The 72089-nt window shown below is 45.9% G+C and overlaps 1 pseudogene; it reads right to left on the minus strand.

Moving 5' to 3' along the window:
• Positions 1-5781: 5781 nt before the first annotated feature.
• Positions 5782-49017, minus strand: LOC140411363 (NACHT, LRR and PYD domains-containing protein 12-like; annotated as a pseudogene).
• Positions 49018-72089: the final 23072 nt, after the last annotated feature.

The following is a 72089-nucleotide window of genomic DNA, read 5'->3' on the forward strand; positions in this document are numbered from 1 at the left end:
TAAATATCTGAAACCCTCCCTTCTCCCACCCACACTCTGGAAATTACCCTGTCCTGTATCCCCCTTGGTGGTAGGAGAGGGAATGTTGAGACCTGCCTTCGTAGGAAGTCTTGCGCTTGCACATACCTAAATTCATTCCCTCCCGTCAGTTCAAAGTTCAACTCCAGCTCTCTCAAGCTCACCGCTATAAACATATCGCCCATCCTCTCGACCCCTGCTCTCTGTCATCTCCGGAACCCTCCATCTAACCTCCCTGGGGCAAACCGGTAATTATTGCAAATTGGGGACCAGACCGATGCTCTCTCTGCTCGCACGTGTCTCCTCCATTGCCCCCAGACTCTCAGGGCCACGACCGCCACGAGGCTGGTGGAGTCACGTGCCGGCGGGTGGCGCCGTATCCAATGCCCCCAGACTAGTGCCCTTACAAGATGCCGCCTCTACTCGCTCCCAAACGGACCCCCACCCCCCCACTCCCCTCCCCCCACCATCCACTTCCTAACCATGGCTATATTCGCCGCTCAGTAATAATTACTAACGTTCGGGAGTGCCAGCCCGCCCTTTCCCCAGCTGCGCTCCAACATCCCCTTTTTAACTCGCGGGGTCTTTACAGCCCATACAAAGCCCGAGATCACCTAGTTGACCCGTTTAAAAAAGGACCGAGAAATAAAGATGGGGAGATACTGAAACACAAACAGGAATCTCGGGCTTTCAACGCAATTGCCAGCGGTTCTATGGCCAGTGCGAACAGCAGCGGGGAGAGAGGGCATCCCTGCCTCATCCACCGGTGCAGCCTAAAATAGCCCAATGTCAACCTGTTCGTCCGAACACTTGCCACGGGCACCTTATACAGCAGCCTGGCTCAGTCAATGATGCCCTGCCCAAATGCAAACTGCCTCAATACCTTCAACAGACAATCCCATTCCACCCTGTCAAATGCCTTCTCTGCGTCCATTGCGACCACTACCTCTACATCATACCCTGTTGGGCATCCTGATAACATTCAACAGCCTTCTTACATTGGCCGCCAACTGCGTCACCTTAACAAATCCCGTCTGGTCCTCCCCAACCATGTCCAGGACGCAGTCCTCAATCCTTGAGGCCAAGGTCTTAGCCAACAATTTGGCGTCTACATTTAGTCTGGAGATCGGTCTTTCTGGCCCTGGCATTACCACAACTGCATGGCTTTCAGCTCATCTCCTATCTCTTCCAACCCAATCGGGACCCCAGCCCTTCTACCAAGTCTTCATCAACCTTCGGGAACTTCAGCCCCCCTAAGAATTGCCTCATCACATCCGGCCCAGCAGGGGTTTCAGACTCGTACAGTCTGCATTAGAATTCCTCGAATGCCTTATTGACCCCAGCTGAATCTCCGACCAGGTCCCCATCTCTGTCCCTTACTTTCCCAATCTCCCTGACCGCTTCCGCTTTCTCAGCTGCTGCGCAAGCATTCTACTGGCCTTCTTCCCATATTCATAGATCGTCCCCTCGCCTTCCTCAGCTGCTCTTCCGCCTTCCCTGTAGTCAAAAAGCTAAACACTGCCTGTAGGCTCCGTCGTTCCCTTAGAAGCCCTGCCTCTGGGGTCTCCGCATACCTCCTGTCGGCCTGTAGTATTTCCTTTATCAGTCGATCCATCTTTGCTCTGTCTGCCTTCACCCTGTGGGCCCGTAACAATATCTGTTCCCCTCTAACCACCGCCTTCAGCGCCTCCCAGACCACCGCAGCCGAAACTTCCCCCATGGCGTTGACTTCCAGGTAGTTCTGGATACATTTCGTCAGCCGCCCACACACCTCCTTATCCGCCAAAATTCTGAGGACCAGCCTCCAGTGCGGGCGCTGGCTACTCTCCTTACTCACCTGTAGGTCAACCCAGTACGGGGCTTGATCCGAGATCGCTGAGTACTCACTGTCCACTACTCCGTCAGTAGAGCCCTGCTCAGGATGCAAAAGTCAATCCCAGAGTACACTTTATGCACGTGCGAGTAGAAGGAAAACTCCTTCACTCTCAGCCGCCCGAATCTCCACGCCAACCCCCCCCTCAGCTGCTCCACAAACCCCTTCAGCTCCTTTGCCATTGCTGGCACCCTGCCTGTCCTTGAGCTAGGTCGGTCTAACCCTGGGTTAATGACTGTGTTGAAGCCCCCCCCCCCACAATAACCAGCTTATGCGAATCCAGGTCCGGCATCCTCCGCAACATCCTCCTTATGAACTTCACATTATTCCAATTCAGTGCGTGCACATTCATGAGTACCACCGGCAACCCTCCAGCTTTCCACTGACCATTATGTAGCGACCACCCACATCCGCGACTATTCTTCCTGCTTTAAATGGCACTCGCTTATTAATCAAGATTGCGACCCCTCTAGTCTTAGAGTCCAGCTCTGAGTGGAAAACCTGTCCGACCCATCCCTTCCTTAGCCTGACCTGGTCAGTTACTCTAAGGTGCGTCTCCTGCAACATTGCCACGTCCGCCTTCAGTCCCCTTAAATGCGCAAACATGCGTGCCCTCTTAACGGGCTCATTTAGCCCTCTTACATTCCATGTGATCAGCCTGGTTGGGAGGCTTCCCGCCCCCTCCTCCGCCGATCAGCCATCACCTTTCTTGGGCCAGTCTCCAGCATGCGCCCCACGCATTCGCAGGCCCGCCCCCAGGCTGCCTCCGTCCCCGATCTCCCTATTGTCCCACAGCAAAAGTCCCTCCCCTGTCAGCAGAACATTTCCGCCCTCTCCCCCTAGTAAAAGCACCATACACACAGCCCCCTCCAACAAGCATACCATTTGCTCAACCCCACTACGCTTCTGAGCTAGCCCGCTAGGCTGGGAGCTAGCCTGCCCTGCTAGCGTGGTGGCCCCCGCCCATGGTGCCAGACGGTTTTCCACATATTGATCCCCCCCCCCCCCCCCCGGCTCGGACACACATATGCAGACGTAGACAATCTCAACACAATTGCACAAAAGAGACACGCAAAGAAATTCAAAAAGAAGATCAGACATCAAACATCCAAAATCTAACATTCACACCTCCATCCTCCATCCGTGAAAATGCCAATTTTAACTCAAGCAGCTCGTCCGCAGACCCCAACGCAATACACAAGTAACATCCAAAGACTAAAACTTTTCTTTAAAAAAAAATAACTGAAAAGAAGAGAGATAAACAAAAAAAAGCACATGAGCAGTGCAGTAAAGTTCAGTCCAAACACTTCAGTCCGATACCATGGCTTTCCTCTATCGAAGTCCATCGCTTCTTCGGGCGACTCGAAATAGAAATGTTGCTCTTCATACGTAACCTAAACATCAAGTCCATACTTTACATTCTTCTTAAAAAAGGGTTGATTTTGTCTGGTTGAACCCTGCTCTTCTGGCCACATCCGCGCTCAGATCCGGATATATATGCAGGTCACTGTTCCCCCATTTGCAGCTCCGCGTTTGCCTGGCCCACCATAGAATGCTCTCCTTGTCCAGGTACCTATGGAATTTCACCACAATTGCTCTCGGCTGGTCACCAACATGTGGCTTCCTCGCTTGCGCTCTGTGCGCCCTATCCGCCTCCAAGGGTCGGGAGAACGTCCCCTCCCCCAGTAGCTTCTCAGTCACAGCCGCTATGTACGCCCCTGCACCGTTCCTTCGGATCCCTCCAGGAGAGCCACGATTCTGCCAGCGGAACCTGTTCTCTAGATCGTCCACCTTCTCCTGGAGCCTTTTCTGTTGGTCTCTCAACATTCCCACCTCCAACTCCACTGCAGCTTGGTGCTCCTCCTGCTCAGTCAGCGCCTTCTCCACTTTCTGGATTGCCCGATCTCGAGCACCCAGTCTGAGTTCCAGTTGCGCTATCGACTCCTTAATCGGGTCCAAGCATTCCTGCTTCTGCTTGGCGAAGCCCTCCTGGATCAACTGCATCAACAGCTCCGTCGACCGCTGGGTCGTCAACCCAGAACTCCGGTCCTCCACCATGCCTTCTCCCGTTGAAGCCTCGTTCCAAGCCCTCTCCGTTGGCCTATTTCTTCCTTTGCGAGCCCTTCTGACCGCTTCACATGCACTGATGTAGGATTCCTCTTCACAATTGCGTCCAACATCAATTTTGCACTTAAAGATCCGACAAAAAAATCGGGGGAAAAGGTCCAAAGTTCTGACCGGTGGCGTGAGCCACCAAATGTGCGACCTACTCCTTCATAGACGTCACCGGAAGTGCAGGGTGTATCTTCTACATGGGGGACAGACTCGCAATCCTGGACGAGCTGATGGAGAGACGGGAGCTACCGAATGGGCAGGATCTCCGACATTTACAAGTTCAAAAGGTCTGTTGCTGGAGCTTAGTGTCATCTCCCATTGTGACGTCAGAGGCCCAGCAGCAGGGTCACGTGGCTGAACTCCGGAAGCTCCGCTTCCACAGGATATCCAGGGATGAATGTTCCCCATGGGGCACTGGGGAAATGGACAGACAGGAAGGACATAAGATGGGCCTCAATCTGGATTGCAATGGGACACTTACAATTACACTCAGTATTCCTAGGTTCGTCCTCAGTATCTGTGCCCAGTGATCCTTCCAGAAAGATAACATGCGTGGCTTCAGGATGAGAACGTTTCTCTCAGCTGATGGATCCAAACGTCGAATCGGACCTTCGACCCAGTACCTGGAATCACCGAGAGTGATTCCTGGTGGCAAACCCTTGAGATTGGTATGACACCCCGAAAAGAGAAATAGCGATTGTGTTGGTGGACATCATACCATTAGGTATGGGCGATCAAGTCCTTTTATAGTGTTTATACCCTCTCGACGATCTTTGTTTCTAATCCCAAGATTGTGCAGGTATGGTGTCACCTAGAACATTAAACATCGAACACCTACTGTGGACTGAATTTTTCAAATGAGACCGGTGGAACATGCGAACTTGCTGCTAACTGTATTCACGTGACTTTGCTCATTGATGTACGATTGAAGATGTTTCTTACTTCGTTGCACGGGAGCTCTATCATTGTCCCCTGGATTATGTAAGGGAACTAATCAGAGTTGTGATCCTGTGATGTTGAATTAAATAGTACACTATTTTAACACATCTCAGATTTTCTTACCCATCGTAAATTGGTAAATTGTTCATCCAGATGACCTCTCAGAGGTCTCCCTGGATAAGGCTGAGTGTGGATCAAAAACAGCTCCTCAAAACACGAGTGAGGCAGAGTGAGAAAGTATCGCTATTTCATAAAAGTGAGGGGTGAAACAGATCAGGCTCTGATCAGGAATCGCTCAGTGAGCCAAACATATTTTATTCAGAAATTACTAGATCAGAAATTTCTGATTTATTTAGTAAACAGAATGATTGTTTTAGCTGGTCAGAGCGAACCAGCATCCAATTGAAACAGTAGACCCTACCTGCCTAACCTGTTTGATTGTTTTTGAAGAAGTGACTAAATTGGTGGACAATCAAATATCTCTGGATGTTAGTTAAATGGACTTCCAGATGCCATTTGTTACAAGTTTCAAACATACCTCATCGGCGATCAAAGGTTGGGATCTCCAAGTCCCGACACGGGACAGCTGTCTTGTCTGGCATCTTTGCATATAAATTGCTGAAGATTGACATCAGAAACATGGACAGATATGTAGCTAATGCTGAGGTAAATTAATGTATAGGAACGGCTGGAGCACAGGTTTTATACCTGACCATGTTTTCTTTCCTTTAACAGTGAAATCTGCTAGATGAAAAAAATGTGCCTCATTTTCAATCCCCCGCCGGGAGTGTTAGATTAACATAGCTTTTATCTCTTTGAAATCATTATTCCACCACTTCGAATAGTTTCAGTTTTATTTTAGATTTCAATAAATTCCTTTCCTGGATTCGCTTTACTGAAACATTTTAGTAATTATGAACATACATTTCAGGCTGTGTTAACAATCTTTTCTTCCCACTGTTCACACAAAGACTCGTAGTCCAGCCCGGGATTCTCTCAACGATCTGAGCTGCTTCTGCCCATCTGAACTGAATTGGTTCCTCCATAACCTGAGGCGGAGATGATTAAATAGACAGTTAATTCATGAAAGCAAATTTACACAACCACGTGTACCGTTTCGAGCAAAAGGCGCTTATATATCTTCCTTACGAAATTCTAATGAGCTACAGGGGAACAGCAGAAGGGGATCACACTGATTTGACCAGATTCGACTGAATGATCTGAGCGGAGCTGTAAGAACTACATTCACGGACAGCTAGCTGCACATTCGACATACAGAGGCATGATGGTATTCTCAGCGGAGGAGCAATCCATGTCAGAGAATTAAATCCTTCCTGATTCTGGAATAGAAATTCAATTAAATAATTCATCTGGAATATAAAGATATGCTCAGTAATGTTGTTTTAAAAATAAATTTGGAGGACCGCAATCCTTTTTTTTTACCAAATAAGGGTCAATTTAGCGTGGCCAATTCACCTACCCTGCCCATATTTGTGTTGTGGGGTGAAACCCATACAAACACGAAGACAATGTCTCAATTACACAGAGACAGTAATCCGAGCCCTGAGCGGTTTGAGGCAGCAGTGCTAGCCACTGCGCCACTGTGTCGCCCCTTCGCCTCGGTAATTATAACTGAAACCATCATCGATCGACACAGAATATATTAGTTTCACAATGTCCTTTATGGAAGAAAAGCTGCCAACATTATCCAGTCTGACTTATAAGTGACTCCAGAGCCAATTACATGGTTAGCTCTGAGCTGTCGTCGGAAATAAACCAGCAATCTGCTCAGTTACAGAAACTACAAATATCAACAATAGGAGATGAACGATCTGCCATCGGCAAAAAACCCTCTGGAATTGATAGCTCCACGCCACGCTCAATCGGCTCTGTGAACTCCTGCTTACTCGGATCTGGGGAATTGTGCTAAATGTTGGACAGCTGTCGTGAATGATAGTGAGAAAGGCTGGCAGGGTTAAACTCATCAAATCATGTATTGCAACCAATCTCAGTCGCTACCATGAACATCCTGGGAATTTCCTGCTTCATCTGTAGGCCAGAGCCAATAGGTATAGCTGCACATTTCAACTCGGTGTCGGTGTCCTGATCATAGAATCGGTTCCCCATGAAGTCGAGTTATCCCAGGAATAACGAGGGTAATGTGTCCTCCATATAATTCTCACTTGCCATCCTTTCTCAGCGACTGAATCAATCAGAACTCCTCCACTTTGAGCATCACCAAATAAGGAGTGAGGATGGCAAGGATACAGAATGCATCTATCCTGGATGGAGGAGCTAAATTACCATTAACAATGACTCCATTCCAATATCCAATCTGATTCATTACCTCTGCAAGAGTATAGTCTCTATCAGTAGCGAGATGATGGGAATTATTGTTGACAGTGCCACCAAGCAGCGTCTTTACAACAACCATCTCTTCTTCGGTGAACATTCGCTAAGAAATATGGTTGTCCACCGAATAAACTCCACATTAGTCGTCATGGGTTCGTGGGTCCTTGGGTGGCTGATGAGCCACACCACTGACAGCACTGGCATCAAAGGTATTTCTTTCGACGGCTCCTTTTCCAGAGCTCCTATTATCGACGGGTGGTTGAAGAAGTATGTCCGTTCATTCAGGAGACTCGCCCATTTATTTACCAGACATTGCCATGTCTTGCGGGTGTCTTCGAATCGCTTCCTTTCTCATCCTCGTTTTTTGGGTGCCATATTTCAGCTGAACGAACCCAATTTGGATCTGGCATCATACCTACGTGGCCAGCTCAGTTGGTATGGGATGATCATGACCTCGGTGCTGGGGCTTTTGGCTCCTTCAACGATGTTGATGGTAGTATGCCTGTCCTCCCAGCTGATGCGATGAATCGGTCTCCAACTGTACACAGTTGATTCTGAACAGTCTTCTGAAATGGCCAGCTGCACAGCTAGAGAAACTTGAAAGATCAGTAAAAAGCGGTTAACCATCTTCCATCGGCCAAACGCTGGAATTGACAACTTCACACTACATCCAATCGGTTCTGTAAACTCATGCATAATCAGATCTGTGGAATTGTGAAAAATGTGATAGACGTCTGTCGTGTAGATAGCCAACAGACTGCAGCGTCATACTGACCAAACATACATTATAAGCAATGGTCTCAGACGCCACAATGACAATTCCTGGATATGTTTTGCCCCATTAGTGGGACAGACCGATCCCGGATGGATGCATAGTTCAACTGTGATTCCGAAACATTGTCCCAGCAGCCCATATAGTCGAATTAGTCAGTACTCCTCCACTTTGAACATCACTTCTAAAATGGGGCGAGGATGGCAAGAATACAGAATGTATCCTGGATGGGGGACTTCAATTACCATTAAAAATGGATCCACAGCACCGCCCAAAGCAATTCGAATAATTACCACCCAAGGAGGCCAGTGTCCATCAGTCATACGATGATGGAAGGTATTGTTGACAGTACCAGAAAGCTGCATATTTGCACCAACAACCTGCAAATGGATCGGTAGTTTGGTTTCTTCCAGTTCCTATTGCATTATAACCTCCATAGAGTCTTGGTCTACTCATAGTCAAAGAGTCTGTATTCAGGTAGTGAGGTGAGAATCAGTGCCCTTCACATCAAGAACATTTTTGACCGATTGTGCGGATCAAGGATCCCTCCGCGAAATTGAATCCAATAGGAATTGGGCAAGATTTTACACTGATTGTAGTGATACCTAGCACTGCAGGGGCGGTTGTGGATGTTTGAGCCTCATTGTTTAAGGCCTCCGATGGAGCTGCATGAATCTATTGGGATATGTGTCCTTCACAACCTTCTTCAGATGCTTTAGAGATGCTCCCCCCCCCCCCCTCTATCATACGAACTTAGGCTGAACTTTTCACTGATGATTACATTATGTTCAGTATCATTCGCAATTCCTCAGAGACGGAAGCGCTCTGTGACATACTCAGCAGCACCAGGACAATATGCAGGCTTGCGCTGATATGTGACAAAGACGATTCATGGTAGACAGGGGTCAGATGTAAAAAAAAAAGTGTATCTAAACATCTCCCATTAACACTCAATGGCCTGAAAATCGTGGAATTCCCCAAAATACGAATCAAAAGAGTCACCATTGAATAAAAACCTAACAGGACCAGCTCGATAAGTTCTGTGACAACAGCAGCTGGTCAGATACGGGGAAATATGAGACGAGTAGCTCTCCACCTGACTCCTCAAAGCCTGGCGTCGATCTGCAAAGCACAATTATGTACTGTGATGGAACAGTACCCACTTGTCTGTGGGGGCAGCTGCAGCATACCCAAGAACTGAGCAGCCCTATGAATTGGTATGCGATCCCATCTTTCCCATCTTATGTTACCTCTATTAACTGAAAGGACAAGAGCAGCAAAGGCAATGTAATACCACCACATAAAAACTCTTCTCTCGGCCACACAAGATCCTTACGTAGAACCATAATGCTGTCACTTCATTGTCACTGGATCTCACTCCTGGAACTCCCTTCCTCACAAGAGTAGTGTAGCTATACCAGAAGGACTTCAGTTTATCTTTTAATATGGCGGCATACCCGCACGTTCTAAAAATAATTAGCGAGGGGCAACACATACCGGCCTTGCCAGTGACTCCCGAAGGAGCTAACAAATAAGCCCAGAACTCCTATTGCATCCTGCAATGCTGATTTGACATCCAACGAATGTTCAGTTCTCCTTCATATCAGCGGAGACCAACATTAGACGGAGAGTAAATACGGCGTTTCATTGATCCATTGGATGTCCAGCCAGGGTATTATGTGAGCATATGTCTATGTAAATCAATAGGACGGGAATACCGCAAGCGGAATAAACAGACAGCAGATGCAACTTGTCACCGGATTCGTGAAGGACATCAGTATAATATGTAGTTCGTATGATTTATGAAGACAAACTATTGCCCACAGACTATCGATTTACAATAATTCAAAATTGAATATTAACACATGTATGGCAGCACGGCAGAACGGTGGTTAGCACTGTGGATTCACAGCGCCAGGGTCCCAGGTTCGGTTCCCGGCTGGGTTACTGTCAGTGCGGAGTCTGCCCGTTCACCCTGTGTCTGCGTGGGTTTCCTCCGGATGCTCCGGTTTCCACCCACATGTTCCGAAAGACGTGCTGTTAGGTAATTTGGACATTCTGAATTCTCCCTCTGTGTACCCGAACAGGAGCCGAAATATGGCGACGAGGGGGTTTTCACGGTAACATTATTGCATTGTCAGCCTACGTGTGGCAGTAAAGATTATAAAAATGTAAGTACTCACTGAATCAACTCTACGTTTTTGCAGCTCATTATGAGGTGTCGCAAACCGGGAACACAATGGTCAGTGAATTTATTTCCGTCCAGGTACAGCATCGTTAAAGATTGGTTCACACTGAATGCCGACCTTAGATCCTCAATGCAAGCAGCTGTCAGATTGTTGTCCTGCAAACTGACAAGAATTATTTATAATCAGAATTTAATACCGCTGGAAAAAGCAAAAAAATAACACAATACTGATCAGAAGAACGTGAAAACACGCGGACTAAAGCGCGGCAGCTGTTTATCTCATTTAGCTAGATACGTAATTATCTATCTTGACTCCAATAATCATCCGATCGTCAACCCCATGATACTCTCTCCTATCCACAATATAACAACCGCTATTTTTGCATAGTCAAGTTGCTCCCATCTCATCAGCGTTTGTCGTTGGAGATTCCACATTTGCCGTGTGCTGGTGTGAATACATGAATAAACGGCTAATCTCTATCTTTGCAATTATGTTCTTTTGTTCGAGACTTCACTCACCGGGTGAAATCATTTTTTTTCAAACCGATCTAACCTCGAATACCTTTCCGTCACATTAAACACCCCAGTTCGAGCAACCTTTCATAATCTTCTCCAACCAATGAAATAGAACCCAGTCGGTGCAAACTGTCAAGTTTAACTCTTTTTGTTAACGTTCTGATTTTTGTTTTTGCTGTAGCCCCTTCCAGTGCTAAGAATATTTTCTGTGCTTTGATCAACAGAAGGGTCCACCAGTTTCGGTCTACCGAAATACTGTACAGCCGTAGCGATAATGCCACACACAGTATTGCACTAAAAAAACACCCCAGAATGCGAATGAATGCAACCAAACAGCAGGATATTTGTTAGTCAGGTTAGTGTTTGAACGTTTCACTGACTTCATCCCGACAGTGTGTTAGGTTAAAATTGGGAATGGTACTCACTCCAATTTCTGCGTTTTACAGTCTTCATGTAACAGTGATACAGACAAAAGGTTGACTCCTGTATCTCCAATATGATTATGATTCAGCCTAACAACCAAGAAAAGAGTCACAAATAAAACCTGCTCGGTCACAAAATTATCTTTCACGTTTGCAGAAACATTTCTAATTGTTTAACTCTTGGCGCACAGACGGGTGGGTGGGGGAGATAAAACTAAGAAATATCTTGCTAAGTTCAATATGGAGCAATTGTTCAAATAATAATTGGGCACTGTGTGCAAGGAACATAGGTTTTGGACAACGTACATAAGAATTATTATATTCGAGGATTAACCGGCTGAGGGAATGTTAGAAACAAAATCAATCGCAACTATCAAGAGGAGAACTGGGTAAACCTCGCAATGGCTTTAAGTTAGATGAAGGATCTGGATCGGCGCAGGCTGGGAGGGCCGAAGGGCCTATTCCTGTGCTGTAATTTTCTTTGTTTTTTGTTCTTTCTTTGTATGGCGGAGAGGCGAGGGAGTGGTCCGAATTCAATGGACCTATGAAAGAGCGATTCAATTGATCGAATAAATTATTTATGTGCTGTGTAATTAAACGTTTAACGTAAAATTGAGAACCAGGTACCTGTTGCTGGGAGTCTCCTTTCCGGACGGCAGCGTAGCTCCGCCCACAGGTTTTCCGTAGCGTGCTGTGACTTCAATGGGAAATCCCACGGACAAACGTCGGGAGAAGGGAAACAAGCTGCCAGCAATCGGCCTCCCGCCGAGAAACAGCTGACTCGTGAACAGAAGAATCCCGCCCATGAATGAAATTATGCACAAGAGTGGAGTAGTGAGAAAAAGGGTCCGAGAATCTCATTCAAAAATATTAGCATATTGGTACCGTGATCTCGCCCCCCCCCCCTCCCCATCAGGAAATCTTGACCAGGCCGCTGGCGTCATTTGCTGCGAATCTGGACAGGTTTGAGGCAATCGTGCGTATCCTTCCGGCGGCGCAGAAGAAAGCATAGCTCCGGGAAGGATGGGTAGAGAGACATGCTCGGGTAGTGCACTGGCAAATCCACTGGCACAGCTTGAAACTTTTAAGTTGGCACTGTTAGGTGCCACTGCAGTGCCGACCTACAGCGGCAACCGGACAGTGTCTAACTGGAAGGCTCCATCTGGAAGTTTCCACCTGGCAGTGCCAACCTGAGGCAGGGAGCAGTGCCAGGGGCCGACCCTCGTGGGAGCCCCGTGGGTATGTGCATGCATGTGGCTGTCAGGCTGGAGAGTGGATATCGAGGGGGGAAAGTGGGAGACAACGGCGATGCATGTAGGGCCGGGTGTGGGAGCAGGAATTGTGTCTATGGCGCTGAATGTCTGATAGAGTGTCGAGCCCCTCATACGTCCGTGATGCGGTTGAATTCATGGGCTGCGGTTGAATTATCTAACTCCAAAATGGGTCAAGAATTGAGAATATTTACTTCCTGAAATGCTGCAATGTGTGTTGGAGGTGACTTCTCCACACACCAGTTGAGTAAATCAAAATCCAATGAGGCAAGGGGCCTCTTTTTGCTACCGCTTCCAGACATAGGAGCAGAATTAGGCGACTCGGTCATTTTGAGTGCTCCGCCATTCAATCATGGCTAATATTTTTCTCATCCCCATTCTTCTGCCTTCTCCCCATAACCCCTGATCTCCTTATGAATTAGGGACCTATCTATCTCTGTCTTAAAGACACTCAGTGATTTGGCCTCCACAGCCTCCTGCGGCAAAGAGTTCCACAGATTCACCACCCTCTGGCTGAACTAAATCCTCCTGATCTCTGTTTCAAAGGATCGTCCCTTTAGTCTGAGATTGTGTCCTCTGGTTCCAGTTTTTCCAACTAGTGACAATAATAATAATAGCTTATTGACACAGGTAGGCTTCAATGAAGCTACTGTGAAAAGCCCCTAGTCGCCACATTCTGGCGCCTGTCCGGGGAGGCCGGTACGTGAATTGAACGCACGCTGCTGCCTTGTTCTGCATTACAAGCCAGCTATTTAGCCCACTGTGCTAAACCAACCCTTGGACTGACTAGTGGACACATCTTCCCAATGCGCAGTCTTTCCAGGTCTCGCAGTATCCTGTAAGTTTCAATAAGATCCCCTGCATCCTTCTGAACTTCAACGAGTGCAGAGCCAGAGTCATCAACGGTCCTCATTCGACAAGCTCTTCATACCAGGGATAATTCTTGTGAACATTCTTTATACCCATTCCAAGGCCAGCACATCCTTCCTTAGATACGGGGCCCAAAGCTGCTCACAAAGCTTCAAATGGAGTCTGACCAGAACCTTATACAGACTCAGACGACAACCCCTGCTTTTGTATACAATCTCTCTCGACATGAATGCCAACACTACATTTGCGATCCTAACCACCTGCAGAACCTAAACGTTAACCTGAAGAGAATCATGAGCAAGGACAAAGGTCTTTGTGCTTCTGATTTCCTAAGAATGTCCCCATTTAGAAAATAGTCTAGGCCCCATTCCTCCTTCCAAAGTGCATAACCTCACACTTTTCCACATTGTCTTGCACGTGCCACTTCATTGCCCACTCTCCTAGCCCTCCAAGTCCTACTGCAGCCCCCCTGCCATTTAGTAGTACCCGTCCCTCTACAGATCATTGTATCATGTGCAAACCTGGGAACAATGCCTTCACTTCCTCCTTCCAGATCGGTTGTGTTCCAAGCACCGACGCCTGAGGCACACCACTGGTCAGAGTTTGCCATCCTGAAACAGACCATTTATGCCCACTTACACCGACATTGGTAAATACCTCAGAACTTTGCATTTGTGGACTGCGGGCGCCAAACGCTTGACCCCCCCTTCCTCCTGAATGTAGCATTTCTCCAAATTCAGCTCCTCCATAGTTTCACAGAGTTGGAGCACGTGTGACAGCACAGCACAGTCCAGTGGGTTCAATCTCAGTGCGCTCTGCGGATTGGAGTCCCCAAAGGTCAGCCGCTCCACCGACCCGACGGTCTTCCGGACCAAAGCTGTGTTCTGAGACTCAGATAGGTAATGAAAAATGTTGAGCAGCTGCCGCTTTCCGGCGTTCCTGTCCATGTTTTTAATCTCTGCCTGAACGTTGACCTGTAACCAGTCTATTACCTGACAGGTTGTGTGGTGCGATAGCGGGCCCAGGATCTCTTCAAGCTGCCGGGATGAAGTGGACGCTGAAAGCCCCACCACAAAACGAATGAAGATCTCAAAGCGACCATCGTCCTTTTTAAAAGCCCAGGGAAGCAGCTCCAACATATTTTTGTGCTTCGGGCTCAAGTAATGAGCGAGAGCGGCCAAGAACTCTTGGATGGTCAGGTGGAGAAATGTGTACACAACGTTTTTTGCTGCATCATCTCTTTCTAGGATTTCCATCATAAATCCAGAAATGAACTTGGAAGGTTCCAGCTGATGCTGACCGAAGTGGTCCTCGTTGAAAACAATGACTCTCTTTGAAACGCACTCATATGCCAACTCCCCGAGACGGAGTAAGACCATCCGCTGGTCCGCAACATCTCGCCGATGGTTTTTCAACAGGTTGTAAACGTAGTTGAGTGATGGTTTTGGGGAGAGGTTGCTTGCCCCCTGGTTGAGTGAAGAGTGGGCCTAAGGTGGAGCACATGATCCAGCAGTAGGAGGGATTGTAGCACATGGTGTACAGGATGTCATTCTCCTCCACGTATTTAAATACTTTGTTGGCGACTTCCTCATTCCCAAAAAACCCTCTGAAATAATCTTTCCTTTCATCAGCCAGAAAGCCAAGGATCTCAGCCCAGAGGTTGATATTGACCTTTTCCAATGATCCCAATGCGGTTGGCCGACTTGTGACCAGCACAGAACAACCTTTTAGCAGCTGTTGTTGGACCAGACAGCGGACAATCTCGGACACTTCGCATCTACAGTCGGGACGGGTACAGACATTCCCAGAGGCTGCGCGACCTGTGAATTCAATCGTGCGTTGGAACTCATCCAACCCATCAAACACCAAGAGCAAATGTTCCGGCCTCATCCATATATCTCCAATTGCATTTTCCAAATAAGGATAGGTATCCAGTACTAATTCGTCCAAGGAACGTCTCCCGTTTATTGCATTCAGGTTTCGAAACGTGAAATGAAAGACGAATTGAAACTGAGGATAGATGTACCCTGCGGCCCATTCGTGCACTATCCTCTGCACCATGGTTGTCTTGCCGATGCCGACCACCCCGCTAACTAACGAGGTCCCGCACAGGCTGTTGTGGCCGAAACTACTCCTAAATAATTGTTTGATACGGATTTTCTCAAGATCGCTGGCGATGTACTTCTGCTGCCATTGCTCGTGGTCTTTGCCTCTGGACAGAAGTCCATTTCCACCAATCTCCGTTCACGAAGAGAGGAAATGATGATAAGTTCAGTGTATCGATCAGCCGTTGGTTTGTCCTTTCCTCTGACGGTGTATTTTCTCACATTCTCGGTTTTGGCGAGGAGATGGTCCTTGTGTTCCTTTTGGATGCCTTTAATTGGAATATTCAGAATGATATTAGAGTTGTTCCTATATTGTTATTGCATGACATAGAAATTGCAGGGGAGATTTCCGGGTGTGGCGATGACCAGCTAAGTCGCACGTTTCGGCACCTCCCGTTTTAACGGACTTTTGGGCTCTTATCGGGAGCCCCAACGGTAATTTTCGAAGGCTAAACCCACTGTGAGGCGACATAGAAGGGAGTCCCCCCCGGATGTGAATGGACAGAAGAGATAATAGTGGCCAGATTGCGGAGGATCCTCTGGAGCAGCGGCAAAGAAGGGAAGTGAGAAGCAAGGTGGCGGTGGAGGGAGGCCAGTTGGTATGGGGCCTGGAACAGCAGGAGATCCTCCGGCGATGTGTGGAGGAGCTCAAGAAGGAGGTGCTGGCACCGATGCTGCAGGCGATTGAGGGGTTAAAGGAGGCGCAGAAGACCCAAGAGATGGAGCTCCGTGGAGTGAAGGCAAAAGCTGCCCAAAATGAGGACGAGATACAGGGCTTGGTGGTGAAGACGGAGACGCACGAGGCACTGCATAAGAGGTGTATGGAGAGACTGGAAGCCCTGGAAAATAGCTCGAGGAGGAAGAACTTAAGAATCTTGGGTCTTCCCAAAAGGGCAGAGGGAGCCGACGTTGGGGCATATGTGAGCACGCTGCTTCATACCTTAATGGGAGCTGAGGCCCCGACGGGCCCCCTGGAAGTGGAGGGAGTGTATCGAGTCCTCGTGAGAAGACCAAAGGCAGGAGAAATACCTTGAGCAATAGTGGTGAGGTTCCACCGCTACAAGGACAGGGAGATGGTCCTGAGATGGGCAAAAAAGACACGGAGCAGCAGGTGGGAGAACGCGGTGATCCGCGTGTATCAGGATTGGAGTGCGGAGGTGGCGAGAAGGAGGGCGAGTTTCAATCGGGCCAAGGCGGTGCTCCACAAGAGGAAAGTGAAGTTCGGAATGTTGCAGCCGGCAAGACTGTGGGTTACATACCAGGGTAAACACCACTACTTCGAGATGGCAGAAGAGGCGTTGACATTTATTGAAGTGGAAAAGTTGGACTACATTGGAGAAAGAGTGTTTTAGCCTCCGGGAGGAGGCCGGCAGCGGCCAAGGTGCTTAAGGGCTTTATGGAGCAGATGGGAGGAGTGGATCCCTGGAGATTTACTAGGCCAAGGAGTAAAGAGTTTTCCTTCTTCTCCCATGTCCACAAAGTGTACTCCCGGATAGACTTCTTTGTCCTGGGAAGGGCGCTGATCCCGAAGGTGGCAAGAACGGAGTATTCGGCTATAGCCATTTCAGATCATGCCCCACACTGGGTAGATCTGGAAGTAGGAGAGGAAAAGGAACAGCGCCCACTCTGAAGATTAGATATGGGACTGCTGGCGGACGAGGGGATATGTGTAAGGGTGAGGGGATGTATTGAAAGGTACCTAGAGATTAATGATGATGGAGAGGTCCAGGTGGGAGTGGTCTGGGAGGCGCTGAAGGCGGTGGTTAGAGGGGAGCTGATCTCCATAAGGGGAAACAAGAGGGTTAAGAAAGGGAGAGATTGTTGAGGGAGATTTTGAGGGTGGATAGGCAATATGCGGAGGCTCCAGATGAAGGGCTATACAGGGAAAGAGGGAGATTGCACACGGACTTTGACTTGTTGACCACGGGTAAGGCGGAGGCACAATGGAGGAAGGCACAGGGAGTGCAGTATGAATATGGAGAGAAGGCGAGCCGGCTGCTGGCCCAACAACCTGGGAAGAGGGGGGCGGCGAGAGAGATCGGAGGGGTTAGAGACGAGGAGGGAAAGATGGAACGGGGAGCGGAGAGGGTGAACGGGGTGTTTAAGGTATTTTACGAGAGGCGAAATAAGGCTCAAACCCCGGAAGGGAAAGAGGGAATGATGCGTTTCCTAGACCAGCTGGAGTTCCCGAAGGTTGAGGACCAGGAGATGACAGGACTGGGAGCGCAGATTGAGGTGCAGGAGGTGGTAAAAGGAATTGGGAACATGCAGGCAGGGAAGCCCCCGGGACCGGATGGGTTCCCGGTGGAGTTCTATAGGAAATACGTGGACCTGCTGGCCCCACTTCTGACGAGAACCTTTAATGAGGCTAGGGAAAGGGGGACACTACCCCCGACGATGTTGGAGGTGACGATATCGCTGATCCTGAAAAGAGACAAAGACCCACTGCAGTGCGGGTCATACAGGCCTATTTTCCTCTTGAACGTAGATGCCAAGCTTTTGGCCAAGGTGATGGCGATGAGGATAGAGGACTGTGTCCTTGGGGTGGTGCATGATGATCAAACGGGGTTTGTTAAAGGGAGGCAATTGAATGCTAATATACGGAGGCTGCTGGGGGTGATGATGATGTCCCCACCGGAGGGGAGATAGTGGTGGCGATGGATGCAGAGAAAGCATTTGATAGAGTGGAGTGGGACTACCTGTGGGAAGTACTGAGGAGATTTGGATTTGGAGAGGGGTTCATTAGATGGGTTCAGCTCCTGTACAGGGTCCCGGTGGCAAGTGTGATTACAAATAGGCAACGATCTGACCACTTCCGATTATATAGGGGTACAAGACAGGGATGTCCCCTGTCCCCGTTACTGTTTGCGTTGGCAATTGAGCCACTGGCCATAGCGCTGAGGGGCTCTAGGAAGTGGAGGGGGGTACTTAGAGGAGGAGAAGAGCATCGGGTGTCATTATACGCGGATGATTTGTTGTTGTATGTCGTGGACCCAGTGGAGGGGATGCCTGAGATAATGCAGACACTCAGGGAGCTTGGAGAATTTTCAGGATATAAATTGAATATGGGGAAGAGCGAACTGTTTGTGATGCACCCCGGGGAACAGGGCAGGGAAATAGACGATTTACCGTTGAGGAGGGTAACAAGGGATTTCCGGTATTTAGGGATCCAGGTGGCCAGGAACTGGGGAACCTTGCATAAGCTTAACTTGGCACGACTGGTAGAGCAGATGGAAGAGGACTTTAGGAGGTGGGACATGGCGCCCCTGTCATTGGCGGGCAGGGTGCAGGCGGTTAAAATGGTGGTCCTTCCGAGGTTTCTTTTTGTGTTCCAGTGCCTCCCTGTACTGATTACAAAGGCCTTTTTTAGGAAGTTGGACAAGAGTATTATGAGCTTTGTGTGGGCTGGAAAGACCCCAAGAGTAAAGAGGGGTTTCCTGCAGCGCAGTAGGGAGAGAGGGGGACTGGCACTGCCGAGTCTAAGTGATTATTATTGGGCCACCAACGTGTCAATGATATGTAAGTGGATGAGGGAAGGGGAAGGAGCGGCGTGGAAAAGACTGGAGATGGCGTCCTGTAGGGGAACTAGTCTAAAAGCACTGGCGACGGCGCCGTTACCGTTCTCCCCGAAAAAATACACCACAAACCCAGTGGTGGTGGCAACTCTGAAAATTTGGGGGCAGTGGAGACGACATAAGGGAGTGACGGGTGCCTCAGTGTGGTCCCCGATAAGGAGCAACCATAGGTTCGTCCCGGGAAGGATAGATGGGGGATTTAAATCTTGGCAGCGAGCAGGAATTGCGAAATTGAAGGACTTGTTCTTAGACGGGACGTTCGCGAGTCTGGGAGCACTGACAGAAAAATATGAGTTGCCACCTGGGAATGCATTTCGCTATATGCAAGTGAGGGCATTTATGAGGCAACAGGTGAGGGAATTTCTGCAACTCCCGGCGCAAGAGATCCAGGACAGAGTGATTTTGGGGGCATGGGTGGGTGATGGTAGGGTGTCAGATATATATAGGGAAATGAGAGACGAGGGGGAGACGATGGTAGAGGAGCTGAAGGGAAAATGGGAGGAGGAGCTGGGGGAAGAGATTGAGGAGGGGCTGTGGGCAGATGCCCTAAGTAGGGTAAACTCTTCGTCCTCGTGTGCCAGGCTCAGCCTGATACAATTCAAGGTTCTACACAGGGCGCATATGACTGGAGCAAGGCTGAGTAGATTTTGTGGAGTGGAGGATAGGTGCGGGAGATGCGCGGGAAGCCCGGCGAACCACACCCACATGTTTTGGTCCTGTCCGGTATTGCATGGGTTCTGGGTGGGTGTGGCAAAAGTGATTTCAAAGGTGGTGGGGGTCCGGGTCGAACCAGGCTGGGGGTTAGCTATATTTGGGGTTGCAGATGAGCCGGGAGTGCAGGAGGCGAGAGAGGCCGATGTTTTGGCCTTTGCATCCCTAGTATCCCGGCGAAGGATTCTACTTATGTGGAAAGAAGTTAAGCCCCCGGGTGTGGAGGCCTGGATCAATGACATGGCAGGGTTCATAAAATTGGAGCGGATAAAGTACGCACTAAGAGGTTCGGCTCAAGGGTTCACCAGGCAGTGGCAACCGTTCCTCAACTATCTCGCAGAGCGATAAGGGAAAATAGGAAAGGTAGCAGCAGCAACCCAAGGGGGTGGGCTCATTTGGGTCCGCGTGGGTTTTATGTGTGTGTTTATATATTAGTTATTTATATTAGATGTTACGAAGTTACTATTTTAGTTACTATTTCTGTTGTTTCTTATTTTGTTGTTGGCAGTTGCCGTTAGTTAGCATATTATTTATTTAAAAAAACGATCAATGTATATATTATTACAAAGTTGTAAAATGGGAAATTTTTGTTTGATCGAAAAACTTTAATAAAATATATTTATCGTAAGAAATTGCAGGGTAAACATTTGGAGAGTATCAGCTTGGGTGGTACACAAAAACGTTTGATTTGGACAATAATTTTACATTATAGGAAGCAGAAGTTCAGCGTTCCTGATATGCAACACCATGAATTGCAACAGAATGCAACGGGTATAATTGGCCTCAGAAGCAAAACCAGATATCCTACACTAACATCGAGAATTATTCCACCACATAATTATTTACTCATCCATCCTGGGCATATTAAATTCCTGGCAATTAGGGAATCTAATGTTGATGATTCGTCGCCAGGTATTCAGCCCAGTCGATATTTTTGTCCACTCTCTCCAGCGGAAAGGGAATTCGAGTGGGTATAAAATTGGCATCTACTTGATATCAGCCAACTTACACCATCACGCAAAACTAAAATGATATTGAATCGAAAATGTAATTAGCTGACAATCAAATTGTTTGATGATCCGATATCTACCCTTGCATTGACACCCGAGATGATCGCATAACAACTAGTCAAAGGAGTCAAATTGAAGTGTTGATTTGTTTGAAAGTCTAAAATGGCAATTTCTATGTTCACATAGGTTCATACTCAGGACCTTTATCAATTTATGAGGTCACCTTTGTCCAGTAATTTCAATGTGTTATATATATATTGTCAATCAACGATGTACTAACAACGAATAACTAAATAAAATAACATCGAGGAAAGTTTCTCTTGCTCGTTATTCTATTCTTCAAGTGAGGAGAAACTAATTTTGTATCGCCTAGGTTTCTGTACGAGCAATTTAGTGTATGGATTAGAATCTAGAGAGCATGTCGTTCAATTCCACTATGTCAGTTTGAGGATTTGAATTCGGAACACACTGAGCATGTAATAGGGAATTGACACAAATGCCCAACTGGGTGTCTAATGTTGTTTCAGGGCAGGATCCTTATTGAGTCTGAGCAAGTCTAGCAGCATCTGTAGGGAAAGAAAAGAGCTAACGTTTCGAGTCCGATTACTCTTTGTCAAAGAGTTATTTTCTCTTAATGGATATTTTCGGGCTGGTGAAAGGTGGATAACCTCAGTTGTCTTGGGTTTTAGGCGAGAGTTTGAAAGTTTGCATTTGACACAAAATTTGAACGCGTGAAGGGGCGAGTACAGAACTTGAAAAGGGCATGGACAAGGGTGGCGTGGGTAGATACGTGGCAGTTGAAGTTCAATGCAGAGGATTGTGTGGTTATGTATTTTGGTACGAAGAACAAGCAGGGCCAATATAAAGTAAGAGGTAAGATTCTGAAAGGGATGCAGGGACAGAGGGACCTGGGTGTGTATGTGCAAATATAATTTCGGGTCGAGTAGTCTGGTTACCTCACGAACTTTGTGTGTGACAAAGAAGCAACTCTGCGTGTTTCCCACCCGGAAACCCTGGATGAACAGGGACACCCACTGCTTGCTGAAGTCTAGGTCTGAGGCGTTCAAGTCAGGCGACCCTCACCTCTACAAGAAAGCCAGATGTGATCTAAAGAAATCCATCAAAGATACCAAAAAACAGTACCGGACCAAGCTCGAGTCCCAGGCTAACCACACGGATCTCTGCCATCCATGGTAAGGTCTGCAAGACATAACGGGCTACAAGCTGAAGGCACGTAAAATCGTTGGCTCCAACGCACCCCTCCCTGATCAGCATTCTATGCCCGCTTTGAGCAAGAGGTCAGAGAGAGAGAGAGCCCTCCACCCCACAAGCCGCGGATGAACTTGTATCTGAGATTACCACTGAGACGTCAGAGCAGCCTTCTCGAAGGTCAACCCACAGAAAGCCACTGGCCCGGATGGGGTACCCGGACGACCACTCAGGTCCTGCACAGATCAGCTGGCGGGTGTATTCGCAGACATCTTCAACCTCTCTTTAAAGCAATCTGAGGTCCCTATCTGCTTCAAGAAGACGACCATAATCCCTGTACCAAAAAATGTCAAGCAGTGTGCTTTAATGACTATCGTCCAGTGGCTCTGACACCCATTATCTATTAACGATGATCGATTAACTGAAACCCATCATCATGAAGTGCTTCGAAAGGTTAGTCATGGCACGAATCAACTCCAGCCTCCCACATTGCCTTGTACAGTTCGCCTAACGCTGCAACAGGTCCACAGCAGACGCCATCCCAGTGACCATGTACTCTACCATGGAACACCTCGCTAACAAAGACACCTATGTCAGACTCCTATTTATCGACTACAGCCCAGCCTTCAACACCACCATTTCTACGAAACCCATCTCCGAACTCCATGGCCTTGGCCTCGGCTCCTCCCTCTGCGACTGGATCCTGAAGTTTCTAATCCACAGGTCACAATCAGTAAAGATAGGCAATAACACCTCGTCCACGATCATCCTCAACACTGGTGCCCCACAAGGCTGTGTCCTCAGCCCCCTACTATACTCCTTATACACCTATGACTGTGTGGCCAAATTCCCCTGCAACTCGATTTTCTAATTTGCTGATGACACCACCGTAGTGGGTCGGATTTCAAACAATGACGAGGCAGAGTATAGGAATGAGATAGAGAATCTGGTGAACTGGTGAGACGACAATAATCTCTCCTTCAATGTCAACAAAACGAAGGAGATTGTCAACGACTTCAGGAAGCGTAGTGGAGAACATGCCCCTGTCTACATCAATGGGAACGAAGTAGAAAGGGTCGAGAGCTTCAAGTGTTTAGGTGTACAGATCACCAACAGCCTGTCCTGGTCCCCCCATGCCGATGGTTAACTATAGTTAAGAAAGCCCACCCACGACTTTACTTTCTCAGAAGACTAGGGAAATTTGGCATGTCAACTACGACACTCACCAACTTCTACAGATGCACCATAGAAAGCATTCTTTCTGGTTGTATCACAGCTTGGTATGGAGCCTGCTCTGCCCAAGACCGCATGAAACTACATAAGGTCGTGAATGTAGCTCACTCCATCATGCAAACCAACCTCCCATCCATTGAGTCTATCTACAATTCCCGCTGCCTCAGAAAGGCAGCCAGCATAATTAAGGACCCCACGCACCCCGGACATACTCTCTTCCACCTTCTTCCGTCAGGATAAAGATACCAAGGTTTGAGGTCACGTACCAACCGCAAGACAGCTTCTTCCCTGCTGCCATCAGACTTTTGAATGGACCTACCTCGTATGAAGTTGATCTTTTCTCTATACCTTGCTTTAACTGTAACATTATATTCTGCAGTCTCCCCTTCCTTCCCTATGTACGGTATGCATGGCTTGTACAGCTTGCAAGAAACAATACTTTTCACTGTATACTAATACATGTGACAATAATAAATCAAATCAAATCAAATCAAAAAAGAATCTCAAGAGGCCGCGATATTTAGATCAATGGCTCCTGCTATTTTCAGAGATATTTTGGGTCTTGGTGATCGCTTTTGATTCCAGACTTCAATCGAGGCATAACATCAGTGAAGGAGTTCTTGAATTTTTTAGAAGCCATGAAATCCAGGATCAATCTTCTCCTGCTTCTCGGGTTCTTACACATATCATTCTGAGGAACCGCTGGAGTTATGTTGACTTTTAACTGGAAGCAGTATTGATTCACCAGTGGAATGACGGAGTTTAGGAGATTTTTTAGGATTTCAAGTTTCAAGTTCTTTTAATCCTAAAATCAAAGAAATCCAAATCACAGAAATAGGCCATTCAGCCCTTCGTGGCTGTACTGGCTTTCTGAAGGACGAATTGCACGCTGTCTCACTTCCACGCCTTCTCCCTAGTCCCGGTTACTTTTTGTTCCTTTCAGGGTTTCTTGTTTTTTTTATTCCAATGTCGGAGAATAGAATCAATTGTTGGGTTGAACACGATGAAACTACTTCCGCTGATGGGAGGAATAGAGTTGTATTTTGACATATTTATATCACTGATCGATACATATAGAACAAACACGAAGAAAGTCAAAACGTGATTTAGTTACAAATCGTGAAACTAATATTTAAAATGATTGTGGTCACTCCGTGGTAATTTGGAGAAAATTGAACTTTACGCAAACTGAAGGTTCAATTCCTTCAATTCTCCTTGTTAGGGAACAAGGCAATTCAGCCTAAAAGCTATTTTTGATCGATTAACTGAAATTGAGCAACTGAGCCAGAGGCAGCTCCTAACCTCATGAATTCAGCTGAAAGCCTGATACTCAACTGACTGAGCTACATTGCCATTAGTCAACAGCTTTCCAATGGATACGCTCATCGTATTGTTTAAAACTTTTCCAGATCATCATGCTAAACCTCCCTTCCTCGCCGTACAGAGGCTGCCGGGCCTGCTGAGTGTTTCCAGCACCTTCAGTACTTTTGTCAGAATCACAGCGTGAGCAATATTTTAGCTTTCGAACAATAAAACAATCCTTCTGCGGGAATCGATATTCAAATAAGAAATGGGAAAAAGCAGAGCGAAAAGATACGAAGTGAATTCACTGAATCCCAGTAAATCTATCGCACCTCCACACAACAGTTAAGTGAAAACCATAATTGTTAGCGATGAAGAACAAACGTGAGTTACATTTTAAATGGGAGGTCGAAACTCATTTTATTTGAATTACAGCCGCGTCTGTTTGTGGAACGAAATCGCACCGAAGGGAATCAAATTGGGCTCGGAGTTCCTGATTTGAGAGGTTTAAAAATCAACACACTGCAATGGCCGAAAGGGAACACCGGTCAACGTCTTAGAAAGCAACTATGCTCGCCACGCCACCATCGCTACATAGACATTGCCCAGCTGGTAAAATCAAGGCAGATAATTCTTATTATTACCTTTATTATTAGCAATGGAACAAAACATTCTGAGCCACAGACGTATATATTAGTACACGTGGCAAAAGCTTGGTCAAAGACATAAATTTTAAAGAGCATCTTACGAGGAGATGGAGCAAAAGAAGGTGAGAGGCGTAAGAAGGGAGTCCAGAATTTTAGACCAGGTCAGCAGAAAGCACGGTTGACAGTTCTGCAGAGATTAACATCGAAAATGTACAAGATGGCAGAGGAGCAGAAATCGGGAAAGTTTTTGTGCTGGAGGAGGCGAGAGAGAGAGAAAGGGGGAGGTGATGTCATAGAGGGATTTGAAAGTAAGCGTAATTATTTTAAATGGAGGAATTGTCGGACCAGCAGCCAGTATAGATCAGCAAACTCGGGGCTGAATGGTAAACTGGAATTGGTTCAGGTGAAGTTTCAAGCAGCAGAAATGTGGATGCACACAGGATATTTAGGCTGGTAGATGGGTGGCCGGGTGACACACCGGAATAATCAAGTCTAAAGTGAACTAAGTCATGGGTGAGGGTTTCTGAAGAAACTGAGCTGAGGCAGAGTTGGGCGATGTGGAAGTAAAGTGTAATCATCACGGAATTCTCACAGAGCAGAGGGAGTATGCCCGATACCTGTAACCTGATCTGCATATACTAAGACTGTGGTAGGAAACCGGGCTACCGGAAGGAAACCCACAGACACGCGGACAACGTGCAACCTCGACACAATCATTCAAAGCCGGAACTGAACCCGGGTTAAAGAACAAAGAACAAAAAAATAATTACACCACCGACCCTTCGGCCCTCCAAGCCTACAGCGACCATGCTGCCCGTCTGAACTAATACCCCCTCCACTTCCGGTGACCATATCCCTCTATTCCCAACCTATTCATGTATTTGTGAAGACACCCTTAAAAGCCACGATCGTATCTGCCTCCACTACCTCCATCGGCAGCGAGTTCCAGGCTCCCGCTACCATCTCTGTAAAATATTTGCCTCGTACATCTCCTTTAAACCTTACCCCTCGCAGTCTAAACCTATGCCCCCTAGTAATTGACTCTTCCGCCCTGGGAAAAAAGCTTCTGACTATCCAATCTGTCCATGCGTTGTGAAGCTGCAGTGCCAACCACTGTGCCACCGTGTCGGATAATATTCTGTCAGCCTGCCTAATATCATGTATGTGGTGAGATATATTTGGGAAGTGGGGGGGGGGGGGGGGGGGCGGGGGGGGGGGGGCGGTGAAGTAGATACAGTGTTAGCCATGATTGTTTAATATTAGGATTGTTACTGTATCTATTTCTATGTAACGTTATATCAGATCGGGACTTTTCACATTTCACTGAGATCAGAAGATGAACGAAATGTACCAGACTGACGCAAAGGAATGACAATCTTTACGGCTCAACTTTCCCCTTTCAGAAGAACCAAGGGTATCATTACCTGCAGGATATTTGCTGTTGATCAACACATTAATATAATTCATTCCTGACACTAGTTTCGCAGAGAGAGATGCAGAGCCAGAGATCAGAGCGGAGTGTCACAGTTGTTTTGTTCCTAATTCTCCACCTCCCAGGCTGTTAGTGAGGACACGGTCTCCCGGGAAATGTGTTTTCACCTATTCCGACCCATTTCAGGATTGAACACTATGTAAATTAGCAGCTGATGATCCAAAATCGAGGTGTTGGCGAAATCAGATAGACTGTGCCCCGAGTGGGAAGTCTTCAATTATGATTTCAAAAGGCCTGCGGTCCAGTAACTATTTCAAATACAAACAGGCGGGTTAATGCGGCACGTTATGCATATCAGGAGGTTTCTGACCCTCAATAAATAAAATAAGACTATAATGATACAGCACAGAACACCACTCCACCTATCTTGCCTGTGTGCGCTCCCTGAAAGAGCACTCCCTTTTGCACCATACATATTTATTTTCCCCAGAGCTCTATTTCCTCCCAACATCACGGTTTTATTGAAATGCATTCTGAAAGCTATTATTGAACCTTCTTCCTCTACCCTTTCAGACAGTGGATTCCAGGTCAAAGCAATCCTCTGCATCAAAGAAGCTTCTCATTTTCCCCTTTGATTATTTTGTCAATTTTCTGTTTTCTGATTACCGCCTCTTCTCTCAATGAGAAAAAGTTATTCTCAATTACTTCACCATCTCTTCAACATTTTGAACAGCTACATTAAACCTCCTCTTCACTTCGTCTGCTGGAAGGAGAACGCTCCAGCTTTCTACTCTTTCCACATAACTCTATTTCCACATCTCTGATAGTCTTCTGGTAAATCTTCTCTACGCTATCTCCAGGACCTTATCATCTTTGCTAATGTGTGGTGTCTGGGATGGATGATAATATTCCAGCTAGACTGTCATTCAGCACAGCTTCCCTACAGTCCCGTTTCTGGTTTCTGACTCAGTATGGGCTCGAATCATTGAAACTGTGCACCCTGCTTATCATTGACACATATTCGTTATCTACACTCACTATGTCAGTCGTCCGAACCATTTTCCATGCATTAACTATGCTGTTTTCAAAAAAAATTGAGACTCTCGCGTGACAAGTGGGGATACTTTCCATGATATCGGCATAGAACATACAAGTAGGCAGGTTATCATGGAGCTGTATAAAATGCTCGCTCCACCACAGCTCCACAGCTCCAGTACTGTGTGACATTCTGGCCGCCACACTATAGGAAGGAATAGATTGCACTAGAAATGCTGCAGAGGGGATCAACATGGAGATCCTGGGCTGGAGCGTTTCAGCTATGAATAGGGACGGAATAGTCTGTAGTTGTTTTCCATATACTGGATGAGGGTTAGGTTTTTGGTTGGAGGGGCTGTTTGATTTGTACAAAATCATGAGAGACAGAGCAACGCTAGATAATAGCAAACTTTCCGCAAAGTAGAGGGGTCAATTTCCAGGGGCAGCGATCTAAGCTAAGACGCAGAGATTTACAGGGGATTTGAGGAAAAACATCTTCATCCAGAGGGTGGTGGGATTTTGGTACTGACTGCCTGAAAGAGTGTTAGAGGCGGGGCCTCGCATAATATTTAAGAAGTATTTCTCCGAGCACTTAAAACGTCTTAGGCAAGTGCTGGAAACTACGATTAGAATAGATGGGTGTTTGATGACATGATAAGTCGAATGGGCTCTTTATGTGCTGTAAAACTCTATGACTCGGTGCCATTTTCCTTATGATGACTTCAGGGCAAAAATGTTTAGACCTTTTAAGAATGCTTGTTTGGAATAAAGGAACGTTCTGAAGGGTTGGATCTTTGTACAAAATAATATACTGTTATTTGCAGCAATTACATTGATCTCCGAGTTGGATTAACGACTTAAATAATGAAGTGTGAGGTCGAGTAAAATGAATCTCAAATGAATTTGAACAGCACCAAATTATCATTACATATATTTCAGTGAACAAGAGCTATTGCAGTGAGGTGCGTCTGACACTCTTGAGAGAAGATGAAGGGTTATCATATCATCAAGACATTGGCTCACTGTACCTCAGAATCTGCATTCATGTGGCATATTCGTAAATAATAGAATGCTGCATTCTCCCCGTGCCTGCCTGCTAAGTGAATGGGCTAGGGTCTGGCAGATGGAATACAATGTTGACAAATGTGAGGTTATCCATTTTGGTAGGAATAACAGCAAAAGGGATTATTATTTAAATGATAAAATATTAAAACATGCTGGGTGTGCTAGTGCATGTGCTAGTGCATGAGTCACAAAAAGTTGGTTTATAGGTGCAACAGGTGATTAAGAAGGCAAATGGAATGTTGTCCTTCATTGCTAGAGGGATGGAGTTTAAGACTAGGGAGGTTATGCTGTAATTGTATAAGGTGTTAGTGAGGCCACACCTGGAGTATTGTGTTCAGTTTTGGTCTCCTTACTTGAGAAAGGTTAGAAAGACTGGTGGAGTGTCCAATTGCATTTTTCCCCAGTAATTTCAGATTGCAATGCAAAAAATAACTTCTACTTCATCCTCGTTTTCAAGAACCAAAAGCAGAACTTATTAAATTCAGCAACATAGAACTAGCTACTAAAGAGCAAATTAATTTGTATTTGCCCCATTTACATATGACATAATATACATTCCAGCTGCTGTATATACTATAAGCTATACCATATAAAAATGAAAAGATTTTTCGAAGTGGCTGAAACATTAGCGGTAAATTGCCTTTCCTTTTATTTTTGTGCGTTGTAGCATCTTTCCAAAGGATGCGTCAGGGAGCAGTAGCACAGAATAGTTATCACATGGGTTTGGGGGAGTCTGTGGAGTTGTAAATGTGGCGGCTGACACCAGACTCCTGGATTCCAAGCCCAGTTTCCTGCGGACCCAACTTTTACTGTTTAGGTTAAGGTCTGGTTTGAGCGCGTGCGCCGACTCTACACGAATTACCTGGCTGGCTTCATAATGTGGATAGGCAGGTCGTGGTCCTTCTCAATCTTCATGGAGTCATGACAGCTTTTAAACAACTAATTGCTCACAGCATTTTAAATGTGTCAGAGAATCCTAGAATCCCTACAATGCAGAAGCAGCTTATTCGATCAGTCCAGTCTGCACCGACCTTCCGAAGTAATACGTTACCAAGGCCCACACACCCGCGCTATCCCCGTAAGGAGGGGACGGTAGTACACTGGTTAGCACTGTTGCTTCACAGCGCCAGGTTAGATACCCGTTTGGGGTCACTGTCTGTGCGGAGTTTGCATGTTCTCCCCGTGCCTGCCTGCTAAGTGAATGGGCTAGGGTCTGGCAGATGGAATACAATGTTGACAAATGTGAGGTTATCCATTTTGGTAGGAATAACAGCAAAAGGGATTATTATTTAAATGATAAAATATTAAAACATGCTGGGTGTGCTAGTGCATGAGTCACAAAAAGTTGGTTTATAGGTGCAACAGGTGATTAAGAAGGCAAATGGAATGTTGTCCTTCATTGCTAGAGGGATGGAGTTTAAGACTAGGGAGGTTATGCTGTAATTGTATAAGGTGTTAGTGAGGCCACACCTGGAGTATTGTGTTCAGTTTTGGTCTCCTTACTTGAGAAAGGACGTACTGGCACTGGAGGGTGTGCAGAGGAGATTCACTAGGTTTATCCCAGAGCTGAAGGGGTCGGATTACGAGGAGAGGTTGAGTAGACTGGGACTGTACTCATTGGAATTTAAAAGGATGAGGGGGGATCTTATAGAAACGAATAAGATTATGAAGGGAATAGATAGGATATATGCGGGCAGGTTGTTTCCACTGGTGGGTGAAAGCAGAACTAGGGGGCCTCAGAATAAGGGGAAGTAGATTTAGGACTGAGTTTAGGAGGAACTTCTTCAGCCAAAGGGTTGTGAATCTATGGAATTCCTTGCCCAGTGAAGCAGTAGAGGCTCCTTCATTAAATGTTTTAGAGATAAAGATAGATAGTTTTTTGAAGAATAAAGGGATTAAGGGTTATGGTGTTCGGGCCGGAAAGTGGAGCTGAGTCCACAAAAGATCAGCCATGATCTCATTAAATGGTGGAGCAGGCTCGAGGAGCCAGATGGCCTACTCCTGCTCCTAGTTCTTATGTTCTTATGTTTCCATCGGTTGCTCCGGTTTCCTCCAATACGTCCCGGAAGACGTGCTTGAAAGGTGATTTGGATATTCTGATTCTCCAATGTACCAGAAAAGGCGCCGGAGTGTGGCGACTAGGGGATTTTCACAGGAAGGTCATTACACTGTTAATGTAAGCCTACTTGTGACAATAATAAAGATAATTTTGATTAACCCCGTAACGCCACTTATGCTGCACATCCCTGGACACTAACTGGAAATTTTGGATGGTCAATCCACCTAACCTGCAGACCTTTGAATTATAGTTTGCAAGGCAAGTTTAAATGTCTTACCCTACAACCCCAAGCTTTGAACTTTCAACAATCCTTCAGATTCCGTCATATCGGCCAGGCCAATAGAGATCCATCCCATCCAGCAACCCTACACACTACAGAAATAAAGAAGCAACTACTGTGACAACACAACGTATTTAAATGCGGTATTTGCAAACAGTTACTCGTTCATAACTTTCCACTGCCTGATACACAAGATCCTTTAATTGGATGCCAATAGAATGTATTAATCTCAAGATACATATGTCTGAACATGAGACACTGATGGCCAGATATTGATTCCCTCTTGCAAGCCGCAGCGCACGACCGCCTACGGATTTCCCAGCGGCATGAGGTGGCCCCATTGGCAAACAGTGGGTGTAGAGAATTTAGCCCCACACGGCGCGTCGCCGAGGAACAGGAGGCTGGACGGCTAGGAGGCAGAAAGGGGAGGGGGTAGAGAGCGCAGAGTGAGGCAGAGGAGGGCACGGGAGGAGAGGGGGGCATGTGTGTGGGACAGATGGGAGGAGAATCCCACACTAAGTGTTGGCACCGAGAAGGATTTGTGCCCGTTTCGTGTTCCCGTGGGTGGGCGCAGGATGTGTTATTCGGGTACGAGTCCGCCCCGCTGCCACTGCTAGCCAAAAGGGGGCATGTGGCATCGCAGTTCACGGTGGGCGTGATTCTCCACTCACGCCAATGTCAATGGTACTTGAAACCACCCCACGCCATCGGGAAATGCGCGGCTGGTGTTTGCGCTGCTGCCAGTATCCCGCCGCCAGTGAATTCGGTCATTACGTATAGTTCCTTCATGTAAATCATCAATACACATTGTGAATAGTTGGGTCCTGCCTCCGATAGGCAACTAATCACTGATCAGCAATTTGGAAAACGACCCGTTTATTTCATCTAAATACACTATCCCTATCCCCTGCGATTTCGCTTTGCACGCTTATCTCTTAGGTGCACTTTGCCGAAAACCTTCTGAAAGTCCATAAAGTCCACATTCACTGTCTCACCCTCATCAACTCGATTAGTTACACTCTTGACAATTCCAGTAGATTAGTCAAGCATGATTTCCTTTTGCTAATTCTGTGCGATTCTGCCACTGTCTTCCAAGTTCTTTGCTATTCAATATCTTATAATGAGGTCAGGCTTACTGGCTGAGAATTGCCAGTTTTCGCTCTACCACTTCTTTTAAAAACAAGGCTGACATTACCTGAACTCATATCTGTAGAAACTACTACAACGCCATTTTCCTAAGCCTCTAAGATGGTGATTATGAGACAATGGAGATTTATCGGTCTTCAATCACCTCAATTTCCCCACCCTATTCTTGCAAACCCTCACTATTGGACAATTTATCATGGCCAATCCACATTTTGGGAGGAAGCCGGAGCTCCAGGACGAAACCCAACCAGACACGAGGAGCATGTGTAAATTCCACGCAGACAGCCCCCGGAGTTCGGAGTCGAACCGGGGTCCCTGACGCTGTGTGACAGCAGTGCTAACCACTGTGCTACCGTGCTGCCCACGTACGCAAAGAATTTTTACAGTAAGATTTTAGTTTTCCCGTAAGATTACCTCGTACTTTATTCCCTCTCTCTCAATAAATACCTCCGTAAAGAATCCCGCCCATCGACATGGTTCCAAAGATTATAATTCATTATTATAAAGTGGAATGACTGCAGACCCAATTTGAAGACATATCCTCATGAGAAAACATTTCATCCCAACAAAGCGGCCCCTGACTCCCCTGAGCTGCCTGCAATGTATATGCAGTGGAAAAGCTGAACTCCTTATATGCAGTGGAAAAGCTGAACTCAGCCCGAATCCTCTAGTGAGTGGCAATCTTCGACGGATTGCCATTCCACTTCTACATTTTTGTCAAAAAGCCGTGCACAGCAAGAATGTCCGGTACCCCCAAGGATAGGGTTTTCAGGTAAAAGAAATATGTCATTACCGATACCTCACACTCGATTGTTTTGAGAAACGCTGCAAGCGTTATGCGACATATCCTCTGACGCACGTGTCATAAAAGACATCTCAAATAGCGGAACATGAGCCGTACAACATTTTAGTTTGGCGTGGACTATTATCATAACTTTGGAAATAACTCAGAACGTTTTGACCTATATAATCTGTATTCTTCCAAATTTGGAGTGTGCCTTGTCATTATACCTTGCCAATTCTAGAATCATTGTTTTACACCAGTTTTACTGACGTTACTATAAGTTTTTGTTATTTATTACGGACCACAGTCTAAGTGGAGATGTGGGATGCTCAAAGGTGGTGCCCGTTCTTAGGTTCCGCTTCCTTGGACAAATTAATACTCTCTCAGTTATATTGCAGCTTCATGTGGGGAATCGGACATTACTGTCTTTGGCAGATTTCTGCGTGGGAACTCAAATGGGATAAAGTAGTTTCCCTTCTCTTAGCGCCTGAGCATTAGTAGTGACGTCACGTATTCCCAAAGTAAGCAGAGCGAAACTGACCCAATCCCCCGTACGCATACTCATGTAGTGCGTTGATGACTCCCAGTCCAAAGTTATCAGACACACACAAACACAGATTTCCATTTGTTAATGTTGTGCTAAAATGTTCTGAACTACATATAACACTTAGATTGTCCTATGTTGAATTGTTGATCATTAGGAGGGATGAAGGTGATTCACATTGACTATCTCGGAGCATAGCCATGAAAACATTGAAAACCTCCATTCATCATCTACTCCATAGGCAGGGGAACCATTATATCAAAGCAACTTTGGTACCCTTTCCAACATCCATATCTACTTTAAGATAACATGGCAGCCATGCTGTCTGGCCCCTGTGGTGTTCTTGTGGTCTGTCATCCATTAAACATGCCACCATTTACAAAACTGGGGATGCTCTTTTTTCCAGTATCCTCCAGTATCCTCAAGCCCAGTCTCTATCTGATCTAACATATAACTCCCATAAATTAAGCACATGATGGCCATGTATATATTTGCTGAGAGAAAATGCTGGAAATTGTCAGCAGGTCTGGCAGCGTCTGTCGGGAGAGAAAAGAGCTAACATTTCAAGTTCAGATGACTCTTTGTGAAAGAGTCATCTGGACTTGAAACGTTAGCAGCAGCTTTGACAAAGAGTCATCTGGACGTGAAACGTTATATCTTTTCTCTCCTTACAATGCTGCCAGACCTGCTGAGATTTTCCAGCATTTTCCCTTTGGTTTCAGGTTCCAACATTCGCAATAATTTGCTTTTTTATTTGCAGAGTGTCTTCTTTGATCTTCCTTAGGTTGTTAATTCTGTCAAAAAATATACTAATACAGTCGTTTCATCCTCACTAGCTCTGAGATGCTTCCTAACTAACACTATTCCATCCCGTCGTTCCATCAATCTAGTATCCCTTCAGTAGTCTTTCCAAGACCTTGTTTGTTTTTCTCACAAATCCTCAATTTCATGCGGCTGTTCTCCTGCAACCCAGATATATATTCATTCCCATAGCTCTCCTGCCATCTAATAACCAGACTGGTGAAATTAATGCCTATTGACATGTCGAATTGGATTCACCACTCCCTTATCTGTGTGTTTTTCAGTGCCGCTATTCAATCCCGGCGACTTGGGGTTGGTCCAATGGGAAAATTGACAAGCGGTGGAAGATGGAATCCCGCTTCCAACACATGGGGAAATGTGACACAACGCGCGAGATTCCCCGGCCATTCGCTGGCGGCGGGATTCACTGGGCGCGTCGGCAGCGTGGTGTAGTCAGCGTGGTGTGGTTTTAAACTCCCAGTGACAAGGAGCGGAATGCTACAAATCTCTAAATGATTTTACTTTTTTTTGGTTGAATGTTGTCAGTTTACTTAAAGGACATTTGCATGCCCTGGACGAATCGATGGACGTTTAAACTGTGGGCGGATTTATTCGGTCCCCAGGCCGCGTGTTTCTCGGTGACGCACCGGCATTTCAACAGTGCGTGCAGACTCCCTTAAATCAAAAACACTCGTCAGTTTTTTGAATACTGAGTAGGGACCTTTTCGAACAGGCACGAAACCCATGCTCTTCTCCGACCGGTCAACGTCGATCACCTGCAAGACAGAAATGAAATACAGATAGGTGATACTCTTTACCTCCCCGATTAACAGACAGTATGCTGTAAGCAACACAGCACTCAGCAAGAGATCGCACCGGCCCATCCTTGACGAGCTTGGCTTCCTTCTTTATTCTGATAAGAGCCAAATGCCGTTGAACAGACCAGCTCAGGCAAGATTTCAGGAAATGATGGAATTCAGCGCAACTTGTTTTAAGCGACGGCTACCAGTAGACTGCATGATGCCCTCTTGTGCATTTCTAATGAAGAAGGATGACAACTTACTTTTGTGGTTCCAAAGTATTGGTCTCTACCAAAAACTGATATAAAATCACAGTGTGGTAACTACGGAGGTAAGTTCCTTGTGTCCATTGCAGGGAAATACGATCCTTCCTGTACCCTGAATAGATTTATAATCGTGGCCGAAAGAAATCCATCTAAGGTTCAGGGTGGCTTTATACCAAAACATAGATATTGTGTTCATTGTGAGACAGCTCGAGGAACATGCCTCGAACCCATTCATTCCTTTTTGTTGATTGTTACGTGTTAAGGTACTATTGTAAAATATTTTGTCCGTCCTTTGTTCTACTTTATATCCATTCTCTGCTGTCTGTTTTCTGGTTAGCTGCTACAACGTTGCTGCACCATCTAGGAGTTCTATTTTAACCATAGATATGGAGCAGAGTTAGAACCCCTTATCGTGATGGACCAAGCCAGGTCACCACCCTTTGGTTATGAAATGAAAATCGCTTATTGTGTTGCTCTTTTTAGCCTTAGTCTATTTGCTCTGATTATGTCACCTTTGCTCACGAGTCGCCAGGTATCTTTATTATACCGCCACGTGGTTCAAGTTCAGGTTATGATTAATAATACAGCACACCGCTTAGTGAGTATTAAAACAACGGTCACACGAGCAATATTAATACCCTAATACTACTTTCTATATAACAAACCTATCACTACTGGCCAATACTTAACTTAGGAAGAGCCCACCAGGTCAGGGAAACGAATGGCTTGTCCAATCAGATCTGGCCCGCGGGATTCAAAAGGCTGCTACAGGTCGGTGGCTAGGTGTCTCTACTGGATAGCGATCGCTGGATTCAAACTTACAGTTGCCGGTTGCTGTTCTTGCGAATGTCTCGAGCAGGCGAAGAGGAGAAAGAGAGAGATCTGAACTTGGCCCCTCACTTTTATAGGGCCCAGGAGCTTCCCGCCTCCCGGGGCGGCCCTTGACCCTGAGTCCCAAGTGATTGGATTTGTTCCCAATCCCTGGGGTTGATGTGTCCAATGGTGAGGCGATTCCTCGATCGGGGGGTGGTCGTTCACCTGTCTTTGTTTCGGCCACTGCAGGCGCCGATAGGTCTGGCCCGGTATTCAATTGCTAATATGTTGCAATTGTTCCCGGGGATAGCCGATTTAACTGTGGATGTCTGAATAGATTGGCTGCAAACAGTCCTGAATGCAACTGCGAATACCTGGGTTGATGGGCTGTTGATAGCCCTGAGTATCAATCTGGGCTAACTTCCCCAGAGCCGAATATGCAATACTGTCTGCAGCTGCCTGCTTGTGTCTTGTTAGCTGCTTTTCCCAGCAGTCTTTCGGGTTAGCCATTTCAAACTGGGTTTTGGCCAGATTAATCGGAACACAGCCATTTTACGTGGCTACAATTGTCACAAGTAGGCTTCAATTAAGTTACTGTGAAAATCCCCTAGTCGCCACATTCCGGCGCCAGTTCGGGGAGGCTGGTATGGGAATTGAACCGTGTTGCTGGCCTGCCTTGGTCTGCTTTAAAAGCCAGCGATTTAGCACAATGTGCCAGAACTTGTGACGATGATTTGATAGACTTGGCAAGCAGTTAATCGGGAATGGAAACTTTGCAGCGTTCTCCTATTGGGACCTGGGGTTGGTGGGGCCAGAAAGAAAGTTCCAAAAGGAAGATGGATCTTTCGAAGAGTGACATTTTTAAAATCTTTGGTGGGAAGAGATTCAGGCGTGCTGCAATGTTAAATCTCTTTCTCTCTCCGCCTATTAATTTAGAGAGCTTTCTGCAGTCTGCAATTTCTGAGTGGATATATGGTTCTGACGACGCTCGCTACAAAGAGCTACGTCAGCAGCAAAGAACAATCTCACAACTATTAGTTCCTTTTTCATTTTAAACCTTTCACCACCATTTCAGCCGTGTGTGTCTGTCCTGAATGTGTCTAAGTGGAGGTTGAGACAGGGTTTAGGCATTATGCAGATTGTTTCGCCATTTTTCTGTTATTTATTCATATATTAATTTTTTCTCTTGTTATCAGTAAATCGCTTGTTAACCTTTTTGCTTATAAATCTGTTGTCTGTATCTCATTGGAGCAGCCTAGGACGAAACGCTCGACAGGTTTAGAAGAATTATTTGTTTATTCACTTATGTTGCAACCCCAGGGTCGAGAGGCACTGGAACTGACCCCGTGCTTGCCCGTGGTGTCGTGACGTCAATTACAGAATGACGTGCCAAGTACGTTCAAGTAGAACATCATCTGTTTACTTGAGTTCTCAAGTGCGGCGTAAAGCAATTCTGCATTGCAACACCAGGTTTCTTTAAGTTATTTCTTCCGTGAGCCCTACACCACGCTGCCCCAGACCTTGAAGATGTGGCTTGCGACGTCTCAGCACAATAGGAAATAATACTTAGGAGTTAATAATTCAGGAAGCCCTTTACGCCGAAGTTTATGTCCTAGATTACTCGCAAAACGAGAAATTTGTACGTTATGGTTCACAGATTTTCTCCAAACTTGTAGACAGCAGTAAGCCTCGTGTGCAGAGAATTCTAAGAGGCTGCAGTGGTCAAATAATTGGCAAATGTAATATAATTTGGGAATATGTGAGATTACCCACTTTGGTGGAAAAAACAGAAAGGCAGAATATTATCTGAATAGTGGCAGTTTAAGAAAAGGGGAAGTGTAAAGAGTCCTGGGTGTCATGGTGGAACAATCCCTGTGAGGAAATTTAATGGCATGCTGGCCTTCGTAGTGAGAGGATTTCAGTATCGCAGTAGGCATGTTTTGCTGCAGGTATACAGGGCATTGGTGAGGTCACACCTTAAGTATTGTGTGCAATTTTGGTCTCCAAGTTTGAGAAACGACATTATTGCTATTGAGGTTGTCAAGCGAAGGTTCACCAGTCTAATTGCCGGGATGACATGACTGGACTTGTACTTACTGGAGTTTCGAATAGTGAGAGGGACCTCATAGAAACATGAAATCCTGATGGCTTAGACAGGCTAGATGCGGGAAGAATATTCCCGATGTTGGGGAGGTCCAGAATTTAGGGTCCCCGCCGAAGAGTAAGAGGTAAGCCATTCAGGACTGAAAAGAGGAAGAACGTCTTCACTCATAGTTGTGAACTTGTGGAGTTCTCGGCCACAGAAAAGCGTTGTGGCGATTCCGATGGGTATATTCCAGAGTCAGCTGGACGTGGCCTTTCCGGGTTAAGGGATCAAGGGGTATTGAGAGAAAACGGGACTGGGAGACTGAATTTTCATGATCAGCTATCGTCATATTGAATGGTGGTGCAGGCGCGAGGGCGGAATTGCCGATTCCTGCACCTAATTTCTATGTTTCTATATTTTAGGGACTGTTTGGATTGAGCATAATCGATGGAAAACATTGAGTTCTATAATAACCTTTGCCAATTTCCAGCGTTATTCAACCAGCCATTTCCATCGATGATGAACTATTTTGAAAGCTTCAAATTCATGAGATTCATTACTTCCAATGATGGTTCTCTTTATAACAGGATAACAGAGGGAAGGCGAACAAGTGCTGAGAAGGGTTCACAGCAGAGAGGTAAAGTACCAATTGTGGCAGTAGAGGTATTACGGTACCTGGTAATGCTGGAACACCATTGGTAGAAATTGTATGCTTCCTATTGGTCAAGCTGGATGGTAGCTCAGCCCTGCTAGGCGGGGTATAAGAGCCCATGCCGCCCCAGCAGCCTTCATTCTGTACCCGAGCTGTTGGGGGAAACATCTAGCTTATTAAAGCTTTCAGTTGGACAATAACCTCGCTTTGGTAGTCATTGATCGTGCATCAATTTAATAAGCTAGATTTAAAAGGATGGAGCTCCTAATCAAGCCGGAGTGTCTGCAGCTCAGCCCCCATGCGGTGAACTCAGCGGCAATCTTCAAGCACTGGCTGGCGTGTTTTAAAGGCTATCTCTGGATGGCCGAAAACACATCCACGCGAGAACAGAAAATGCAAGTCCTGCACTCGAGGGTGAGCCCGGAGATTTACACCCTCATCGAGCAAGCGAAAGACTTCGATGCGGCAATAGAGCTGCTAAAAGGACATTATATTCGCCCGGTAAACCAGGTCTACGCCCGACATCTGCTAGCGAAGAGGCAACAAATCCCTGGGGAATCGCTGGAAGAATTCTACCGTGCACTCCTGGTGTTGGGGAGAAACTTCAGCTGCCCGCAATTTTCGGCGAGCGAACACACTGAACGCCTGGTGCAGGACGCTTTCGTGGCAGTTATGCTGTCCTCCCAAATCCACCAGCACGACACTCTAGGTCTCAAGGATGCACGTGCCCTTTCTGTGGCCTCCAGAAAAGCCCACGCTTACGTTCCCGACCGCGCAGCAGCCCCCTGGGCAGCGTGGAACCCCCTCCGCAGCCGACCCCGAGACATCCCCCATTCCCCCCACAAGCTTGTGCTGCAGGGCAGCCTGGCAACCCCGAGGGGCCCCGCTGCTACATTGGCGGGCAGGCCAAGCACCCCCGCCAGCGCTGCCCGGCCTGCGCATCCACCTGCAAGGGATGCGGTAAAAAGGGCCATGTCGTGGTGGTATGCCAGGCCCGTGCGGATGCCGCGGTCTCCAGCTCGGCCGACCACACACTGCCCGAGGAAACACTCAACTGCTGCGATTAGCCTCGGTGACTCTGGATCAATCCCGGCCTCAAACACTCTCAACTGCTACAACGACTGTATTCATCAACGGGCACGAGACATCCTGCCTAATCGAGCCTGGGAGCACGGAGAGCTACATACACCCCAACATGGTAAGGCGCTGTTCTCTCCTCATCCACCCCGTTAATCAAAAAATCTCCCTGGCCTCCGGTTCCCACTCAGTAGAGATAAAGGGGTTTTGTGTAGCAAACCTCGCAGTCCAGGGAAGGAAGTTTAAAAATTACCGGCTCTACGTCCTTCCCCACCTCTGCGCTGCCACACTCCTAGGTTTAGACTTCCAGTGTAATCTCCAAAGTCTAACTTTCAAATTCAGTGGCCCAACACCCCCCCTCACTGTTTGTGGCCTCGCGACCCTTAAGGTCGACCCGCCTTCCCTGTTTGCGCACCTCACACCGGATTGCACCAGGAGCAGCTGGTACAGTGCCCAGGACCGGATCCTTATTCGGTCAGAGGTCCAAAGGCTACTGAGGGAAGGAGTCATTGAAGCTAGCAACAGTCCCTGGAGAGCTCACGTAGTAGTAGTGAAGACCGGGGAGAAGCATAGAATGGTCATCGACTACAGTCAGACCATCAACAGGTTTACGCAGCTGGACGAGTACCCTCTCCCTCGCATATCCGACCTGGTAAACAGGATCGCGCATTACAAAGTCTTCTCCATGGTGGATCTCAAGTCCGCCTATCACCAGCTCCCCACCCGCACTAGTGACCGCAAATACATTGCCTTCGAGGCAGATGGGCGGCTCTATCACATCTTAAGGGTTCCCTCCGGTGTCACCAACGGGGTCTCGGTCTTCCAGCGCGAGATGGACTGAATGGTTGACTGGTACGGTTTGCGGGCAACATTCTCGTATCTCGATAATGTCACCATCTGCGGCCATGACCAGCAGGACCACGACACCAACCTCCGAAAATTCCTCCAGACCGAAAGATCCTTAACCTTACATACAACAAAGATAAATGCGTGTTTAGCACCGACCGCCTTGCCATCCTCGGCTACATAGTGCGAAATGGAGTTATAGGCCCCGACCCGGAATGCATGCGCCCGCTTATGGAGTTGACCCTCCCTCACTGCTCCAAGGCCCTGAAGCGCTGCCTAGGGATTTTCAGTTATTACGTCCAGTGGGTCCCCAACTATGCGGACAAGGCCCGTCCCCTGATCCAATCCACAGCCTTTCCCCTGTCGATAGAGGCTCGCCAGGCCTTCAGCCGCATCAAACCGGACATTGCAAAGGCCACGATGCACGCCATTGCCACGTCCCTCCCCTTCCAGGTCGAGAGCGACGGGTCTGACGTAGCTCTGGCGGCTACCATCAACCAGGCGGGCAGACCCGTGGCCTTCTTCTCACGTACCCTCCATGCTTCTGAAATCCGCCACTCCTCAGTCGAAAAAGAGGCCCAGGCCATAGTCGAAGCTGTGCGGCATTGGAGGCATTACCTGGCAGGCAGGAGATTCACTCTCCTCACTGACCAACGGTCAGTTGCTTTCATGTTCGATAATGCACAGCAGGACAAGATAAAAAACAATAAGATCTTGCGGTGGAGGATCAAACTGCCCACCCACAACTACGAGATCTTGTATCGTCCCGGGAAGCTAAACGAGCCTCCTGACGCACTGTCCCACGGCACATGTGCCACCGTACAAGTGGACCGCCTCCGAGCCCTCCACGAGGACCTCTCCCACCCGGGGGTCAGTCGCTTTTTCCACTTTATCAAGACCCGCAATCTGCCCTACTCCATCGAGGTCAGGACAGCCACCAAGGACTGCCAAATCTGCGTGGAGTGTAAACTTGGACTGTTTAGCACAGGGCTAAATCGCTGGCTTTGAATGCAGACCAAGGCAGGCCAGCAGCTCGGTTCAATTCCCGTAACAGCCTCCCCGAACAGGCGCCGGAATGTGGCGACTAGGGGCTTTTCACAGTAACTTCATTGAAGCCTACTTGTGACAAGGAGCGATTTTCATTTCATTAGGGGCTGGTTTAGCACAAGGCTAAATCGCTGGCTTTGAAAGCAAACCATGGCAGGCCAGCAGCACGCTTCAATTCTCGTACAGCCTCCCCGAATAGGCGCCTGAATGTGGCGACTAGGGGCTTTTCACAGTAAGTTCATTTGAAGACTACTTGTGACAATAAGCAATTTTCATTTCATTTTCATTTCACTTCTACCGGCCAGAGAAAGTGCACTTCATAAAGGCTTCCCGTCCCTTTGAATGCCTCAGCATGAACTTCAAAGGCACCCTCCCCTCCACCGACCGTAACATGTACTTCCTGAACGTGAAGAAGGTACGATCATGGATTGACGATTGGCTGTCAGGCAGAAGGCAGAGAGTTGGGATAAAAGGTTCTTTTTCGGAATGGCAACCGGTGACGAGTGGTGTCCCGCAGGGTTCAGTGTTGGGGCCACAGCGGTTCTCTTCATATATTAACGATCTAGATGACGGGACTGGGGGCATTCTGGCTAAGTTTGCCGATGATACAAAGATAGGTGGAGGGGCAGGTAGTATTGAGGAGGTGGGGAGGCTGCAGAAAGATTTAGACAGTTTAGGAGAGTGGTCCAAGAAATGGCTGATGAAATTCAACGTGGGCAAGTGCGAGGTCTTGCACTTTGGAAAAAAGAATAGAGGCGTGGACTATTTTCTAAACGGTGACAAAATGCATAATGCTGAAGTGCAAAGGGGCTTGGGAGTCCTAGGCCAGGATTCTCTAAAGGTAAACTTGCAGTTTGAGTCCGTAATTAAGAAAGAAAATGCAATGTTGTCATTTATCTCAAGAGGCTTGGAATATAAAAGCAGGGATGTACTTCTGAAGCTTTATAAAGCATTAGTTAGGCCCCATATAGAATACTGTGAGCAATTTTGTGTCCCACACCTCAGGAAGGACATACTGGCACTGGAGCGGGTCCAGTGGAGATTCACATGGATGATCCCAGGAATGGTAGGCCTAACATACGATGAACATCTGAGGATCCTGGGATTATATTCATTGGAGTTTAGGAGGTTGAGGGGAGATCTAATAGAAACTTACAAAATGATGAATGGCTTAGATAGGGTGGACGTAGGGAAGTTGTTTCCATTATTAGGGGAGACTAGGACCCGGGGGCACAGCCTTAGAATAAAAGGGAGTCACTTTAGAACAGAGATGAGGAGACATTTCTTCAACCAGAGAGTGGTGGGTCTGTGGATTTCATTGCTACAGAGGGCGGTGGAGGCCGGGACGGTGAGTGTCTTTAAGACAGAAGTTGATAAATTCTTGACTTCTCGAGGAATTAAGGGCTATGGAGAGAGAGCGGGTAAATGGAGTTGAAATCAGCCATGAGTGAATGGTGGAGTGGATTCGATGGGCCGAATGGCCTTACTTCCGCTCCTATGTCTTATGGTCTTATGGTCTTATGGTGATTGACGAGCACTCCCGGTTCCCATTCACCGTCCCCTGTCCCGACATGACCGCAACCACCGTCATCAAGGCCCTCCATAGCATCTTTGCACGGTTCAGGTTTCCCGCCTCCATACATAATGATAGGGGGTCCTCCTTTATGAGTGACGAACTGCGTCAATTCCTGCTCAGCAAGGGCATCGCCTCGAGAAGGACAGCCAGTTACAACCCCCAGGGTATCGGGCAGGTAGAGAGGGAGAACGGAACGGTCTGGAAGACCATCCTACTGGCCCTACGGTCTCTATCTCCCAGTCTCCCGCTGGCAGGAAGACCTCCCGAATGCCCTCCACTCCATCCGGTCACTGCTTTGTACCACAACCAACCAGACACCTCACGAACGTCTTCTTGTCTTCCCCAGGAAGTCCTCCTCTGGGACCTCGCTCCCGACCTGGCAGGCAGCTCTCGGACCCACCCTGCTCCGAAAACAGGTGCGGGCGCACAAGTCAGACCCGTTGGTCGAGAGGGCCCACCTTCTCCACGCTAACTCCCAGTACGCCTACGTGGCGTACCCCGACGGCCGACAAGATATTGTCTCTCTACGAGGCCTGGCGCCCGCCGGAGCCCTACGCACACCCCAGCCACCAGTCCCACCCTCCCCTCCACCAGGGCACCTTACAGGAGGATCGATCCTTCTGCCGGCCCCGTCTAGGCCCCACACCCAGCGACGCACCCCTCAGGCGCTCCCTTCCCAGCTCAACCGTTTACCCCACCAGGGTAAACTAGGGGTGTCGAAGCTGCCACAGAGATCGAGGCCATGCTCCCGGAGTCACAGACGCCCGAGCTTCCACCGGAGTCACCGCCAAAGCTCTGACGATTACACAGGACGACCAGGGCCCCTAGATCGACTGATTGCTTCATTTTAAATTGTAAATTTCACTCATAAATTGTAAATAGTTACTAGAATTGTTAATAGTTACAAAACGCTGTACGGAGGTATTACGGTACCTCCATAACTAATTATACCATGTTGCCATGTTTGTATGTTTGTAGTATCAGGCCACCACCCCCGCCGGACTCTTTTTTAACAGGGGGCGAATATGGTAGTAGAGGTATTACGGTACCTGGTAATGCTGGAACACCATTGGTAGAAATTGTATGCTTCCTATTGGTCAAGCTGTATGGTAGCTCCGCCCTGCTAGGCGGGGTATAAGAGCCCCTGCCGCCCCAGCAGCCTTCATTCTGTACCTGGGCTGCTGGGGGAAACAACTAGCTTATTAATGCCTACAACCTCGTTTTAGTGGTCATTGATCGTGCATCACCAATGAATTAAACTGTCCGTGTAAGTCGAGATGTGCAACATTCTTGCAATTGTTTCACTCCTCTTTGAGTCCAGGCTTATGTAAAAAAAAATGGGCAGCAGGGTAGCAGACTGGGCAGCACTGGTGCTTCACAGCTCCAGGGCTCCAGGATCGATTCCCAGCTTGAGTCAGCGTCTGCGTGGGTTTCCTCAGGATGCTCCGGTTTCCTCCCACAAGTCTCGAAAGACTTATGTAATTTGGACATTCTGAATTCTCCCTCAGTGTACCAGAACAGGCGCCGGAATGTGGCGACTAGGGGCTTTTCACAGTAACTACATTGCAGTGTTAATGTAAGCCTCCTTGTGACAATCAAGATTATTATTAGTAGTATGAAAGGCTTTGCGTATTGGATTTTATACCTCGACACATAAAGGCATTTGGAAAAAGTCACATACATGCTTTTCACTGCACTCTTACATGCTGGTAAGTCCAGATCACAAACCTGAAAACCTTATACTGAACCCAGACAACAAGTATTGCGAAAGTACTTCTGGGAGCCCAGTTGCATTGGTAATGCATATAATTAGAATGGAGGACCATCACATTGCGAGACGTTGCTTATATGGGGAGTTAGTGTATGGGAAAGAAAGAAAGATCGGCCTCACAGGCGCTACAAATACATTTGTTTCAGTAAAAACAGAAGAAATATCAATATTCGGGAAACACTGTAACTGTCAACAGGAAATGGAACAGTTGGAGTTTACAAAAGAACTGTACACATGCAAACACGGTTAGCGAGTTGCAGTTATATGCGAGTGAGTTTGACAAAGTGTGATAATTTCTTGGCTATGTATTTTGCGTGTTGATTTTGCATGCTGTATTAGGTTGCGAACTTTGTGGCACGGTGACACAGTCGTTGGCACTGCTGCATCACAGCACAGTGCCATGTACCGGGTGGGTCACAGAATCCCTACAGTGCAAAATGATACCATTCGGATTAAGAGTTTATACTGGCCCTCTGGAAGAGCATCCAGCCTCGAGTCAGGCCCCAAAATACATCCGCAGATGTGCAGGTTCGGTGGATTGGCCATGAAAAATTACCTCTTAGCATTCTAAAGATTTGGTGGGGTTATTGGGGTAATGGGATAGGGAGTTTTGTGGAACTGAGTAGCGTGTTCTTTGATAGGGTCGGTGTAGATTTGCTGGGCCGAATGGTCTCCTCCTGTACTGTAGGGATTTTGAGATGAACCCGGCTACATGGCACTGTGCTGTGATGCATCAGTTCTACCCATTGTTTCTATGCTTCTTCTATGATTCTAATTAATCGTTGCCCGATATCATTGAAGTCGCTGCCTGCTACCCGATCCTGTCTTCAATACTGTTGTTCGTCTGAAAATGTGGCTGGTGAAGAGAAATACAAGCAGCACATCAGCAATCCCCTCAATGGCTGGCTGCTCGTCAGAATGCAGCTTCTGGATTCTATGGGTCCCTGCAATAATATGGAGTTTGACTTGGCAGAGCTCAAGATTAACTGAAGTATTAAATAGTGACGGGGAAGGGCTACATCGTGACAGATAATAAATATATTTATTTCACAATTAAAGTTCAAAGCCTATTTGATATACAATGTCTGCAATAACGTCCTTGAAAACTGAGGTGGCGTGCCATAGATTTATGAATAATTTAAATTACTCAAGGGCGAGAACGGTATTACAATCACAACCAACTGATGTTGGTGGGCAACCCAATCATTTCGCAGTGCAGGGTGCAGTATCTGAGGCTCAATAGGCAGCAACCTAACAGTGTTTTGCATTTTTCCACGCCCTAGACAATCCGCTTGGTATACATTGCATGATGAAATGACAGATCAAAAAAACTCTCTTCAAATAATATGCATTTGGTTCATTTTATTGGTAGTGTTATTCCGGACCAATATCCATAACTGAAAGCTTTAAAAACAAGTTCGTTCTTGTTCCCGACTCTCGTGTCATATACAAAAAGACAAGATGCACAGCTGTTTCCTTTGCAGACCAACAGAACACTGTTACAACGTGGCTCAGAACACCGTTATCAAATTAGTTACGCTCCCTTAAATTGAGCACATAGTAAGGTATCAATTGATTAAATAAAATGCCGAAGTATTTCATTCTGCAATTGACCATTGCTGCAGGGTTGGCTTGCAAGGACAGTCCAAAGATACTTCCTAAAAACTAACGTGCCTGCTGACCATGGGCACACATATAATACAACGAAAGTAAAGGCAATTCACTAGAGCACGAATAGCCTTTTGGATAATCTAACCAATCTTTTACATTTCCTTCTATTAGGGGTTAGATGTCTAAGTCCATGCAAAAAAAAAACATCATTCAATCTGTCACAACCTATTTTATGCAGTACGATGAATGGAAAATGCCTTTCCCATATATTGTATTATACTCATTTGGTGCAGGAAAAGTTAAACGTGTGTTTGAATGCTGCAGTCATGTTTGTAAAATAGTCTTGCGTTAAAAGGTTGGGAGCCAGATGTGCAATTAAAACTTCGTGAATAGTTTGAGCTAATGGAATTTGTTTTTGATTAAGGCGATTCGCTGTGGAGTTAATTAGATTTCAGATTGGCAAGATGATGTGATTGCTTGTTGGTGCTTGGGTAGCAGGCATTTTGTAGGAAAAGCAGGCGCCTACTTATCTGAATCAAGCAGTGTCCAGAAATGAAATTCTTTCCTCTCTGCAGCTTAGTTCAAAGAGATTAGCAGTCTTTAAAGCAGTGTGGACTCGCCTGAGAACAAGGGGAGCTGAAACAAGCTGAGAAACAACTTCTAAAGACATTCAGCCAGAGCTTTTGTCTGGTTCTGACAGGAGTCAGATCTTGGCCATAAGGTATTTTCCAACGATCTCTCTTTCCCTAAGCACATCTCCAGCATGTATTTCTAAGTTCCATTGGAAGTTGCAGTGGGTTGAAAGCTCATATGTTCTTTTTTCTTGCTGTTGAAGTCGGAATAAAGATAGCATTTAATGGCATTGTGTTCACTGTATTGAGTAATATTGCTTAAGGGACAATTGCAGGTTATGTTCTGGTATGATGTTTCAGTGAAAAGTGTGTCTTTATATACCATTCCCTCTTTATTCGTGTAATCACTCCTGGAGCGAGTTATACTTTCCTCACACTCGTAGAAAATTAAAATGAAATATTGGAGTTTCTGTCCAGTATCCTGGCCACTTTCGGCTTTGGTCTGGTATTGAAATAATAGGACACCCTCCAGGGATAGTTTAAACATGTCGATTTGAGGCTTGTCTTTGGAATAATTCAACCAAGCGTCTGATTCATACATACATACGTGAAGCCTGACGCTCAGGACCATTGTCATAATTATACAGGCACAGCGATGTACAAAGTCAATGCAGCAAAATACAAAACAAAACAATTAATTCTGGTTGGCTATGGAAATAGAGAGGGGTCTCGAGCTATATGGAATCTCAGTATTTATTGCCCAATCTTGAGAACGTTTAGGGTGGCACGGTAGTACAGTGGTTAGCACTGTTGCTCCACAGCTTCAGGATCCCAGTTTCGATTCCCGACTTTGGTCATTGTCGGTGCGGAGTCAAGCATTCTCAATGTGTCTGCGTGGATGGCCGTACTTATGTGTGTGGAACTTGGCTATCAGTTTCTGCTCGGTGATTCTGCATTGTTGCACATCCTTGAAGCCGCCTTGGAGAATGCTTACCAGAAGATCAGAGGCTGAAAGCCCTTGACTGCTGAAGTGTTCCACGACTGGAAGGGAACATTCCTGCCTGGCCGTTCTTACGTGATGTCTGTTCACCCGTTGTCACTGTGTTGCATAATCTCGCCAATGTACCACACCTCGGGACATACTTTCCTGCAGCGTATGTGGGACACAACATTGGCCGAGTCGCACGAGTATGTACCGCATAACCTGGTAGGTGGTGTTCTCACGTGTATTGGTGGTACCCATGTCGATGATTTGGCATGTTTTGCAGAGGTTGCCATGGCAAGCCCACGGCTAACTTCACAATGCTCCACTTCTCCAGCTTTCGCCCGAAACACATTAAAGAAGCCATCCCCTATGGAAAAGTCCTCCGTATACATAGGACCTGCTCAGACGAGGAGGATCGTAACAGACATCTACAGACGCTGAAAGATATTGTGGTATGAACGGGATCGACTCATCGATCGACAGTTTCAACACGCCACAGCAAAGAATCGCACCAACTCCCTCAGAAGACGAACACGGAACAAACCCGAAGAGTACCCTTCGTCGTCCAATACTTCCCTGGAGTAGAGAAGCTTACACATCTTCTTCACAGCCTTCAACATATCATCGCTGAAGAGGAACATGGTGTCAGGGCCATTCCCACACCCACACTACTTGCCTTGAAACAACCAGGCAACCTCAAACAGACCATTGTTTGTAGCAACCTACCCAGCCTTCAGGTGAACAGCGACCACGACACCACACAGCTCTGCCATAGCAACCTCTGCAAAATGTGCTAGATCATCGACATGGGTACCACCATTACACTTGAGAACACTACCCATCAGGTACGCGTTACATATTCGTGCGACTCGGCCAACGTTGTCTTCCTCATACGCTACAGGAAAGGCTGTCTCGATGCTTGGTACATTAGCGAGACCATGCAGACGCTGTGACAATGGATGAAGACATTGCGCGACAATTGCCAGGCAGGAACGCTCCCTTCCAGTCGGGAAACCCTTCAGCAATCAAGGGCATGCAGCCGCTAATATTCGAGTAAGCATTCTCCAAGGACGCGAATCATCAAGCAGAAACTGGCGCCCATGTTCTGCACGCATGAATATGGTCTCATCCGGGACATTGATTGTATGTCACATTACATTCACCCACACCCACCACCACCATCTGGCCTGGGCTAGCGAAATCCTACCAACTGTCGTGGCTTGAGACAATTCACACCTCTTTAACCTGTGATTATCCCCCTTTCCAGTCGCTTCGTCTGGACCTGTAAAGACTTAATTACCTGCAAAAACTCGCATTCAAAGTATCGTCTTGCATAATTGCCTTTGTCTAAATATGTGTTTTTGGAACCTACCTCTTCATTCACCTGAGGAAGGAGCTGCGCTCCGAAAGCTAGTGATTTGGACTTTAACCTGGTGCTGTAAGACGTCTTACTGTATCAATTGATTGGCTTGATAACACTTGTGCCTGAATGCCACTAGTTTGGATATTGCCATTAGGTATATTTTATGTATTTAGTCGTGCCCACAATTCCATATTAACGCGGAATTGTAACTTCTAAAGTTTGATATAGTTGGACAGACTGAATGCAGAGATTTTGTTTCCCTGGCTCGGATCTAGAACACTCAGAGAAACGCATAGAAAATAGAAGCAGTAGTAGGCAATTCGGCACGTTGAGTTTGCTCTACCATTCATTATCATCACGGCTGATCAATAAATTCAATATCCTGATCCAGCCTCCACGCCCCGGACCCCACATAACGTCATCCCTTTAGCCCCAGGAGCTAAACCATCTAACTCCATCTTGAAATTACACAACGTTTTGGCCTCAACTACGATTTGTGGTAGTGAATTCCACAGAACCATCACTCTCTGGGTAAAGACATTGCTCCTCACCTCAGTCCCAAATGGTTTACCCCTTATGTGCAAACTATCACCCCTAGTTCTGGACATCCCCACCAATGGAAACAGTCTTTCTGAATCTACCCAGTCTAATGTTTTTTAGAATTTTGTAAGTTTCGATGAGATTCCACTTTCACTCTTCTAAACTCCAGTGAATACAATCCGAACCGATTTAATTTCTCTCATATGACAGTCCCGCCATCCCAGAAATCAACCTGGTAAACCTTCTCTGCACTCCTTCCATAGGAAGAACATGCTCCTCATATAACAGCACGAAAACTGCACACAATAACCCTGTTGTGGCCTCGCCAATCCCCTGTACAATGGCAAGAAAACGTCCATATTGCTATAATCAAATGCTCTAGCTGTGAAGGCCAAAATACCATATGCATGCTTTTCTGCATGCTGTACGCGTGCGCTTTCTTTCAGTTGTTGCACAAGAACACCAAGATCTCTCCGAGTATGCACCTCTCTCAATTTACACCCAGTCAAATAATAAAATGCTTTGCAAATTTTGCTACAGAAGTGGATAACTGCACATTTATCCTGATTATACTGCATCTGCCATAGATATGCCCACTCGTTGAGCCTTTCCAAAATACCGCTGTAGCATATCTGCATCCTCCACACAGCTCACACCCCACCCACCGATGTATCATCTGCATTTTTGGAGATAATACGCTGAGTTCCCTCGTCTAAATCATTGATATATAATGTGAACAGTTGGGATCCAAGTTCAGAATTCTAAGGAACCTCACAAGTCTCTGACTGCCAACCGGAAAGATGTCCATTTATTCTACCTTTTCGCTTCCTGTTTGCTATCCAGCTTTCTACCCATCTCAGACCACTGCCTATAATCCCACGCGTTTTAACGTTACACAATAATCTGCCAGATAAGACCTTGCCTGGACAAAAGCCGTGGGAAATCTAAATATACCACATCAACAGTTTCACCCTGATCATATCTATTATCTGCTAGTTGCATCTTCAAATAATTTCAGTAGATTTCCGAAGCATGATATCCTTTCATAAATCCATGCTCATTTTATCTCATTATGCCACTGCTTTCAAAATGCTATGATGATAGTTGGGTTTCGGTGTTGAGTTACTGGGTCAACTGTGACCATATTAATTGTGGCAGAGTACGCTCGAGAAGACCAACAGCCTACTTCTCCTACATATATCTTTGTTTGACTGGATAAGAAGATGCAGAGAGTTGAGGGTGCAAAACCTAACAGCCAGAAATTAAATAATCCATATTTAGGACGGCTGATATTAAATGGTGGAAAAAACACTTTTCTTGAAGAACTGATGCAAATCGCAGAGACAGGATTTATTCAAATAACTAAGCCAAACAAATGAAAAATGAAATGAAAATCGCTTATTGTTACAAGTAGGCTTCAAATGAAGGTACTGTGAAAAGCCACATTCCGGCGCCTGTTCGGGGAGGCTGGTACGGGAATTGAACCGTGCTGCTGGCCTGCCTTGGTCTGCTTTCAAAGCCAGCGATTTAGCCCTGTGCTAAACCAGCCCCCACAAATGGGGCGATAAATGAAAACGAGTAGTTAATTTTGGAACAAGGCGAGTAATATTATTGAACCTATTTGCGTTGCTGCGAGAACACACGTTTTATATTTTCTGAATGATCTGTCCCTATTACAAATACCAGCATTTTCTAGACTAAATCAGAGTGACGTTGATAACTGCAACAAGTAATCTAATGTCAGACCGATGGGCCAATTCCTTGCTGTCTCCATTATTAACTACTGATCCGGCGACAGGAACTTCTTCCGTTAGTCATGGAAAATGGAGAACGGTCGACGTGAAACATATGAAACTAAAATCAGGGAATGATTTTGTCCGTTCATTTTCAAGAGAATAGTCCCTTTACGACCCAACGGCACGCGGCCTTTCCATGGCATTCTAACTAGAACAGGGAGTTTGGTTTTGAATATTCTTACGTTTAATAAATGATAAAATAAATACCCAAGGTGATTTTACGAGTTTGACGAGCTCTTCCCTGAACTTCGTTTGTGTGGCTGCATAAATGCCCGTATTCGTACAAGACTTCAATTGGGTGAGCATATATCCGGCTTCCGTGGCAATGTACGCAGCATCTGTATAAGTAGGCCGGATGCGGAGAAGCAGGGCGTCAGTCCACTGACTCACCACCGATGGCAGACTCAACAATATAAAATTAGCCGACACAGCAAAGAGTAAAATCATGGATTTCCTTCGGCTCTCCATCTCTGGATCGCACTTACTCCCAATCCCGGGAGCCCGGAGTCTCCTGCGCGCAATATTGGTTACTACAATGCGCCTGACTGTTAAACAATTAAACAGCAATATTAAAGCAAAGGGGATCAAGGAAAATAAAATACTTTGTAATTTGAAGTAGGCCCTACCTACAGCAGATCTAAAAAAGGCCGCACTGGGAATAAAACCCCAGGGAACATTATTAATTATTTGTTTATGTTCAAATGCGAACCAAAAAGGAATGTTCTCTAAACACATTAGCACAGTGACAATAGTTATAATAATTGACGCACTTCTCATTGTGCAATACTTGGTTTTCAGTTTCTGACAACATATAGCTACAAAACGGTCAAATGTGAAGCCAACTGTAAACCACACCGACAGACCGACGGTGCTCCCAGTCAAGTACAACATAAGCTTACAAATGACAGTGTAGGAAAGAAATGAATGTGGAAAACGTTCCCTGAGAATCTGATGTGCAATTCTATAGTTTAATGTGGCCAGTAGATCCGCTGCTGCCATGGCCACCATATAGCTAGAGATACTTTTTGAAAGGTGGCAATTTCCTCTGCACAGGGTCACTATTGTCAACAGGTTCACTGTAAGAAAGAGAAAGGAGTTACATCAGAGTCATACTCAGATACATTTCACCATATATTGTGGGGCGACATACAGATGTGTTCCTACTTAGAATTAGGGGAACTGTTTTGTTTTAGAAAATTGCGTTTTAAGGTTTAAATGTAATTCCCCTTTGAGCTGTCGGGTTCTTGTGAATTTTCTTTTTTTTGTAGTATTTGGTACAATCTCTCTTTACGTTGTTGGCTATATTCTGCAGTGTTATACACTGGTCTCATATCCGTGGAAGGAAAATATGTCCTAAACTTATCATACCTTATTTTATGTTATGTTTGCAAGATTTTTGTTCTGTGCTGTTCCTGGTTTGCAGAGATAACTATTTTCTTTTTTCATTTTGTAACGATATATAGAACATAGAACATAGAACAATACAGCGCAGTACAGGCCATTCGGCCCACGATGTTGCACCGAAACAAAAGCCATCTAACCTACACTATACCATTATCATCCATATGTTTATCCAATAAACTTTTAAATGCCCTCAATGTTGGCGAGTTCACTACTGTAGCAGGTAGGGCATTCCACGGCCTCACTACTCTTTGCGTAAAGAACCTACCTCTGACCTCTGTCCTATATCTATTACCCCTCAGTTTAAAGTTATGTCCCCTCGTGCCAGCCATTTCCATCCGCGGGAGAAGGCTCTCACTGTCCGCCCTATCCAGCCCCCTAATCATTTTGTATGCCTCTATTAAGTCTCCTCTTAACCTTCTTCTCTCCAACGAAAACAACCTCGAGTCCATCAGCCTTTCCTCATAAGATTTTCCCTCCATACCAGGCAACATCCTGGTAAATCTCCTCTGCACCCGCTCCAAAGCCTCGACGTCCTTCCTATAATGCGGTGACCAGAACTGTATGCAATACTCCAAATGCGGCCGTACCAGAGTTCTGTACAGCTGCAACATGACCTCCTGACTCCGGAACTCAATCCCTCTACCAATAAAGGCCAACACTCCATAGGCCTTCTTCACCACCCTATCAACCTGGGTGGCAACTTTCAGGGTTCTATGTACATGGACACCTAGATCCCTCTGCTCATCCACACTTTCAAGAACTTTTCCATTAGCCAAATATTCCACATTCCTGTTATTCCTTCCAAAGTGAATCACCTCACACTTCTCTACATTAAACTCCATTTGCCACCTCTCAGCCCAGCTCTGCAGCTTATCTATATCCCTCTGTAACCTGCTACTTCCTTCCACACTATCGACAACACCACCGACTTTAGTATCGTCTGCAAATTTACTCACCCACCCTTCTGCGCCTTCCTCTAGGTCATTGATAAAAATGACAAACAGCAACGGCCCCAGAACAGATCCTTGTGGTACTCCACTTGTGACTGAACTCCATTCTGAACATTTCCCATCAACCACCACCCTCTGTCTTCTTTCAGCTAGCCAATTTCTGATCCACATCTCTAAATCACCCTCAATCCCCAGCCTCCGTATTTTCTGCAATAGCCTACCGTGGGGAACCTTATCAAACGCTTTGCTGAAATCCATATACACCACATCAACTGCTCTACCCTCGTCTACCTGTTCAGTCACCTTCTCAAAGAATTCGATAAGGTTTGTGAGGCATGACCTACCCTTCACAAAGCCATACTGACTATCCCTGATCATATTATTCCTATCTAGATGATTATAAATCTTGTCTCTTATAATCCCCTCCAAGACTTTACCCACTACAGACGTGAGGCTCATCGGTCTATAGTTGCCGGGGTTGTCTCTGCTCCCCTTTTTTAACAAAGGGACCATATTTGCTGTCCTTCAGTCCTCTGGCACTATTCCTGTAGCCAATGATGACATAAAAATCAAAGCCAATGGTCCATCAATCTCTTCCCTGGTCTCCCAGAGAATCCTAGGATAAATCCCAACAGGTCCCGGGGACTTATCTATTTTCAGCCTGTCCAGAATTGCCAACACCTCTTCCCTACGTACCTCAATGCCATCTAATCTATTTACCTGGAGCTCAGCATTCTCCTCCACAACATTATCTTTTTCATATATATGTAAACAAAAATATTAAAAGTCCAATAAAAATCCTTCTAAAAAATGCAACATCTGAAGTCTTCATTTCTTCCATAGAAGTAAGATTCAGGAAAGGTGCAGAGCAAACAGCAACAATCGAGGATTGACCGGATTGCCATGTGGGGTTAGCTGTCGTCAGCATACATGTGAAAATAATCGATATGTTTTTAGATGATGTCGGCGTGCAGCAGCTTGCAAATGGGAAAAGGAAGGACAAGGGTATTTCTAGCGACTGGGATCGACAACAGATGTAACGGTTCAGAAGTGAAACCATTGCACTGAAAATGTGACGATCATTAAATAAATAAGACTCACAGGTGAGTTACGGTATTGAAAGAGTCCATATGGGCCACCGGGTCTGTATGTGCTCTATAATTTCCAGTTTACCGAGTGCCATTCTCCACCTTCTCCCTGTGAACCTGAATATTCGTACTTTTCTCATAACAGTCTAAATCTACTTTGAATACTTCGATTAAATTAGCCTCCACCACAATGTCGGACAGTGAATTCCAACCTCTAACGATATTCTGAATATAAAAAGAAGTTTCTCCTCAGATCATTTTTCGCTACTTTTTCCAAGACCTTCAAATCGATGCCCTCCGATTCTCGATTCTTCCACAATTGAGAGCAGACTCGCCCAGTCAGCTCTCTAGATCCCTCTTGGGTGAGTGACTGATTGATTTGATTTATTGTCACACGTACCGAAGTACAGTGAAAAGTATTTCTGCAGCCAAGGGAACGTACAGAGGACATACATCGTAGACAATGAAATAACCAACAGAGTACATTGACAAATGGTACATCGACAAACATTGATTGGTTTCAGTGTGGAACAAGAGGCCAAACAATGTCACTCAAGTCCATCACCACCACCACCTTACTTTCGCGAAGGAAAACAGTTCTAACTTTTTCAGTCTACCTTGAAAAGTAAAGTTCCTCCTATCTGCAGCCATTCTCATGAATCGTTTTCTTTTCCATTTCTAATGCCTTCACATATTTCCTGAAATGCTGCACCGAGAACCGGAGGCAATATTCTAGGTGAGGCTGAAATTGCGACTTACACAAATTCAAGAGAATCCCCATGCCCCCACTAATAACACACAGGAAACACCCATTAATTTATTTTTCCTTTCGCTCAAGAAGTTATGTATCCAAGTTGCTACTGCCCCTTTTATGACATGAGATGTAACCTGACACACACATATGTTTTGTGGCCTGAGTTTGAAGTGCCCCCTGCACAACTTGAACAGTATTGTCCCAGAAACATTGACTGCTGTCTCCTCAAAATATCACTGACAAGATACTTGAACGTGATTTTCCCTTAATATCCATCAATATCTTTGGGACGAGGAGAATGCTGTCTCGGAAGTTAAAGACAGGCTGGAATGTTGGACGAAGATGGATTGGTCAACCTTTTCAAGGCTGCAGACAGACCACCAAGGAAGGGCAGATTGCAAGAGCCAGATGGAGTTTGATTTGTTTCTTTGGTCAAATCAATTTTACAATTGCAACTGGAGTTTGACATTATTGGAAGGATTCGAACATGGAGATTCAAAAATGAGGACACACATTCGGCAGGCGCCAATGTGACCAAGGGTTTTTCAATGGATGTGAGGTTGGAGATGAGGCAGGAGATTGCAGGTACTGTGGGTGAAGTGGTATTTTTTGGGGGAGGAAGCAGACCATGGAGTGAACGCTCTCATCGGAAGAAAGACAGTTACTAACAATAGTAACCAGAACGGGAAGAAATATGTAAAGTTGTTGGGCAGCAATTTAGACGGAATATGATACAGGAACCAAGGAAATGGGTTGCATGGAGAAGATGTGTTTGAAGAAGGAATGATCCAATGTAAATACCTAATAGAAATAGTACAGCTACAAAAAATTATGGAAGTATATCTTAGATGATTCTCTGACGTATTTATTTTCTTTCGTATCAAAGGAATTGTCTCACATATTTCTTAATGTCCACTTTTCTTTCCTAAGTGCGACAAAAAATAATTCCATTCAACTTGCACATTGTGATTTACCGACCCGATTTTCTGCCTTATTACTCAAACCCAGTAGTGCAAGTGATGAAATTTCAGATTTAGTTCCTGTGATTTATTTGGAGACCAGTTTCGCGGTATTCGGTGCAAGAAACAGTCAACAAGATTTAAGCACAATAATTGGAAATATGTCAATTCAAATAAATCCTTCAACTGAGAGAAGAAGTAATATAATTCAGAACACACGCTGTTTCCATGTACAGTGCGGGGGTGACGCCTGCTCTGGAACTGATTGGCAGCTGGAGCAATCCTAAAAATATTTCCAGATGAGTATTTTGAAATGGTTCTTTCAAAATGCCTCTTTTTGTACTGATTGTGCAATTCGTTTGCAGTCAGACGAATTAACAAATTTATGTCCTCAGGGATGAAGGATACCACGAGATGATGGGAAATTCACTATCACCAACTCACGTCCAGTTTGAAATGGATGGCAAATAGTGGCAACATTAATGTCACTCACGTTATTTGACTGACGGCGTATTAGTCTCGGCACCTCTTATTTTCGAGAGAAAGCTATGTCCCGATTCTTTGATTCAATTATCCAGCAGAGCCCCACACCTGATGTGTGGGCTCTTTGCGCAAATATTCATTATGTTAATACACTAGAAAAATAAATCTTATGGACGGGATTCTGGTGCTGTTATATAATAATGAACACTGAAATATTAACAGCTATTATAAAGAAGGATATTATGACTTACGAGGAGTACCGGTGGCTACCAGCACAGGATAGTAAATATCCTTGATCTGAAGAACAATTGGCCGTTCCATTATTTCGATGAACTTTCGCGTACTGGTGTGTTTTGCATTCCACAGTGAAATGTTTATGAGATCCCTTAGTGCCCCCTTTATCGAACAATCCCAACCCAGCTGGGAAATGCAGCTTGCACAATACTTGCAGTTAGTTACAGTCACTAAACAAACAAATGACAGTTTCCACTTCAGTGCATTCAGAACGGCAATGGCAAAATTGAGCAGGTCTGTTCACAAGACTACCTGCATTTAAATTCCTCAACGGAAAGTAATTCCAGACGAAATATGCCGTAGCCGTACAGCTCACTGAAAAAATACAAGATAGTTTTGTAGATTAGCATGCCGACGAACCAACAATAAATCAGTTACTTTAGATCTAGTAGTGAACAATGAGAGAGGTCTTATAACACATTGGTTTCTGAGGAAGAATTAAACAGGATAGTGGAAAATGTCATAGTATATTAACATGAGAACATCAGGAGGTCATCTGATTCATCGAGCTTGCTGCGCCATTCAATGAGTCCATGGCTTATATTTTGTGGAGTCAGCTCCACGTACTCGACCGCTCACTATAACCCTTAATTCCTTTACTGTTCAAAAATCTATCTATCTTTGACTTTAGAGAAACATACACCGGGGTAGCCTCAACTGATTGACATGGCAGGGAATTCCACAGATTCGCAACCCTTTGGGTGAAGAATTTGCACCCAACACAGTCCTAAATCTCTTCCCCCTAATTCTGAGTATATGCCCCCTAGTTCTAGTTTCACCCGCCAGTGGAAGCAAACTCCCTGCTTCGATCTCAACTATGCACCAGATAAATTTTTTGTTTCTCTCAGATCACCCTCATCCTTCCAAATTCCAATCATTATTGTTCCAGTCTTCTCAAACTCTCTTCATTACACAATCCTCTCAAATCCGGAATCAACATAGTGAATCACCTCAGCACTCCCTCCAGTGCCAATACATCCTTCCTCAGGTAAGGAGTCCAAATGGCAAAATTGTACACAGTGCTCCAGGTGTGGCCTCACCAGCAACTATACAGCTGCAACAAAACCTCCTTGTTTTTTGAGCGCCATCTCTCTACAACTATAGCACAAAATTCCGTTTGCTTTCTTAATTTCCTGCTGTACCTGTAAACTAACGTTTTGTGACTCGTGCACAAGGATACCCAGGTCCCTCTGCATAGCAGCGTGCTGCAATGTTTTACCATTTTAGTGATAGTCCATTTTGTTGTCATTCCTACCAAATAGATGACCTCACATACCAGCAGTTTACTCTATCTGCCAGATCCTTGCCCACTCAGCTAATCTATCCACGTCCCTCTGCAGACTTTCCTGTCCTCTGCACCCTTTGTTCTATCACTCATCTCACCTGTGACCTTTGACACATTACACTTGGTCACCAGCTCCCAATTACTTATGTAAATTGTAAACAATGATGGTCCTAACACTGATCACTGGGGCACACCACTAAACACTGATCGCCTGCCAGAAAAAACATCGATGTATCCCCCTCTTTGATTTCTGTTAGTTAAGCAATCCATGATAACAAATTATCCATGCGCCATGCACCTTGAACTGATGCAGCAGCCTTTTGTGCGGCACTTTGTCGAAAGCCTTCTGTAAATCCAGACACACCAGATCCACCGATTCCCCGTTCGCCACCGCGCATGTAATGTCCTCAAATCTTTCTAGTAATTTAGTTAAGCATGACCTGCCTTTCATGAACCCATGGTGCGTCTGCTCAATGGGACAATTTCTTGCTGGATGTGTCGCTTTTTCTTCCATAATGATAGATTCAAGACATTTCCTCACCACAGAAGTTAAGCTAACCGGTCTATAGTTACCCGCATTTTGACTACATCCTTTTTTAAACAGTGGCGTCACATTTGCTGTTTTCTAATCTGCCGGAACTAGTCCAGAGTCAACGAATTTTGGTAAATTATCACGAGCGCATTTGCTATTTCCCCCACCATTTCTCTTAGTACCCTGGGATGCATTCCATCGGGACCAGGAGACTTGTTTACCTTTCGCCTTATTAGCTGGCCCGACACTACTCCTTCATATCATTACCGTTTCTTGGTCCTCACCTGCCATAGCCTCCTTGCCATCAAGTATTGGCATGTTATTTGTGACTTCCACTGTGAAGACCGACACAAAATACCTGTTCAATGCCTCGGCCATTTCATCATTTCCCACTACTGAATCCTCATTACCGTCCTCCAAAGGACCAATGTAGACCTGAGCCACTCGTTTTCGTTTTATATATTTGTGGAAACTATTGCTTTCAGTTTCATAGTCTGAGCTAGTTTTGACTCATAATCTATCTTATTTCTCTTTGTAGGTTTTTTTCCTGGCTTTCTGTTGATTTTTAAATATTTCCGAATCCAATAGTTTCCCACTAATCCTTGTCACTTTGTATGTATTTTCTTTCAATTTGATGCACATCATTATTTTCTTCGATATCCATGGCTGATTATCCCATTTCCTACAGTCGTTCCTTTTCACTGTTATATAAGTTGCTGAGCACTGTCAAAAATCGCTTTGAATGTCCTCCACTGTTCATCAATTGTGCCACCATAAAGTCTTTCCTCCCAGTCCACCATAGCCACCATCTTCCTTATTCCATTGTCGTCTCCTTTGTTTAAGCACAAGATACTCGTTTTGGATTTTACCTTCTCACACTCAATCCGTATTTTAAATTCAACCATACTGTGATCGCTCCTTCCAAGAGGATCCCTAACTATGATATCAGTAAATACACCTGTCTAATTACACAGGACCACAACTAGGATAGGTTGAGCCCTCGTAGGTTCCGTGCATACTGTTCAAGGAAACTATTGCAGATACATTCTATGAGCTCCTCCTCAAAGCCCACAAGGTTTGACCAATGGACAAGTAGATTTCAATCCCCCATGATATGTTGTACCATTTTTACATGCATCAGTTATTTATTTGTTTGTTTCCCGCCTCACTGTGATGTTATTATTTGGTGGCGTATAGACTACGGCTGTCAGTGACCTTTTCTCCATACTATTTCAAATTTGTATTAAGGATGGCAAATCTCATAAATGCACAGAATCACAATCACAGAATGCTACATTGCAAAATAGGCCCTTCGGCCCATAGAGTTTGCAGCAAAGCATTAAAGGCCCTGATCTGCTCATCTAATCCCACTTGCCAGCACTTGACCCATAGCCTTGAACGTTATGGTGTGCCCAGTGCACATCCACGTTCTTTTTAAAGGATGTCAGGCATGCCGAATCTACCACCGTCCCAGGCATTGCAGTTCAGACTGCCCCCACTCTCTGAGTAAAAAGGGTTGTCCTCAAATCCTCCCTAAACATCCCATGCCTCACTTTGAACATGAATGCCCTCGTAACTCACCCTTCAACTAAGGGGAACACCTGCTTCCAATCTATCCTGTCCAAGTCCCGAATAATCTTGTAACACACAGTCAGGTCACACCTCAGTCTTCTCTGCCCTCCCCTCAACTGTAAACATTTTAGGAACTCTGTTCCATCTAAGCCCTTGACATGATGGCTTTCCCAATTAATTTTGGTGAAAGGTGAAATCACCTAATATAATCAACCGCTTGTTATTTTTGCGCCCATCTGCGAATTACGCCCATATTTGCACCTCAATTTCTCGCTGACGATTTGGGGTTCATAATAAACATCCATCAACGTAGCTGCCCCTTTTTTATTCCTTAGCTTTTTTGATGCACCCTACAAGACATCATCTCTCCATACTGCAGTAATTGCCTCCTTAACTAATAATGAAATGTTTCCTCCTCTTTTCCACCTCCTCTGTCTTGCCTGAAAATTATAAATCCCGGGATGTTGAGCTGTCACCTCTGCTCCTCACTCAACCATGTCTCTGTGATAGCTATTATATCATAATTGTGCGTGTCAATAATCGCCCTTAACTCATCCGTTTTACCGTTAATACTCCTGTCATTGTGGAGGCCATTCGGGTGGGTTACTTCGCCGCAAATTCTCTATTGTGTGCCTAGCACCCTCAACTGCGACTCAGCTCCAGGAAACATTCTCAAGTTCTTTATACCTTGACTCGATTTCTTCACATCCAATCCACCCTGACCTACCCTCTGCAGTTTCGCTCTACCCGGTGTAATATTTTAGATACGACCTACCCTGATCTAATTTCATCAAATGCTCCAACCCACATTATACTATGAGTGAATGTCCTCAGTTTTTCTGAGTTCACCTACTACCTCGAAATCCTGCCTACCCGTACTCTTAGCCTCAGCTCCTGAATACTTAAAAGAAAAGTCCCCAGGCAATCGCCACATCTCGTAACCCCGTTGAGTTCGTGGGCCCTACAAAATAAACCCTCTCCTCCTCCCTACACCATTGAATATATACAGCTTTCCCCATAGACCAATTGCTGCCAGCTGCTCGGCAGTTCACCAAACATCGTCAAGCCACCTCCACTGCAGCAAATATACTCAGTACCTTCCTATCCACTGAACATTCATTCTGCTTTTCATCCGCATAACATCCTCAGCTCCTCTGCACCTCACATCGTAAACTCAACTCCCTCCCATCCTGGTATATCCTTAGCTCCTGCTAACGACGACTGATCAACTCACGACTCACTACCCTCCGTTTAGGATCCTTTGCTGCCCTCCAACGCATGCGTTTCCTCAAGCACCTCCACACAAACTGACAGCTTCAGCCCTTCTGCACTCCACCTAATAAACATAGCTCCTCTCCATCAATATTAAATCACGTGGGAACTGTCAGAGGACAGCGGAAAATACGTGGAATTCTATAGCATTAAGTGCAATGTGTTCTATCTGAGGGTGGTGTCTATATTAGCTATAGAATTATAGAATTAATTGAAACTGCGTTTTATATGTTACATTTACTTACGGTGCAAATTAACCGTTTAACGATTAGATACATTTAAGAAATATAATTTCCAATAGCTTCTAATTCCATTCTCGCCTTTGCATGGTGACTGCAGAACATGCTGACTGGCACTGCCTCTGCTTCATTTTCGTTCTAATGTAGAGTTGCTTGGCAGTTTCATCAAAGAAGGCCTGTGAGAACAAGATGTTTGGAATCTTTTTTCCTCTAAAAATACCAATAAATGCTAAACTAAAACTAACAGCCGATTGTAAGGAGATCATTTTTCTCCACTGCTGCAGTTTTGGAAAGTGAATGTGGGTTAGAACAATAGGTAAAAAGTATCCACCAACTCCGGACGGTATCCAGGTCTTTGCAGCCCCGTTAAGGATTATAAGCGACAGAAACAGAGAGCGCGGCTGTAATCACAGTAATACTGCCTCACAGTAAAAGTAATACGATTAAATATTTTGCAACTGAACGGAGGGACACCTTCTCATTGGTCACTATGGGGATCGAACTGGCGACTAGCATCACGCTCCCCACCATCTGAACAAAGCGGCCAATGACGTTGGGTTTCCATGTGTGACCAAGTGCTTTTAAAATTTAGTTCAGCATTGAGTGAAGAATTCACATTCTTTTTGCTGACTGTTCGCGCACAAGCTGAAAGGCCACAACTCTCGGATTTGCAAACTCAAAGCTTCAGGTTACCAGCGAGATGGAAGGATTTGTTTCCCCCCCCCCCCCCCCCCAGAGCTGTCTGAATGTTTCCATCTTCCAAAGCTGCTCAGGCAGCAGAGACTCTCTACTTCTTCGCAATGCCGAAAAAGATATGCCAAAGCTCAACTCAAGTTTCAAAATTCCGCCTCATCAATAGGCTGATATCTCAAACGATCTTTGGCTCCCTATTTCTTCATTGGGACGTGGGCATGTGGCGCCTGAACTAACCAGCTGCATTTCCGGCGGCAAACAACAACGTGGGGAGAGCTCACTGTTATTTTGCCTCCCGTTTACTCTTTGCTGTCAGTCTTCATAATTGGACGGTCCAAGGGATTTTGGAATTAGAATAAATCATATTTGCAGTATTTCTAATAGTTCTATCTCGATCACTAACTGGGACTGCCTTTTGAGTAATGTGATGCTTTCTCAGATTCAAATGTTCCTGAAAATCAAAATTTCCCCAGCAGACCTGTGATCTGAGTAGAGAATTAGCTTTATGAATCTCTCCTGACATACACTCATCTCCTCATGTATCAGTCAAATTAATATTTATTGTCCTTCCTGCAAGTGAAAAATGTTCTTTGTTCGGTAAGGAGGCTACAATTAATCAGTAATCCAGATATCGGCACAGTAATGCACTGTATAAACTCAGTAATGGTTACTTTTCTTAGAAATAACAAAGAATAATACAGAACGGGAACAGGCCCTTCGGACTACCAACCTGGTCCAGGTCATGATACCCGCCTTGGCCAAAACCCTCAACACTTCCGAGTGCAGTATCCACCCATACCCATCTTATCCAAGTATTTGGCGAGATGCCTTTTGAACGCCGTTAATGTATCTGTTCTGCTTCCACAAGCTCCCATTCCAACGCGATCTGCGCACTCACCAACCTCTGTGTAAAAATAACTGCCTCACACATGTCCTCTACACTTTGCCTCACGGATATTAAATCTAGGCTCGCTGATTCTGACCCCTCAGCCCTGAGAAAGAGTGTCTGCACCCCACTCTATCCATGACCCTAATAATCTTGTAGAAATCTATCAGTTCACCCCTCAACTTCCGTAGTTCTATTGAAAACAGTCCGAGTCTATTTGTCTGCCCGCATAGCTAACGCCATTCATACCAGGTAACATCATGGTAAACCTCCTCTACACACTCTACAAATCCTCCACCTCCTTCTGGTCGTGTGACGACCATAACTGTTCGCAATATTCCAAGTGCGGCCTTACCAAGGTTCTACATAACTGTAACATGAACTGCCAGTTTTTATACTCGATACTCCGTCCAATGAAGGCAAGTATTCCTATGCTGACTTGACTACGGTGTCCACTTCTGTTGCCACTTTCAAAGAGCCGTGGACCTGCAGCGCGAGATCTGTGGGATGTTCTATATTCCTGAGAGTTTTGCCTTTTATGGAATTTTCCCCCACATGTTAGACCTACCAAAAGGCATTACCTTACATTTGTCTGGATTCAGCTCTATTCGCCATTTTCTGCCCAAGTCTCCAACCTATCTACGTCCTGCTGTATTCTCTGACAATCCTAAGCACTATCTGCCACGCCACCAACCTTGGTCTCATCCACAAACTAAATAAACAGATTAGGTACATTTTCTTCCAAATCGTTTATGTATACTACAAACAACAGAGTACACAGCACAGAATCCTGTGGAACACCACTAATAACAACCTTCCATTCAGAAACACACCCTGCCGCTGATATCCTTTGCCTTCTGTGACCGAGTCAATTCCGTATCCATCTTGCCACCTCAACTCTGATCCCGTGTGTTTTCACCTTTTGTAGCAGTCCCGTGTCCACGCCTCCCTCAGCCTCCAGTCCCGCAGAGGGGGGGATCCCCGTCCTGACCACCTCTTCTGTGTCCCATTCCCTTTCGGCCAGTGCAGCAGCAACCCTTCCCCCCCCCCCTTCCCCCCCCCTCCCCCTGCTAGACCCCTGTCTAGCTTTTTTGCTCCCCCCATGTCACTCCCGTAAGTCAGCTGACGCCTGCTGACCCCGGCTTCTCCCGCTGTCCCATTGATCTCCCCGCGTGGGAGTCTCCCAATCCATAATCATTCCTTCGTTCCCCTTCCCGCCTTTCTTCCCGCGCGCGGGAAAACACCCCGCGCTTTTCAAAGCCCGCTCCGCCCCCTCTGGCACAGCTCTTGCCTTTTCTCTCTCCCCCAGCCCATGTAACATTTCCTGGGCGTAATTGACACCCTATATACAACAAGCATCACACATCAAACCTCAAACATCCCCCCTACCCTCACAAACCCTCAGTTCGAGTCCAACTTTTTGGCTTGTACAAAGGTCCACGCCTCCTCAGGCGTTTCAAAATAATAGTGTTGGCCCTGGTATGTGACCCACAGTTGCGCTGGCTGCAGCATTCCGAATTTCTCTTCTTTCCGCTACAACGCCGCTTTGGCCCGGTTGAAACACGCTCTCCGCTTAGCAACCTCCGTGCTAATGGATAGTAAGGAGCGATATAGGATCAGAAGGGAGAGAATCTTTGTGGAAGTGCAAAGGTAAAAAGATCCCGATGGCAGTTATGTGCAGGCTCCCTAGCAGTAGTCAGGATGTGGGGCAGAAAATAAATAAGGAGATAGAGAAAGCATGTAAAAAAGGCAATATCACAATAATCATGGGGGACTTCAATATGCAGCTGGTCTAGGAAAACCAGCTTGGCAGTAGATCCCAAGAAATTGAATTTGTGGAATGTCGAAGATGTTTTTTTGGAGAAGCTTGTGACAGAGCCTCTGTCATAAGCAACAGGAAACAGGCAATTCTGGATTTGGTGATGTGTAATGAGGCGGACTTGATTAGGGAACGTAAGGTGAAGGAACCCTTAGGGAGCAGTGACCACAATATGATAGAATTTACCCTACAGTTTGAGAGGGAGAAGCTGGAATCAGATGTAAAGGTATTACAATTAAATAAGGATAACTACAAAGACATGAGGGAAAAGCTGGCCAGAGTTTATTAGAAAATGAGCCTCGCAGGGAAAACAGTTGATCAGCAATTGCAGTAGATTTTGGTAGATAATCGGTAGGCACAACACAAATTCATCCCAAGGAGGAGGAAACATGCTAAGGGAGGACAAGGCATCCACGGTTGACGCGGGAAGTCAACGACAGCATAAAACAAAAAGAAAAAGCATACAAAGTCGCGAGGATTAGTGGGAAGTGAGAGGATTGGGGAACCTTTAAAAGCGAGTGGAGGGCAGCTAAAAGAGCAATAAGCGGACAGAAGATGAAATATGTGCAAGCTAGCTCGTAATATAAAAGAAGATAAGAATAATTATTTTTAAATATATAAAAATAGACGTTGGACCACTGAAAATGAAGCTGCAGATGTAATAATAGGAAATAAATAAATAGCAGAAGAGTTGAATTGTTATTTTGCATCAGTCTTCACGGTAGAAGACACCAGTGGGATGCCAGAGAATCAAGGGGCAGAGGTGAGTGCAGTGCGATCACTAAGTAGAAGTTTCTGGGGAAATGGAAAGTTCTGAAGGTGGCTACATCACCTGGACAAGATGGACTACACCCAGGGTTCTAAAAGAGATAGCTCAGGTGATAGTGGAGGCATTGTGGTGATCTTTCAGGAATCACTGGAGGCAGGAAGTGTCCCGGGGACTGGAAAGTGGCTATTGTAACACCGCTGTTTAAGAAGGGAGGGAGGAAGAAGACGGGAAATTATAGGCCGGTTAGCCTGACTTCGGTCATTGGAAAGATTTTAGAGTCCATTATTAAAGATGAAATTGCGGAGTACTTGGAAGGCATAATAAAATACGACTGAGTCAGCACAGCTTTGTCAAAGGGAGGTCACGTCTGACAAATCTGTTAGAGTTATTTGAGGAGGTTACAAGGAAGTAAGAGAAAGGAGAACCAGTGGACATGATTTATTTAGATTTCCAGAAGGCCTTTGACACGGTGCCGCACAGGAGGCTGTTAAATAAATTAAGAGCCCATGGTGTTAAGAGTAAGATCCTAGCATGGACAGAGGCTTGGCTGACTGGAAGAGGGCAGAGAGCGGGGATAAAGGGTATTTTTCAGGATGACAGCCGGTGACTACTGGTGTGCCTCAGGGGTGAGTGCAGGGATCACAACTTTGCACAATATGTATTAATGATCTGGAAGAAGGAATTGAAGGCACTGTTGCTAAGTTTGCAGATGATACTAAGATCTGTAGAGCGACAGGTATTATTGAGGCAGCAGGGGGGCTGCAGAAGTATTTGTACAGGCTAGGAGAGTCGGGAATGAAGTGGCAGATGAAATTCAATGTGGAAAAATGTGAGGTTATGCACTTTGGAAGGAGGAATGATGACATACTATTTTCTAACTGGGGAAATGCTTAGCAAATCAGAAGCACAAAGGGAGTTGGGAGTCCTTGTTCACGATTCTCTTAAGGTTAACGTGCAGGTTCAGTTGGCAGTTAGGAAGGCAAATGCAATGTTAGCATTCATGTCGAGCAGACTAGAACAGAAGACCAGGGATGTAAGTCTGAGGCTTTATAAGGCTCCGGTCAAACCCCATTTGGAGTATTGTGAGCAGTTTGGGGCCTCATATCTAAGGGAGGATGTGTTGGCATTGGAAAGGGTCTAGAGGGGATTCACAAGAATGATCCCTGGAATGAAGAGTTTGTCATATGAGGAACGGTTGAGGACTCTGGGTCTGTAAACGTTGGAGTTTAGAAGGATGAGGGGGGATCTTATTGAAACTTACAGGATGCTGCGAGGCCTGGATAGCGTGGATGTGGAGAGGATGTGTCCACTTGTCGCAAAACCAGAACCAGAGGCCACAATCTTAGTCTAAAGGGACGCTCCTTTAAATCAGACGAGCAGGAATTTCTTCAGCCAAAGGGTGGTGAATCTGTGGAACTTTTTGGTGCAAAAGGCTGTGGAGGCAAGGTCACTGCGTGCCTTAAAGACAGAAATAGATAGGTTCTTGATTAATAAAGGGATCAGGGATTCTGGGGAGAAGGCAGGAGAATGGGGATGAGAAGAATATCAGGCACAATTGAATGGCGGAGCAGACACGATGGGCCGAGTGGCCCAATTCTCTTCCTGTGTCTTATGGTCTTATGGAACAGTAAGTATAAATTAATTACCTGAAAAGCGATGTCACAATAAAGCAGTGACCTGATTGGCTGGTTGGTAATTTGTTGTAAATGTGAAAAACTAGAGTAATTAACCAAGTAGCGGAGTAACGAGGAGGTTAGTGAATTTAGCATTTAGTATTTATCGGATAAATATAGCACAAGGGACCATACAACTAATTTGAACTTAAATGTAGTAAGTATTTATTTTAATGTAACTAATTAATTTGTACTAAATTTAATGACTACGTATTTTGACGTACTGAAAAAAATAGTGCTAGAAATGTCTGTCAGTGGGGGCAGTGTTCTAACTGTGACATGTGGGAGTTCCGTTGCGCTTCCAATGTTCCAGATGTCTACGTCTCAGGATGTGTACCCAATTGCAGCTCCTCACATTCCACGTGGTTCGGTTGGAGCAACAATTGGATGCGCTTAAGAGCATGCAGATGGCGGAAAGCGTCATAGATAGGAGTTATAGAGACGTGGTCACACCCAAGGTGCGGAAAGACAGATGGGTGGCCGCTCCAAAGGGCAGGCAGACATTTCAAGTATCTCCGTGGCTGTCCTCTCTCTAAAAAGTATACAGCTTTGGATAATGTTCGGGGGACAGGGTGGCCTATCGGGGTAAACAATAACAGCAGCGTTCAGAGCAGTGGCACCACGGCTGGCTCTGTTGATCAGCAAGGAGGGTCAAAGCGCAGAATATTAGCTCAATGTGTAGAGGGTCCAACAAGGGATGGTGCAGCGTCGTACCTAATTATCGGGAAGAAACCTGTGACCACTGACGTACCACAGGGATCCGTCCTGTGTCCCCTATAGTTTATCATTTATATAAAAGACATAGATGACTAGTCGGGGAATAGGATCAGTAAGTTTGCAGATGACACATAAATTGACCGGATACTTCAACCCAGATAGGGGAGCATTTCAGTGATAGCGAACACAACACGGTTCAATTTAAATTTGTTATGGACAAAATAATTGACAAGTTGCCAAAAAAGGCTTCGGAATGGGGGAAGAGTAGATTTTAGCAAAGTAAGGCAGGATCTTGCCAAGGTCGACTGGAAAGAGTTATTTGTGGGGAAACCTACAGACGAGCAGTGGGGGCTTTTAAAAATGAAACGGGGCGGCTGAAGGCCCAATATGTTCCCTCTGAGGTAACAGGGAGGTGTAACAAACCCAGAAAATCATGGATGACCAGAGACATTCAGGATACGATAAGAAAGAAATGAGAGGCTTTTAACAAGTATAAGGGGAACAGGTCTGCAGAGGAATTAGTGGAGTACAGAAAGTGCAGGATGGATCTTTGAGGAGAGCAAAGAGGGGATATCAGAATGCTCTTGCTGTTAACGGTAAGAAAAATTCCAAAATATTCTGTAAGCATTTAAATGGGAGTGCGTAACCAGTGAAAGTGTAGTGTCAATTAATGACCAAGGAGGATATCTGTGGGTAGTGCCAGAGGACATCGATCGCATGTTGAATGAATATTTCACGTATGTTTCGCCCAAGAGAATGGAATTCGGAGAGGGAGATTGTGAAAGTCTTGAGCAAATTGTCACAGGGAGTGACAGGGAGATATTGGCGGGCATAAAAGTGGACAAATCTACACGTCCGGTTAAATTTTCTCCCAGGCTGTTTAGCTCAATTCTGTCATAGGCTGCTGTGGGAGGCGCGGGGGGGAGGTTGCCGGAGCCCTGACCCAAATTTTTAATTCTTCTCTGGCCAGGGGGAAGGTGGCAGAGGACTGGAGAACAGCTCACGTGGTCCCAACATTTCTGCAAAATTGTAGAGACAGGCCAGGGAACTACAGGTCAGTGAGTCTCACGTCAGTGGTTGGGATAATACTGGAGTATGTTCTGAAGGAGAGAATCTATCTCCACATGGAGAGGCAAGGTTTGATCAGGGATAGTCAACTTTGCTTTGTCAGAGGGAGGTCATGCCGAAGAAATGTGGGGCACGCACGGTGGCACAAGTGGATAGCACTGTGGTTTCACAGCGCCAGTGTCCCAGGTTCGATTCCCCGCTGGGTCACTGTCTGTGCGGAGTCTGCACGTTCTCCCCGTGTCTGGTTTCCTCCGGGTACCCCGGTTTCCTCCCACAGTCCAAATGCGTGCAGGTTAGGTGGATTGGCCATGATAAATTGCCCTTAGTGACCAAAAAGGTTAGGGGGGGGGTATTGAGTTACGGGGATAGGGTGGAAGTGAGGGCTTAAGTGGGTCGGTGCAGACTCGATGGGCCGAATGGCATACTTCTGCACTGTATGTTCTATGTAAATGTGATTGATTTTTGTGAGCATGTAACCAAGTGTTAAGATGAGGGCAGTGCAGTTGATGTAGTTAACATGTATTTCAGCAAAGACGTTGACCGTGTCCCACATGGGAGACTTATTAAGAAGGAAAATGCACATGGGATGCAGAATAATTTGATAAGGTGGATTCATAATTGGCTTAGCGACGGAACACAGGAGACTGCTTTAGTGTCTGGAGGCCAGTGGCCAATGGCATACCACAGGGATCCGTGTTGTGCCCCCTATTGTTTATCATTTGCATAGATGATATAGATGATTATGCGGCAGGTCGGATACTTAAGTTTACAGATGACACAAAGTTTGGCCGGATGCTTAACAGTGAGATTGAGTGTCTTCTGTTACAGGTAGAAATAGACGGACGGTCAAATAGGTGGATAAATGGCAGATGGTATTTATCCCTGAAAAGGGGATGGTTTAGCTCACTGGGCTAAATCGCTGGCTTTTAAAGCAGACCAAGGCAGGCCAGCAGCACGGTTCAATTCCCGTGCCAGCCTCCCCGAACAGGCGCCGGAATGTGGCGACTGGGGGCTTTTCACAGTAACTTCATTGAAGCCTACTCGTGACAATACGCGATTTTCATTTTCATTATACACTTTGGAAGGCGTAATTAAACAAGGATGTGTACCAAGAAAGGTCTGACACTGGTAAGTTCCGAAGAACAAAGGGACCTTGGCATATTATTTCCATAGATCTCCTGAAGGCAGAAGTGCATGTTAACAGAGTGGTGGGAAAGAGATATGGGAAACGTGATTTTATCAATCGGGGCATTGATTCCAAAAGTGGGAGATCATAATGGAGCTGTTCAGAGCTTTGGTGAGGCCACAGCTGGAGTATTATGTGCAATTCTGGTCGCCACATCATAGGATGGGTGTAATTTCACTGGAGGGGGTGCAAATAGGATTCACCAGAATGTTGCCTGGGGTGGAACAGGTAAGTTGTAAAGAGAGGTTTTGATTTGATTGGGTTATTTTCGCTGGAGCACAGGGGTGACCTGATTTAGATGTACGGTTATGAAGGGCACAGACAGAGTGGATTGGGAGCAGTTGTACCCTTTCGGAAGGGGCCGTTACGAG

The sequence above is a fragment of the Scyliorhinus torazame genome, chromosome 4 (assembly GCF_047496885.1).
Source record: "Scyliorhinus torazame isolate Kashiwa2021f chromosome 4, sScyTor2.1, whole genome shotgun sequence".
Taxonomy (NCBI): domain Eukaryota; kingdom Metazoa; phylum Chordata; class Chondrichthyes; order Carcharhiniformes; family Scyliorhinidae; genus Scyliorhinus; species Scyliorhinus torazame.